A 72,089-nucleotide genomic window follows, 5' to 3' on the forward strand; every position below is an offset into this window, starting at 1 on the left:
TTTTGAACTCACTACTCACGATTCATGATCAGTCAACTCTCCAATTTATATTGCCCCGTGAATGTACAGAAGTGAACGAGAGATCTTATCTTACCTTTTTACCTTTCTCATATAGAAATGCTATACAATCGTTGTGAAAACCGATTTTGCATCGGTTTTCACAACGACTCACCTAGACAAACTGAGGAAATGTCTGAGTGTATGTGTGTGTGACAAATAAACATAGATCGCTATTGAATTTTATCCCGATCCGACTTCCGGTTCCGGAATTACATAACAATATGTGCAAATCTATGAAAAAATGCATGCCGATTTTTACAAACTAAGATGCAAATGAAAGGTCTTGAAATTCTTTAAAAAGTCCTCGAAAAGTGGATCCAGATCCGACTTTTGTTGCACAGCGCGATAAGTGAAAAATTTTCAATTTCATGAGGATTTTTTCAAAAGTGATGGCGAAACGAGGTGAAAATTTTGATAAAAATTTACTGGTAAATTTATTTTGGTGGCAGACCTTGTTAGTTAGTGGATATATAAATCTACTTTGGGACTATTAGTCCCCGGTTTTCGTTTCCTAACGCACCGGAAATAGTGAAGAAAAGCTCCAAAAACGGAACTCATTTTGATTTCTCAGCAACGTTTAAACCGATTCTCACAAATTATGATTCGAATTGAAGCACACAGTGTCTTAAAAGAAGCTGTGAAATTTTATCCAGATCCGACTTCCGGTTCCGAAATTATAGAGCGACGAGTATCAAAACTTTCAAACTGTCATACAAAATTATGCAAAATCGGTACGTGCTGGTTGGAAGAAGCAAACTTCGCACGAAGCACACAGCGTGCTTCGTTTAATTTTGTACAGAGCCACGTTTAAATCTATATCAACTTGACATAACTGTCTACAAATTGAAATAGTTATGGTAGTTTATACTAAAGAAAGTTTTAGATTTTGTTCAAATATGAAAAAAAAATCTTTACAGAATCTTCTAGTGATGTTTTTGAAAATAGTTATATGAGAAAGACATCATCACTCCACTAGGAGGATTAAAAAGGCTTTTTTCATAAATCACTTCCCGCAAATAATGCTTATTTGAAACAAAACTTGAGACGATCAAGAAAATGCCTGACACTGACAATAAAAATGCAGGTTCTCACTGTGACCGTTTCGCTGGCGGGTGAAGTGTTCTTATTACTATCCATCGGGAAATAGGGGCTAGTTGGTTAACAAATTTATATTGATATTGTCATTTGGCGTCTTCTTTGTTTCTCTAGTAATGTTTGGAATGTTGAGAACGATGTTGATTGTCTTGTTTCACAAGGAGTGCAGTTGATGTTGTTTATGTTCACTCGTCTCATTGTTATTTACGTTTGTTTGATCAGATGTAGTTGGTTCACTAGTTACTAGAACTGAACAGTTGTCATTGTCCTTGGTTAAATATGACTTTTCCGTACATTAAGTGCAAGATTCACAGTAATGGACAGGTTATTCAGGTTGATTCATGTGAGTTACTAGCGCTTTACAAGGACGTATCCTGACCAAATGTCACTTAAGAAGGAATAGCCTTACGTAATCGCTACTTTTCCCTTTCAATGGAAGGAATCTCTTCGTACTGTGACATGTCTTTTCGAATGTAACTATCAGAGCCCTACGGGGAAAAGTTATGCACTAGCACCTCAACGACACCGTCTTCTAGGATGTTATGGTCCTTATTACCGGTATCAATACATGGTGAAAACCAAGTGAAGTGAATATAGGTCGATGAGCTTGCTGTTATTATAAGCATCACGTAGGAAAAATGATTTTTTTTTCATTACAGTGATTACTACACTTTGCGTGATATTAATAATAGGAAAAATCCACTGCAGTGATATTTGAGTGAAAATGAAAGTGAAAGTGAGAGCGGCAATAAGGGCCTGTATTTAACGTTATCACATTCGAAACTGTGTACGTCTTTGTTAGCCGAGGTAAAGGGTATTGCAATGGTATCGTGCTTGAACTGGGCATAAACTGAGGTACAAGTTTGGTTAAATTGTAGCTTATATATTCTTCACGTCGATATGTATTTGACCTTCGAAAAAAGTTACAATTCAATTTGCTGTAGGTCTAACTTTACAGCGTTTGATAGCAGATTTGTTCATTTCAAAAGCGTCCTAATGTTCATTACATTTTGTTGTCTTTGCTTTAGTGCTTTTCGACTGTTTTGATGAGATTCAAATACAAACTAATGCTTCCAATATGACATGATATCCGATTTTCATGCGAAACGCTTTAATAATATTTGATCAAGATTTAATATTTGGAAATAGGTATTCGTAAGGAATTGATTATCATTGGATATTGTAGCGAAACATTATAGAACATATTCGAGTTCTAACTTTTGGTTATTTACCTTCTAATTATTTGAAGCCTCACTTTAATAATTCGCGTGTTTTACTTCATTAAGAGATTATAAAAGGGATGAAAGCTGTAGTAAATTATGTACAAATAACTGTAGTATATTTAACACAAAGTCAGCACAAGTGTGAATATAATAGATTGCGTGAGCGTTACTATTGGTGAGGGTGGAAGACTAATCGGTTTAATCGTTTTTGTGATGAATCGTCGACGTTGGCATATTGCACTTCCTGACATGCGGAGTATATGGATATATGGAACGTATTATGTATGGAAAAAGGTGTTTTATTGTAGCACTCTGTGCACGAAACGCCCATGAAGTAATCGTGCTCATGGATCGCATACAAACTGCTTCAAGTGGAGTCAAAAAGTTTCTAGAACTGTGCTGTAGAAGTGAGTATATATATTTGGTTGGAATTGCACGATCTGTACAGAAGCACCTTGATGAAACATGTATGAGGTTCACTTATTTCTTTTGCACTGCTGTTGTCGGTGATGGTGTCAGGTCGAGTATGCTGCCACAGGTAACATAAAAAGTTGAAATGGTAATTTTAGTCACACATCTTCTTGCTAGTTATTTGGCAAGTGAGCACCGATGTAAAACAATGTATGAGGGATTTGTTAGGGTGGTTTAAAAAATTGAGATTCCACACACTTTCTAAACTCCAGCATCACACAGAATCGTATGGAAAATTGTTACTCTAATGAAAATCGAGTTTATTGAAATATATCACCATGATCTTAAATTTTTAAAATATTCAAAATAGATGAGAACTTATGTAAACTTACGCGAATTTGGATCGCTATTTATAACGTATTACGTATAACACCCACAAGCTTACTAATCATCTTCAGAATACGACTGGAATTGGAGAGGACGGAATAGTGATCAATATCGCATTATTTCCTAGTGAACCAAGCCAAACGACTGATTTAGCCTTTCAAAGGATTAGTTACCATAACAAGGTACTCTTTTCAGCTTACTATAACTCAAAATCTTGTCATTTATTTAAACTATGAGTAAAGTCAAACTATTTAAAGGATTCGTAGTGTCAGTAGAATCGTAGCACCATGCAATGATTCTGTACACTCTGAATAGACTGCGTAGTCTGTTGAAACAGAAGGTCAAATTCCACTACAGGAATTTAATACCAAGGCTTTGCTTGTAAATTCAACCCTTCGAAACCTTCACTTCATCCAAAGATTGTTTATTTAAACTACACTGAAAAAAATGTACACGATCGATTCATATGAAAATAGCACTATATTAATATGCTTTTTTATTTCAATACATAACCGAAGCGATTTGTTTTAAGATTTCAAGTGCAAATTCACTAAAATGCAAGATTTGAATATTTTTCACTCAGCTTTGATGTGTTTTTCCATTGGATGTGATGTGTTACATGAGGCGAATTACATGTGTCAAACAATTCATTTTCTAGTGGAAATGAGTACAGCACAAATGAGGTAACTAAATATCAACAGTTTCTATACTCATTTTACGAGTTAAGTGTATATTTTCATAAATTTCATGTCTTCTACATGTAGTATCACTATTCCATGATATGATACTACATGCACATGATGCGTGCAAATTATTTTCAGTGTAGATTTGTTGAGTAAAATTCATTATAAAATTGTTTGTTTGGAAGTTCATAGGAACACACAACTAAAATATTCGTCATTTTAATTGAAATATTTATTTATACCTTTTTTTAAATTTCAAATATCTTCAGACAGGGTTGCAAAAGTCTGCAGTATGTATGTCTGTCTTTTATCAAGGGGAACGTGCCATTTGAGCCAATTTGTTCTGATTCCTGATGTATGTCTTACTGGCAGCAAATTTTCTATAAAGTATGATTAAACTGACTTGGCGAAAAAAAAGGTCGCGACAATTTCAAATGTAAATGTCTGTAAATTTTGACCGAAAGTCTGCGAAAAACTCGATTTTCAAAAGTCTGCAAAAATCTGCATAACAAAAAATATTTGCCGCACTATGTCCAAAATCTGCAGATTTACAGACAAATCTGCAAATCTGTCATCTCTGGTGTCAACATTCACTGTGAATAAAGATTTTGGATGACTCGGTGCTCGCTGAGAGTCAGTTAAACCGTTCGGAAACGATTCGTCTGGTATTAAAACCAATACTCGAACGGTCATCGTTCACCAGAAATTACCTTTCAAAGTAGATGCTGACAGATTGCTCATTGGCTGTTACCAGGAAAAACGCGTGATATCTTGTTTAGTTCTACTCAGAGAAATATGTTATATTCAGACAGGGTTGAAAAAGTCTGTATATCCGAAAAAAATCTGCAGTTAGCAAGTATGTCTTTGTTGCTGTATAAAGTATATGATACGCTAAACCAGACCCTGTCAGCTTGGAACGAAATCAATTTTCAGTTCAGCAACGCCATCGCACGGCATCACATTCAACATATCATGTCAATTGTATGGGTACGCAGTGCTGCTATTTTGGCGCGCATGAATTTGACATTTCTCTCCCCTTCTTCTATGTATGAGATTCGATGCGGACTCGTCTGGGGGCGCCATGCGCGCAAAAAATGATGTTGCCAAGGATTTGTTCGGGAAATGTAAGAGCTGGATATCTTGTTAATATGATGTCTTTGGCTAAACTAACTTGACGAGCAAAAAAAAAAGGTCGCGGCAATTTCAAAAGTCTGTAAATTTTGACGAAAGTCTGCGAAAAACTAGATTTTCAAAAGTCTGCACAACAAAAAATGTCTGCAGCACTATGTACGAAATCTGCAGATTTACAGACAAATCTGCAGATCTGGCATCTCTGATTACACTGTTACCTTTGTCATCATTCGAATGGAATAAGTCGTTGCGTTGATTTTAAATTTGATTATTTTTATATCTTTTCTCTGAATTTCTCTTCAATGTTAATAACCGCACATCTTTCATCAAATTTGGTGACCGCAATAAGCGACAATACTTTTTTGTAAGCATGACGCATCGAAACTGATAAAAGAAATGTCAAACTCGTGCGCGCGAAAATAGTTACACTGCACACCCATACATTTGGCATGATATGTTAAATACAATGACGTTTCTGAAGTGAAGATTGATTTTGCTCTAAATTGATAGGGACTGCATTAACCCAGCTATTCATTTTAGTTCGCATATAAAAGGTGTATTCGATGGAAATGGTACAAACCTGGAAGCGTACTGAATTACATTTTCAAAAGTTGAAAAAAGCTCCACACCAGCGTAAGAAAAACATTATTGCAAAAACCCAAGCACGGACCATTGTCATTCACACAAACAATGTTCGCAAAATCGTTCGTTATAAAAATTGGAATCGATTCTTTGGTTCTTGTGATATCATACTCACCGCTAATGGATTCCAACAAAAAGTCGTAAAAACAATACGTTAAGAAGGTTTCACAAACATAAAAAATCATGTACTATCCAATTTTGCATTTCCTAAATTTATCGAAAGATGTATGCTCGATTTCGTGCGCCGAAAGGTATATAACTATTTGAGAATTTTTCGTAGAATAATGAAAAGACATAAGAACTTACAGTATTTATTGCGGAATTTGTTAATTCTTTTTGAATACGAATTTTTTAATCGTGCCGAAATGGCGGCTATCAACGACCTCTGCACTCAAAATTTTGTCTCTGAACTTCAAGGGTACCGCATTTTAAGATGAAGTTAAATGTGCGATGATTACCATATCTTACATTTTATGTAATTCTCCATGACATATATCAGGTGTACTACTTTGCTTCCGCCGTTTTCCGATAGGTGGTTGTACAGGCTGAGGATGGTCAAAATACATAAATGATAATGCCTTTAAAGTGAGTGTGTACAGTGCCTAACGAATTGTCATCGCCGTTTCAGTGACAGTTGTTCTTGTTTTCGTATTATTCACGCTCGAAAATGTCTGTTTATGGCCCAATCCTCGCCATTTCCGGGAAGTTTTACTTTTCTGTGACAATTCGAAAAAAAAATGCATCCGAAGCGCATCGAATGCTCTCAGAAACTTACGGTGATGCTACTCTGAGTAAAAGAACGTGTCGGGAGTGGTTTCAACATTTTAAAAATGGTGATTTCGATGTCGAAGACAAACATGATGAAGGTTCGTGCCAAACCCAAGAAGAGCTTGCCGAATCGTTGGGAGTGAGTCAGCAAGCCATTTCAAAACGTCTCAAGGCCCTGGGCATGATTCAGTAAGAAGGAAATTGGGTACCGTACGAGTTGAAACCGAGGAACATCGAGCGCCGTCTATTTGTATGTGATCAACTGCTTCAAAGACAAAATCGTAAGGGGTTTTTATATCGAATCGTAACCGGTGATGAAAAGGGGGTTCGATACGATAATCCTAAATGCAGAAAATCATGGGGAAAGCCTGGGCATGCTACTTCGTCGAAGGCAAAACCGAATATTCACGGCGCCAAGGTAATGATTTGTATTTTGTGGGATCAGCTCGGTGTGATTTACTACGAGCTCTTAAAACCGGGTGAAACCATCACAGGAGATCGCTACCGAACGCAACTGATGCGCCTTAGTCGCGCGCTAAAACAAAAGCGGCCACAATATCAAGAGCGACATGACAAAGTCATCCTCCAATACGACAATGCTCGGCCTCACGTCGCAAAAGCGGCCAAAAAGTACCTGGAAACGCTGAAATGAGAAGTCTTGCCCCACCCGCCGTATTCCCCAGATGTCGCCCCTTCTGATTTCCACCTATTCCGTTCGATGGCACACGGCCTGGCAGATCAACATTTTCAATCCTTCGAAGAGTTGGAAAAATGGATTGCTTCATGGATAGCGTCAAAAGAGGACTCCTTTTTTCGAACCGGGATCCGAAAATTGCCGGAAAGATGGGAGAAAGTTGTCGCTAGCGACGGAAAATACTTTGAATAATACATCTGTAAGCACTTTTTCGCAATAAAGCTTTTAATTTCGGAAAAAGCGGCGGAAGCAAAGTTGTACACTTGATAATTAATAAACTTTGTCAAAAAATCACCTAAATGGCAGACATTTGAGAAAAAAAGCTTGTTTAAACTTGTTTCTCTTTCACCTATTTTACAAACTATACCATTAGATTTTTTATGCTCATTTGAGGTACAAGTCATACAGAAAGTAAATCCGTTCGGGTAAATTTGGAATCGAAAGCATGAATAGTAAATCATGGCTTCACCTTAGTTTTTCTAAAAAAACTTCACCTTTGTTTTTCTATTTACAATGAATAAATACGTTTTTCTAGTGGTGCAAAGCCACGCTCTAACTTTTATTATGAAGTTTAAACAATATTTCATACTCGGTACATGGTGCAATTCAAACTGCAATTTGAAAAAAATGACTGTCTCATTCCCGGTGCCGTACTCATACTCCTCGTTGAACAATTTGACGTATGTGTAAAAGTAAATCATAGTGAATGGGATGACAATTTCTGAAGACTTCTTAAACTGACTGAAATTTAAATAAGTTTCTTTTTCAATTGACGTGTTCAACATATTGCCAAATATTGCAAGCGATTACCGGTACATGTCATATGCCGAACGTCGCTATCGTTTGTAGTTACAGTCTCATCTAACAGGAAGTGATAAGTTGAGCTTCAACTGTGCGAACAGAGCTTGATGTACTTTTCATTTAAAAGATATTTTTAATCAGGCCTATTAGCGTACAAGCTTTACGTGGCCGAATTAGCCGATTTTTTAAATAAAAAAATTTTTGGAGTGGATCTCGTTGTCACTCTTTTTCTAGGAGGAGAAGAGCTTCCATTTCCCTCCTGCGGGGGTTGAGGGGCACTTTGTTCGTGGCTCGTCTCGTCATCAATTGTCGCATCTGTGGTTTTGTTGTTGATTTCCGTCTTCTTTTCGTTTTCCTTGTTGTTCGCAGTCTTGAGCTCGTTGCTAGTTGCTGTTGATGCGCCTTGTTGTACATTGGTTGCAGTTGCTGGTTGGTTTGATGGTGAAACATGAGTACTGCGCTCACTAGTTTTCGTTGTTGAACGGTTGACCTTGTCTTTGGTTGAAGATGTCCTTTTCGCAGTTTCAGTGCAAGGTTTACCGTAGTGTGCAGGTTGTTCACCAAACTGACATGTAACCAGCTGATTTTCATAGGTAATCAGCGTTTTACACGGATGTGTCCCACCTTGACCACAAATGATGTAAGATGGAATTGCCTTAAGTAGTTGCATACGTACCACTCTCGTCATGCACGCGTACTTCTATGGCATTGTCCACCATGAGCACAGGGATTTTGTATTAACTGTTGTCACATTCAACTCTGTCCACCTCGTATGATTATAGTTGCATTCGAATTATAAATTTAAATAAATTATGTAGCTCTTTTTATGTGCATCTATTAAGATGTAAATTTACATAATTTTTCCTAAGTGAGTGGAATCGTCAAACAATTCTCTTGCCATCTGGTGTGTAAGCTATAATTAACGCTCGTATATTTTTTTTGCGAAAAACAGTACATTTGGCGTAAAAATCAAGAAAATACAGAACATCGATTTTGAAAAAACAGTACATTTTACAGTACGCATTTGTCAGAAAATAATGAATAAAAACAAAAGCAAATAAATTGGACCAGAATCTCACGAGAAAAACAAATTGAAAAACTGACATGCGAATACTACTTTGTAATGAAAAATCGTTTTATCAATTAAATTATCCTGCATGTGAAACACTCGAAGAAACTGTCTAGTTGAACAAAAGAACCGAGCATGTTCAGCTATTCTCGGGCGCCCCGGCATTCATTTGTGGTCATTTCTCCATAGCAATCCTTCCGCCAGTTGTTTCAGCTCTATATTAGTCTTTTTTTCGTGTGCTTCACATGCAGGGTAGCTTGACTAGCAAAACGATTTCCCCGGATAGGAGCTAGCTACGGGTTCAAGTCCCGTCTCCGTGGTAGCTTTTTCGCGGTTTTCATCACATAGTTGTATTCGCATATCATTTTTTAAATCTGTGTTCCTCGTTAGATAACTATTGAATGTAAAATTAGCTCAATATGGCTCTACGTCTTGACAAGACTAAACAAATCGTTAAAAGCAAATAATTATCAAATGATTTATTATCATAATAACGATTATTTTTATTTCCTTTTCAAGGCATTTTTAAGTTTGACAAAAACTAAAAAACGCACGAATTATTCATCAAACATTTTTTGAGAAGCGGAAATTTTTTATGATGATTTTGAGTTAATGTATATTTTCTTTTTGGTTGAGACATATTTCTTATTTTTAAATCATCAAAATGTCGCTGAAGATCACCCGCATCATGTCATCAAACAGGAACGAAACACCGTTTTCAATGGTAGAGTTCTCACTTGCGCTACTGTCATGTAACAATAAAGCTCCGGGGCTAGACAGAATCAAATTAAACTTGTTGAAGAATCTGCCTGACACCGCCAAAAGACGCTTGCTGAATTTATTCAACGAGTTCTTAGAGGGTAATATTGTCCCACACGACTGGAGACAAGTGAGAGTGATCGCTATTCAAAAACCAGGGAAACCAGCCTCCGATCACAATTCGTATAGGCCGATTTCTATGCTTTCCTGTATCCGAAAATTGTTCGAAAAAATATGATTTTATTTCGCCTAGACAATTGGGCCGAGACTAATGGTTTGCTTTCAGATACACAATTTGGCTTACGCAAGGGCAAAGAAACGAACGACTGTCTTGCGTTGCTCTCAACAGAAATTCCAATGGTATTTACTCGTAAAGAACAAATGGCATCAGTTTTTCTAGATATCAAGGGGGCTTTCGACTCAGTTTTTATAAATATCCTGTCTGAGAAGTTTCATCAGCATGGTCTTTCGCCAGTTTTGAATAACTTTTTGTATAATCTATTGTCCGAGAAACACATGTATTTCGCGCATAGTGATTTGTCGACAATACGATTCAGTTACATGGGTCTTCCTCAGGGCACATGCTTAAGCCCCCTTTTAAACAATTTTACGTGAACAACATTGATGAATGTATCAATACGTATGTACTGCGACAAATCGAAGTTCGATGCGTTGAAGATTTTAAATTTTGTATTAATTTTTTGTGTGAAAAATACAGTACATTTCAGTCTAAAAATACAGTACAAATTAAAATACAGTACAAATTAAAATACAGTACATCTGAGGGTAAAAAACAGTACGCAATATTTGGATCGAAAATACAGTACAATACTGTAAAATACAGTACGGATACGAGCGCTAGTTATAAAACGAGAACGAAACGAGAGATTTTTAAAAACTCTCTGAGATCTCCTTCCAATATTCTCGAACTCGATTTTTAAGTATTTTTACGTTATTAAACTGTTTCCCATTTTCGTAAATGCAACGGGATAAACCAAAGATTTTCGATTGAATTTATATCTGACCACTTCTATATTTTTGTCATTGAAACATGCTTTAGACAATTTTAAGTTATGGTTTGTAGCTTTATCTTGCTGAAAATATGATGTGTACCAATCGAAGACTTCATTTTGTGGAAATCCAAATTTTCCAAGTTTTGGAAGAAGAGTTTTTGGACCTTGATTTTCACGAAAATGTTGTGATAAAACATGGGGGTGCTATTTTTGTTTCGCTCAGAATACCAATGTAGCTGCCGGGTTAGGATGAAGTTGTTAGTTCTAGTGAATTTACATTTCTTCACTGTTTCACTGAACTATCTTGTTCTCTTTCGTTGGGAGCAATAGAAATATCTAATGGACATGGAGTGCATTTTACTGTGGCCGAGTTCTAATAATCTCTAGCATTGCCACATGCTAATTACGTCTTTAGATCGAAGCGATGATATAGACTCCATCGACACCCCGTAGTTTATCTAATAATCAGCAAGCTAATACGATGGATCTACCAATTGAATTACTATAGGTACAATTATCTTGCCAAACTGTTTATCGATAGAAAAAAAAACATATTGCTACTTCAGGTAAATTTTAGGATGCGACTTCTGTTTCTCATTAAACTTGTATTTTCTATGGTTAACTGAACCCTTTATGGCTTCATATACTAAGTGTACTGATATGACACGTGATGAAGATGAGATTGACCCACTTTTTCTACAGTTAACTATTCTTATCTTGTTATTTATTCATTCAAAGTGCAGTCCCGAAGGTCAGCAGAAATGTATAACTAGAGGTTTCCATTCTCTGACTGCTGATTAAATTACAGTTGAACCCTAAATCTTCACAGAAGTTTCGATTTTCGCGTTGAAAAATTCAATAACCACCTAGATAAAATGGTTCATTTGGCAATTCTAATGATATCCGTCTGCGCTGCAGAATTCATTTTGGGTGCAGCGGGTGCATCAGGTAAAACCGAACCACAGAAAATGGTAGATATAATTGAAATTAAATTTTATACATTTATCTAGCCACAGTTCCCTCGCCACAGCTGGCCGCGACGCCAAACGGAATGGAAAGGATAAATATCGAACGACCGAAACGGACAATTGGATCTAGCATGGATTTCATTAGCTGTCTGGTGGTGGGAGAAACGCAGCAACGTTTCTGTTCGTACGACCATGCTTTACTGCGAGCAGTCGAACAGGCGGCTACTGCCGGTATTACTGCTAACGACCGGTGGCGACCAAACTGTTCCAAGGGACAGATATTCCGCAACCGCTGTAATATTTGCGAGTGTAGGGCGAACGGAACGTTGGCTTGTACCGTAGATCTGTGTGTGGAGGATTTCTATGACGCCAAAGGTCTACCGAAATACTGGTGATTTGATTTTGCGATGGTCGTTTGCTGCTGGTATAAGAATAGTTTTAATGTTATGAAAATTAGAGTAATTTGAGCTGTCTTCCATTATACTTGTTTCCCTTGTGTTTGTTAGACAGTACTTATTTCAACAGCCGCAAGCACACAGATAACAGATTCATATATATGCTAGAACAAATCGATTCACAAACAATGTGTGAAGCAGCCAAGTAAACTTTATTTCATTAATCATCGTTGCATAAGTGAATGGGCGATTTATCAGTCACTTAAAACGACGCAATAGTTACATTTTTTACACACTTTGAAAACAGCACTGGTTCGTCTATTATCTGTGAACAAACGGAAAGAAAATTGCAGATGGAGTAATGATTTATGGGTAGGAAATTTTCAGGACGAGATGTTCTATAATTACAGACTGCATTGGCGTAGTGATTTACAACTTCTTGCGAATAAGTTTAAAGTATCAGAAATTTGTACCGATTCATTATATCACAACAAGACGTGAATTGCAACGATAATCAATTGTTAATATTTTGCCTATGTCCTCAGGAATGTGGTCAAGTTGATTAATGTGTTTATGCAAATTATTTTTCACCCTTCGGTAAGCTTCAAAGCATTCTGAAATTCAGCCTATATCTACTGGTTTATTGTAAACAGACACAGACAAAGCACTTTTTGTCTAAAAAAAGATAAAAAGACTTTTTCATACAGAAAAAGAGTTTTCATACAGGAAATTCACTTAAACTTCGGTAAGTCCCATCCATTTGAAGGTTATGTGAAAATCACATAGCTCAGTGTTGCTAATAGAGCGAGAACCCTGTGCATGAAGCACATTCTCGAGCGAGTGCGAGGCGTATTCTATCTTACTCGCACTCCTCCGCGCACGCTTATGAGTCACTCACAAAAAGGTGCATTTTAAACAAGAGTGGTGTTTTCTTTTGGATACGATGAGTGAGAGTCAGCAGGAGTAAACACTTACTGCGAGTGGGTTACTGCTGCGAGTCACCTCGCTCTATTTCAAATTATGTCTGATCGCTCGCCGAACGTCCGAAATGTTGGATACAATAGCACTTGCCATTCTTGCCACCGGGCTGGTTTGAAAGCTTGTTTGTGTTCTCTCTAGCCGAGTACTGTGCTCCTGTTACCTCTGTGTATGAAATTCAAGTTAAGTATGGATATTTTTGAAACTGCTGCATGAAACATGCTTTGTTATTGTTTCTTTTTTGTTGTCATTATATTTGCTTCTAATCACAGCATGATAGAGCTTGATCAGATTGCATATTAATCCTCCGCGCATAGAAAAAACGGCAAAGAGTACGAGTGGGAGCAAGAGTGCGAGTATTTATGAGGAACAGTGTAAGTAAGAGTGTGCACGCCGACGAGTTGGCCAACGAATGAATGAGCGGTGGAATATGGTGTTTCATCGTCACTCACAGATGAGCATTGCGATAACAAAATAAAGGATGGAAATAACCATGGGGAGCACACTCACACGGGAGTTTTAGATATATTGATGGCACACGAGTGAGAATTATCTGCACAATATGAGCGAGCTTAGCAACACTGGCTTTACTGGGTTAAAAGATGTTATTTATAGATTTCACGTAGAATATTAAAAATAAATGAAGCATTGCATTTACGTGAATAATCCTATAAAACTGCACAAATTTTTTTTTACGTGTTTACGTACCGCATAACTCTGAAAATTCGCATAAAAAACCGCATAACTCTGAAAATTCGCATAAAAAAGTCGCATAAAAAATCGCATAAAAAAGACCGCATAAAAAAGACCTTAGTGTAATGTGATTTCTTTTTTGAGTGTACGTATTCTTGCGCATGTTAATTTTCAACCAATTCAAATCTCGTAAAATCTTTCTACCCACTTCTTGTGTACATGTTATATGTAGACGAGATTTATGAAATAAAATCGTTTATTTTCGTTTGCCACACTCGCTGACCACAGTTTGAAAAGCCGCACGAAAATGAAATAAGCAAACAAAATGGGCTCGGCCCGTTTGGCATGAGGTCATTTGGCATAATGGTTATTTGGTATAACAGTTATTTGGCATAATGGCCATTTGGTATAATGGTCATTTGGCATAATGCCATTTGTCATAATAATAATTGGATTCGCAATATTTTATTATAATGTAAATTTTTGTTTGTTTTTCGATCGAGTAATGTTTTGCAAGGAAAACTCGAACGAAATGTGTGAATTTTATATTTGGTCCGAATATTTCGATAATATTAGGTGAAATAGCATTATTTTTTATGTTTAAAATTCTGTAGTAAACAGCATACTGTCATTTTATATAAGCAACACACTTAGTGCTAGCACAATCTTCTGTTAGTCATAGATGATTCAGGTCGAGACGGAAGGCGGCGCCCCCGCAGAAATCACCTCTGTCTAGTTGCAGGCCTTTGCCCGGATTACCCAATGCTAGGAGCTATTCCTCAGTTAAGTCCGAACGAGCGGCAGCGAGGTCGAACAGCAGGCCATTAAAAACGATGAGGCGTAGCCGCATTAGACCTTTTAAAATTTCAGTAAATAAAAACAATTCACACTAATTTTACCTGGAGCTGTTAGCGGAATATATTCAATAGTTGCACTATTTATGTACCATTTAATTCCAATATTTCACAGTCACGTTATTAAACTTTCACAAAGTCACTATACTTTAATGAAGCATAACAAACGTTACAATACAGATACGCGTATTTCGGAATGTTATTTACATCCTTCTTCAGTGTATCGGTTTTTAAAGTTTGTTTTGTGTTTTTTTACAAACTTATAAAATCGATACACTGTAGAAGGATGTAAATAACATTCCGAAATACGCGTATTTGTATTGTTATGCTTCATTAAAGTATAGTGACTTTGTGAAAGTGTAATAACGTGACAGTGAAATAGTGGAATTAAATGGTACATAAATAGTGCAACTATTAAAAATAATTTCCATTAACCAGCATGTTCATCTGTTATGTCAAATGTCTGTTATGCCAAATGACCATTATGCCAAATAACTTTTATGCCAAATGGCGTTATGCCAAACGGTATTATGCCAAACGTGGTTGCCCCAATAAAATCTAACTTAAGAAACGTGAACAAACTTTCCTGCTCAAAAAACGGGCGAAAAACTCGTTCTGGTTTATAAGAAATAAAACTGATACGGTTCAGTTGAACAATAAACTTTGCAATTAAGCTCATAGATAAAATGAATCAGTTTTTTTCTTAGCAAAATTGAATCAACAAAGATCTTACCAATAAAATCAACTTTGCTTTTGTTTATATGCAATAAATAGTGTGAAAATTGCTGATAGAATTGCAGGGAATCACTCCGCATATCAGGTCTATTGTAGTCACGTCTTACCTCCTCAGCAGCTTGTGATTGAAAGAGGTCGATGTCAGTTACTGGTTGCTCTCGTTCGTGGTCAAGGATTGCTGCGTCGAATGTTGGTGGGTTTTCGTTGTGACACTGATGTAGCTGTCAAATATGAAACATTTCGTATCCATATCCCACAAATAGATGATTTATTACAACAATAAATCAGATGGAACAAATATTTTTATCGTTTGGCTAATAACGATTCACATCAAACAGAGATAATGGTTGATGTTGAAGGAAGAAATTTGTTTGAATCAATCATAGCATGAAATGAACATCAATCAAATTAAAAAATTTACTAAATGTTTTGTTGTTTCAAACAAGCTCCATCCCTCTGCGTGTACAATTAGGGATGTCGTAATATCGATCGATTAATCGAGTAATCGATTAATAATCCAGAAAATCGAATAAATTTCAATCGATTAGTTTTAAAATTATACTCGATTATTAAATAATCGAGTAATTCGAAATTTCCGACATCCCTATGTACAATGAAATAAACCATTAGGGCATATTCAGGAGTGTTCTAGTTCTAGATGCATAATTCATGTCAGTTTTAAAATTTAAATCTAGAAATTATAACAAAATAAACTGGCAGCCCCAGCAGCGTTTTATCTGTGTTTCAAATATAGAAAAAATACAACGGCAGTGTATACCAGTTTTAAATTTGACAGTAGAACTGGTCGAATAAATAAACCTAAAACGGATTGCTGGGGATACGTTTGTTTCAGTTTCATTTACATTATAGACCACCCATATGAATCTTGCAGCTGCTGAATTTGCTCTTACACTGGTGTAAAAATAGTCACGTTGGACTGATGTGTTTTACAGTTAATTTCGCCGCATTTGAATTGACATTTTAATTGCAAGTGTCTCTTCAAATCAAATAATATTGATTTCTATTGATAATACAATTGAATTCCATCAAACCAACAGCAGATTTATTTCAAATGTATGACACCTAGTATTCAATCAACCGAACGAATTTCTCAGCAGCTTCTAGAATTTATCGTTCAGCTTATATGAAGCAAGGTTACAGGGTTGTTACGGTCGCGCGAATTTCGCGCTTTTTGAGGATTTCACGATTTTCGCAGATTTAGTGCGGTTTCTGCTTAGATTTTGATGTGATGGCGACAATTTCGCGCGAATTTCAAGAAACATCATTTCACATTTATGAATCATTTGTTCGAAAAAAAGTTCTTTGCCAATTTTTGAAGCTTGTGAATTTTATGAAACCCCAAAAAATTAAGATTGGGCGAACGTTTTAGCAATTGGTCGAACTGACCGAATTAGTGAATTTGCCCCTTGATAAAACAAAAATTTACAAAAAGGCAGCTCTAGCAAATGTTGTTTTGATGTTGTCTGATAGAATATACCGTCTCAGTGAAAACACATTCAGTAATGTAAAGAACGTAATAAATGGAATGCTATTCTTCGATAATATAATCACACAAATTTTGTGTGTGTGATAAAAATCGCATTCTTAAAGTAAAATTTGCATGACAGGCTTACGAAGCGAAGTTGGACTAGAAAAGAAACAAAGAAGAAAAAGTTAAAACGTTCATCTAGTGCTGGACCCGACGGGATTCCATTCGTGGTGATAAGAAATTGTCCTAATAGTTTGTTGGTTCTACTATCCAACATTTTCAATTGTTCAATGGAAGAAATCCTATGTGAACAAGGGTATAGTGTACAACTACCATAGAATTACTGTTTTGCTCTGTATCGAAGCTGTTTGAAATTATAGTTCTGGATTTCATAACACATAGTTGCTCTGACTACATATCAGATACTCAGCATGGATTCATGCCAAAGCGTTCCACAAATTTAGTAATCTACACTTCCTTCATCATATCTTCTTTACAAGCAGGACTACAAGTAGATTCTATATACACCGATTTCTCTGCTTTGTTCGAGAAAAACAATCATTACACAACGATCTCCAAGTTAAGTAGATAAGGATTTACCGGATAATTTTTGAATTGGCTTCGATCTTATCTAACTGGTCGTGAAATGGTAGTGAAAACAAGAGACTGTACAACCTCACCATTTGCTGTTACCTCTGGAGTTCCTCAAGGAAGTCACCTCGGTCCGTTTATAATTTTATTGTATCTCTACGATCCAATTTTTTCGATCAATTGTATGAAACTACCGTTCGCCGATGACTTTAAAATATTTCATATAATCAAGTCTGTAGCTTACTCAGTGTTCCTACAAGAACAGCTGGAGTAACATCAACAAAATGGTTTTAAATGCCATTAAATGCTCCGTCATCTCTTTTAGTCGCAAAAAGTCTGTATTCAAATCCGACAATAATATTTCACAAATCAGATCACCCTGATGTGGTCTACCAAAAATTCTTCTTACCCAGAATGAAAAGCTTGCCGAGTAATGCGTAACTTGTCGGAGCTGTCAAAAATAACTACGTGTGACCCGTACACACGTTTCTGGAATTGTGTGAATAATTGATAGTTATTTTGAATGAATGTGAATAAAAATGACAATAAGTTAAAAGTTAACAGGTTTAACCTTTATCTCATGTTGTTGATTGTGAATAATCAGCGATATTCAATAATACAGGTTTTAAAAGTTTTCAAGAAAAAAAAAGATGTGACAAAACGAGCAAACTTTTCGATTCAACTTGTGGAACGATGCTACAAATACATTCGTAATTTGTCTATGACAAATACATTCGTAATTTGTCTATGACAAATACATTCGTAATTTGTCTGACAAATACATTCGTAATTTGTCTATAATTTCGAATATAACTTATATTATTGAACAGAGATTTCACGTTAGAAAATAGTACCTTTGAGTGCTTGTGATTTATTCTTTTTTTTAATTTAGACTAGATCACAGTAATACTATTCTATTTCGTATATTTCATTCGATTCTAGTGTGAAGTCCCAACGTATCCGCCCATGACATTTTTCGAAGCTTTACATATTCTCCAGCCTCTATTTGTAGTTTGTTCTCAGTGGTTACATCGCCGAAACAAATAGTACCAGGTTTGTTCAGCTTAGAATTTTGATTTGCGTGGAAATTCGAATCAATCGCAAGTTGCTTACAGTTAACAACAATTTCGGAGCTATCACATACAGTATCGCTAACGGATAATGTCAGTTCACGCGCCGATTTGGCAATCACGTGGGATTGTCCAACAATTTCAGAAAGTTGTAGGTCTACTTCCTGACTTGAAACAGTCGCCTCTAGTGTACCATAAAAACCGGCTGTAAAAAAGAATCGATTATCATTTTCATACATTTGAAGATTCGACGAAACTCTCACTCATGACTAATCGTCCAGTACCTTCAGTAGATACGCAACAGTGTTTATGAATATTTTTAAGCATTAGGTTACCTTGTTGCGTCTTGAAACTAGAGTTATTACTGTAACTAGAGTCGACCGAAATATCGCCAAGCTCTGTTTCTGCATTGACTTCATCTCCTTGCAGTTTGTTAAGAAGTATATTGCCCTTACCACACGCTGAAATTTGTGTAGATTGGGCCAGCGTGGTTCCTTTACAGGAAATGTTGCCACGATTACTTTGCAAGTGAATCAATGAGCTTCGCAGATTTTTTGTAGTGATATTTCCAACCGACCGCACACGAATCTGATCACTATACAGATCTGAAAGTGTGGTATCTCCAAGATTATCAATTTCCAAATCGGCTTTTATAGGAATTTCTAATACACAGCTTTCTGGAGACCCACTGCTGTTATCTATTATCTCAACTTGGTTGCCGGTACAATCTATACTAGGCTCGAGTATGTTATTGTTGATAATCATCTTTAACATATTGGAATCAGGACATTCCAGCAAATCATATGGAACTATGTTCAAATTGTAATTGCATTTTATTCGAATTTTGCAATACGGGTCTACTTCTTTGACTACAGTTTTAACATCCTTCAAACAAACATTTGTTATAGAGAATCGCCTCATTAAGCAGATATACTTAGCTGTTGAAAATAAATAATTCTGCCAGCGTATCATCGTGTATAGCAAAATTTTCGCTAATTTTTGGTTCGTGAAACAATAACAAACATTTTGGGGCACGTTCTCATGTAATTGACAGTTAAAGCCAGAGATGCCAGGTAAAATTGTCAAATATGTTCAGACAGGATTGCAAAAGTCAGTAAATTCGAAAAAAATGTCTTCAATTTCTCTAGAAAGTATATGATAAGCTACACTGACTACGTGAGGAAAAAAACGTCGCGGCTATTTCAAAAGTTGGTAAATTTTTACAAAAGTCTGCATGAATCTCGATTTTCATAAGTCTGCAAAAAAGTCTGCAATAAACAATGTTTGCGGCACTATATAAGAAATCTGCAGACCTGGCATCTCTGGTTAAAGTTTTAAACGACTAAGGGTCCAAAAATGCTCGGTACAGTGTTCTTTGTGAAATAGAAGAGCGGTAAGAAGAGCGGACGTCGTGGGTCAATGCTAGGGATGACGGATTTTTCGAATTATGTGACTATTAGCCTTCTAACGATAGTTCGACATGTAGATGGTGCTGCTGTACAAACGATGATGTTTTCGAATGAAGCTGTCAAAATACATAGGAATGTTTATTCTCCAGTGAATTTTTATTTATTTGTAGTGGAAATTCGAATAATCAAAGAATATTCTGTTGTAATTAGGGAAAAACATTGATTTCTATCAATTAGAATCTCAACCTATATTTTTAATATTCTGCTTGAGAAAAAATTTATGTTTTTTGCTTTCAGAATGTCCTACGGATTGAAAACATTGACTTTACTTGTTGACACCGCTCTGAAAGAATTTCTCTGGCCGTTTATTCCACCCAGTAGTTGTTTACACCTTCAATTTCGATTACGAAAATTAATTACATAACCTCACTAAGCATCAATATCTAAATATAGTTTTATATTGAAGAAATTAAAGGTTTACTTTTTATGCAAAAGTTGAATGAATGCAAAAGTTTTACCCATTCCGTAGGTTTGTTTAAGGAAAAATTACTGTGTTAGTAACTATTTCCGCATTAATTACTCGATTCCTATATTGCTCTATGTGATAATTTTCTAACATCATCGTTTTCTTAGTCCATAAAGCGAAACATAGAAGGCGCGGAGTTGTTTTAAGTTTTGCGTTTAAAGCCAATTGGCTTTCAAACGCCTTAGAACCGTCACCCGAGCATGAGAAAGAGCCATAAACTCGTTGAAACCAAGCATCTTAGAAAACTATATATTTGAGTTATTTGTTGTTATTCCATACTACCGAAAAAAAATATTATAAATTGCTGATCGTATTCCTGATAGCATGAAGATCTAAATATATGTTGTTGGGTTGAGTACAACAGAAGATATTCACGGTTGAGGCTTACCCATTGTTGTACTGTGTAAATTTTCAAAAGGCGCTCCATAGTATAGTAAGTCGTATTCACAACAAAATTGTGATTAGATTATACAGTAGATTGTATCGAGCTCCATAAATCTATAGGCAAATCGATTGTATCTGCTGTAAAATCAGAATTTGTTTGTTGTACAAGCATTACAGAAAATATCAATGTTGAAATATCATTTGAATAATATGAGTTGCTCATTCTCTTCCACATTACAAGGCGAAGCTACCAGCGAATATCGTTCGTTCTGCATCGTAAGCAGCCACGGCTTGGAGAACAAATGAACCTCAATATGAAAAGCTCTTTTTTGTTTCGATTTCACATTCGGTGTATATTGATCAAACTTCGCTCGCATTCGCACTTTTGTTTGAGCTTTAATAGTATCAGGATTGTTGTGATGGCTACCCGTAAAAAAATAAACCATTGTTTTTACAGCATAGACAATTGATTCACAATTACATATATGGGTTACAATACATTTTATTGTATCTTGACAAGATTTATTTCATTTCCAACCATTCAATATATTGTTTCTCCGATTCTACAATTGAATTTATTGTACACGATGCATGAGAAAATTTTATGATTTGAATTGTTACCATACTTAACAACCTATACATTCTATTGTAAAAAACAAGTTCACAATCAATTGAATAGTGTATAACAATACATTATAATATTTTTCAATGGTCAAAGCCAAATTGTGGCAGGTTTTGTAACAGTAAATCGTATTGTTTTCCTACAATATTTTTTATTCGGGTATGGCTACAAAAAGCAAAAATCGTTCCTCAAAGGGACCAACATTGAAGCAAAAAGTGCTAAGTATGATAAGAGAGCCAATGAGAGATTATAAATAATATTAATCCCACTGCCGCTAATTTTAGTTCTAAGTACTGCTAAATGTTCATACGGCAGATAAATTATTTTTAATTCTGATTCATGAATGTCCACCAGTGCTGCAAGTGCTTGGTGCTTGCTTTAAACAGCAGACGCATTGAAGCAAACCGTATTGCGCAACATTATCGATCAAGCTTATCATCTTCCGAAATGAGAGAAATATGCTTCAGTGCAGTGCCCATTCATTACGAAACTTTCCTTATTCCGTACACTTGAAGCAACACAAGCTCTAACTGACTCAAAAACATGAATTATAGCTACTGTTAGTGAAAGATGACGTGAAAAGTCTATTCTACAGCAGCGTGAAACCTTATAAATTTAATTTTTTGTCGTGAATACGACTTACTTTACTATGGGGTGCCTTTTCAAAATTAGCCATATGGAAGAATGGGCAGAACTTAATCGTGAATATCTCGACATGTATTAAAGGCAGCAACATAATTCTTTCACCATTTCATCAAAAATATGATCAGGAATTTAGGATAATATTTTGAACAGTGTGAGATAACCACAAACAACTCAAATATTAAGTTTTCTCAAATTTTGAAAACAACGCGAAAAACTCTTTACTTTTGCATGGCTTTTTCGCGCAAGGACGACGATTTTGAGGTAGTCAGGCACATATCTTCAACTTACTGCGTATAAAAGAGGAACCGTGGTCGAAATTCGATCATTTCTTCTTGTGCGTTGGATGCAAGCAGACGTCGTGGGACCAGCAGCTTCGGAGAGTGCACCTTCTGCGTGGTTAAAAACCTCAAACGCTCAGGTCGCAACTCTCATTTAGACTTCAGTCGTCAGGTGGAGCAGTCGTCAATGACAGCAGAACTTCTGTTCATGGTTCTAAATTTAGTTCTTGAACTCAGGTCCAATTCGTTATTCTACAATTCTATTCGGTTCTTTTGAGAACCATAATAATACTCTCAAAGAATTATGCGAAATTTTGCTTTACTGTACTCTATACGGCCCATTTTTATTATAAAGAACTATCTAGTTATTTCATTATATTTAATTGCGTTTCAGAATGATTAATGTAACTAATCTGTAATTTAGTCTAGGCGCATCGTTTGATATTCTAGTAGTGAAAAAGGGGAAAGTTGCACAATTCACACAATCGATCAACTACCAATTCGAATTCGGAAGTATAAAGAAAGTGTGTCAGTTTTATTCGTAGTCACGACATCTAGTTATGTATCTGACATTACACACCCGTACTTTTTATGCTTGAATACTTAATTGATATAAATTATTTTTACATTCAAATTCAACAGTATTCTTTGATGATGAATGGTTCACCAGCGATAGTGTGCTTGAATCACTTATACTACCGATGAATTATTTGAACGAATTGGCTATATTTGAGAGAAAAGAGAATACTGTATACTCTTTTTCAGAAAGGTTCAATAGTATTAAACGTAATACGGCACGCTCGTCGGCAAGTATGTATGGAATGGTTCGTTCTCCAATCTGTTCGCTCGTGTATATTTCCTGCATCGAAGCCGATAACTCAGTCTGTTGGTATAAGTGCTGTAGCTGCGCTGAACCGTTTTGTTGCAAGTCCCTCGCATTGATGAATGAATGGTGAAAGCTCTGCAGGTCAGGTAAAATTAGCTTTGCTTGAGATTACCAATTGGCACATTGTCGCAAAACTGAGGTACCGGTAACGACACCTGCCAATGAAAAATTGAACCAAGAAAAGGAGGGGTTTTCCGGAAATTTTTATATCGTTGTGATTTGCAATGATTTTTCGTTTATTCACACTTAAAACTTAATTGTGATCTCGTCGAAAAAATATGCTGAAAAGGAACGGCAGAGATATTTCACTAAAATTTCGGCTAAGATAGCTTTTTCCAAAATGCTCGGTTTATTATTTCCGATTTCTTGGCAATCAAAAATGTAATACTGATATTCGGTTTTGTAAATTATCGTGTTTACCAGCAATTGGTCGTTTTGCCGAAATCAGCAAATTAATTATGTTAACTTACCGAAATCTTGGTAAACAACTTTTAGGCAACCGAAATTCCGTGATTCATCCAAGTAGCCATTTTTCTTCAGTGCAAAACTGAGTAATGTAAATAACACGCGTTTTTTGATAACGGCCTGTAAGCCATCTGCCAGTTTCCATTTTCGAAAGAAATTGCAGGCGAGCTATAAAAAATAGAGTATTAAATTTAACACCAGACGGAGAGAAAATTTTTCTCTGCTGTTTACTATTATGACTTACTCTTAGCGAGTACCGAGTCATTCGAAATTACTCTTCAAAGTGAATATAATTCTGGTAATTTGTTTCCAAAAGCGACGAAGATCTCGGTAATTTATAGATTTCTCGAAACCGAAAATCTCGGTTAAAGTAAAATACCGAGAATTTCAGTTGTTTTAATGTTTGCCGGGCACTCGGCTGTTTAAATCTCGGGATAGTTTTGCCGAAATTCGGGAAAAAAAATCTAAGTGTGTTCAATCGTACAAATAGATATCAGCAATAAAAGTAAACTTGGAGTAGAAGAAAATTTATTTCTTGCGATTACTACTATTTTTTAGTGTAAACTACGATCAAACATAGAAAATCTTCTGAAATGTGAGAAAGTGGGTAATTTTAGGTTATTTCGGAACAAAATTGTTTTTAAACAGAAACCAATGTACACTATATCGATTTTGATTGGTTCTTTTCGGCAAGCATTAACTGAGAGAGACGAAAGATATGAAATGAAAAGACGGATAGGTATTCTAGATTGAATCAGTTATAAATTTAGAACGGAAAAGCTAGCCTAGGCAGGCTCATATAGGCATGATCAGAAGAAAGAAATGAATTCGATTTTACCTTCTACTTGAGGGGGTCGAACACTAAATTCTCTTCTGATCATGCCTATATGAGCCTGCCTAGGCTAGCTTTTCCGTTCTAAATTTAAAACTGATTCAATCTAGAATACCTATCCGTCTTTTCATTTCATATCTTTCGTCTCTCTCAGTTAATGCTTGCCGAAAAGAACCAATCAAAATCGATATAGTAGACATCATGCGGCAATTAAAATCAAATAACATAGAAACCAATGTAGTGTTAACAAAGATAAACTCAAGATTACAATGTCCCATACGATTCATTGAAAAACGTTGGGTCAGTAATCGAGAATCATTTGGTTCAGTAATAATGTAATTTTATTGACCCTTCGTTAATAAGCGTCGACTACAAAGGGAGGACGCTTAGAACAATGTGCCAATCATACATAAACACAATGCGTTGATGCATTTATCAATATTGGCACTTTCGTTTTCATACAGTTGCACAGTTGCGGCACACAAAGGGCTCAGTTTTGACAAAACAGCTACTTGGGGCACAGAGTGGCACACTTAGACTCACAGTATGTCACGTGTTTTTTTAGAGGCACAATATAGTTTGTGTTAAGCGACTCTCCCCTTGGTCGACTAACTAGTTCCGACAAAATGCCATGGAAACAATACAAGTTAGGAAGGAATCAAACATTTGTCATCGTAGTGTCAGTAGAATCGTAGCACCAGCCATGCAATGGTTTCTGTACACTCTGAATCGGCTGCGAAGTCTGTTGAAACAGAAGATCAAATTCCACAACAGAAAAGTAATACCAAGGTTTTTTTAAACATTTGTTTACATTCAGTGCATAATGATTTCTTGTCACAACTGACTTTAATGCTTCATGGGATGAGGCAATAACAAACTAAATAAATTCTAGGTCATGGTTCTTAGTAGTTTTACTTTCTTATAGTAAGAATTACTGGATATAAGGCAAAATTGTTCAATATCGTTCATACTGTAATTTGATATTTTCCAAACATAAACAATCATTGTCGTAGCTACGAATCATCTAGCCATCAGACGCTTGTTATTTTGCTTCGACATACTGAAACTGTCAGTGAAATGAGCTAATCGAGGGGTCCTGTTCAAATTTTACATAAGAAATCACAGACTACTCCATTTTGAGTTTACCTGTGGTGTTTATTTCATTCCTAAGCAAGCAGCGCCTCTACATTTCATTTTAGCGTCACTCTGCCAATAAAGCGTGAAATGATCATTTAAATCCGTGTATGTAATATACATCAAAAATAGCCCCTCGATGGATGTTGACAGTTCTGTAGCGTCCCGGAAAAATTATTTTCAATCGATTTATTCAACACCGGTGTGATTGTTAATCGTTCGTATTTTCACTGAATTCTCAAATTTATAGGCGTAAAATATGTCGAGTAATTTGGTTGATCAATATAATGATTTTCTCGAGGAATTGGAACAGAAGCCGGACATCAGTAAGATCCGTTTCGATCAAGATGATCCTATGGAAGAAATCAATGCGATGGCGGAAGCCGAAAACAGAAATCGTCGGTTAAATAAAAATCCTGTTGCTCTGTACGGGCATATTCATCAAGATAGTAGCGAGCGAATGGAGATGGGTGACGATGGTTCCGGAGCATTGACAGATTTGAATCCTAATGACATGAATACGAGAGTGTTAATAATGAAAAGCGGCGAAGCGGACATTTTATTGGAACCGGAGAAGGCTCTTGTTTACACTTGTTTCAACACAAACTTCGACCGGGCCTCACTGAACCGGCCGGATGTATGGCATCAAATAATGGTACACCATGAAGGAAAGTATCAAAAGAAGGAAATATTGGAAGCACTTTTCACTCTTATTAGTACGGATGATTTTTATCCGGTGGCCTACAGGCAGTATACAAACATTGATTTTTTCCTGGTCCGGTTGTGCAGTAAAGCATTTGTGAAATTATTTGATAAAAACTTGAAAATTCCCATGCCTGGTTCGTCGGATCCTGTAAAGCTCACTGTTAAACTGAATGTTGCCAAATATGAACAGGGTCAGATCAATCCCAGTGGCAAGGTTTTTGCGGCTGTCGTCGAACGCTGCGATAATGCAGTGATGTATGGCTATGCCAACTTGTTAAATTTGGATAATTTCCGGGATCATGCCGATTTTGAGGAGGTTTGTGTTTTTCTCGGAAACCGTGCTCATTTGGAGCTTGTCTGTAGTTCCATCAACCGGTTGGAGGATGTTCGCACGAAAGTAAACACGATCAAGCTGACCAACAACAGCATCGCACATATATCACCCCTGGTCGCCATCAAGGATTTGCCTATTCAAACGTTGGACTTGCGTTTCAACAGAATTAAACATCCGGCTTCGCTGAGACCGTTGCAAGGTTGTGGAATCAGCGAGCTGTACATCGAAGGGAACGGTATTGTTGATGTTCCTGGGTATATGGACGTGTTGAAGAAGTATTTTCCGAATGTTTTGAAAATAGTAAGTTAAGCTTTGTCGGTTTGTTTCGGAGAAAAAGGTGATTAATTGTGAATATACTTGCAGGATTCGACATTTATGGGTGCGGCTGTTAGAAAGCAGGCTGCCGTCCCGTCCCGGACCGTTGGCGGGGATGACGAGGTCGAGATCACTTCACCCGGAGAAATATATCAGTGCATCAATGGCGTCGTAAATGATTGCAACAATTTCAAGAAATATAAATTCAACACCAAGTGGCACATGGTGGTTGTGGTTCACGAAAGTCGTTATGAGAAAGCTGAAATCTTAGAGGCGTTGTTCACTCTGTTGGACAGTTATGATTTCTATCCCTGCTACTATAAAACCTACTCGAAACAGGATGAGTTCTTGGTAATCAATTGCTTCGAAGCACTGAACTGTTTAATGCAGGCCAAATTGGCACTTCGAATGAAAAGTACAAATGAGCTCATATCCATCGTGCTCAAGATGAACATTGCAGGATTCAAGGAAGGACAGGTGGTGGTAGAGGAGAAATTGAATTACGTCCTGTTGGATCGATTCAACGATCGTTGTCTGGATTTGTGCTCGTTGCAGCAACATTTGAACAGAATTAAATTCGTCGAAATCAGTGCCAAAAGCACCCGGACACTTTCGAGGATTCTTACAATGGCGGGCAAAAAAATCGGTCACGTTTGCTTTATTATTCGTTTGAGGCACAACGGAATAAAAAATTTGGCTTCGCTGGCAACACTCATCGCTTATCCCAAGTTGGTGGCCATCGATTTACGATTCAATGATGTAAGTATTGTGTTATGCATTAGAAATCATTGGGTTCCTCCGTCTCGGCTCCGCCGTTGCACCGTAAAGCTAGGAAACAATCGTAGAACAGATGCCCGTTGCTGCAGCGGCACCGTTTGCATCCTTGTTGAATTTTATCTTCGGCGTTGCATACTTTTGTTCCTGGCATGTTCGGATTTCCACTGGTAGGGCTGCACGTGTAGATGCAGTGTTGTCGATCTCCGTGTACGTTGCATTTGCAAAAATAACAAGGCTGAAAGAATCCAGTTTTTGATAGTGCTTTTGAAGATCCTAGTCGGAACGAAATGAAACTTACGCGATTCAGTACAGCTCTCGGAGCGCAGGGCAGCTGAACTTCGTCAAATAGCTTTTGAATGCCGTTCGGGATGTTTGTCGCCGTGGTAGCATCTGTGGTCAAAAAATAAGTACAAATATAATAATTTCTGCACTCTTGTGGTAAAAGAATTCTCGCTTTACCATTTGCTGTTTCAGCTACTGCGAAAACAACAACCGTAAGACACAAAATGGTGCTTAAGCTACGCATTTCTTAGATTGAATGATTCAACGATCGTTATGAGCAGGAATGAATGGTAACTGAGTTTGATGTAACGATATATTTGAATGTTTTGTTTACACAAATGGAGCTACTCGATGAGAGCCGTGTATATGTTTTTATTCAAGTTAAATGTTTGATTACAATGGTTACTTCTGTTCACCTACTCATCGTCTCAATTTAGGGAACCACAGTGCAGTTAGTATGTTTTTTTTGAGATGTTTTCTAGCTGAGACCAAGGTTGGTCTATCTCGTCGTCTATCTAATTCAATAATTATCATAAGTGATGAGTAACGAATTTATTATATTTGCTAACAATTTTCGCTGGTTTGCCGATCATGATAGTCTATGATCAAATAAATTCTTTCTCATGTTTGATGGGCTTGACGGTATTACAAACATCATCATTAAACATAATCATGTGTAGCAACTTGTAGCTTCATTATTGAATTTAATGTATGAGAACGAAACGGTGTGGAACTACTTGAAAAAGATGCTGATAGCACTGCAGTCCAACATCCAGGTTTGCAGAGGCCGGCAGAGCTCAACTGAGCTCTGTTTTATGCAGGGTGGCAAGTAACGAGGAAAAACGGGAAAAGTCGGGAATTTGGTTTCACCGGGCTTGAAAATGTTCAAACAACTTATTGTTCCATACAGGTTCAATGTTAAATAATATCTTGGAAGTTGGGGCAACACCTCATGTCTCGTTCAACGATGTTTAGGGAATTAAAAACATGTTTAAATCAATCAGAAAGCATCAGAGCTTTTCTTTAATTTAATCAATGATTGCTCATCATAATTTATCTTAGTAATGCCATCTTAAAACAATACTTTGTATCGATATCAGCCGAATTTCCCAAAACAATTTCGGCGTTCACGTTGCTTTCGGTATCAGATCTGTATCCTAGACGATTTATTTATTTATTTATTTATTTATTTATTCAGGTATAATCAACAGACCCAATATGGTCCTAATGATAATTTCCAGTAATATATAAAAAAAATCCAAGTATCCTACTGCGTGATAGATTGAAGTCGAATCCTGATGAAATGCGGTTGAATGATCTCTGCAAGCCAATAATAGCATTGTTAGCAACGTAGTTAGTTCGTCGTAAAGGAAGTCGAAGAAATGCACTGTTGCGAGCCCGGGGTTACAAATCCTAGGTTGCGAGAAGCTTTAGAAACGATATAGCTGATGTGTTGCTTGAATGTCAGTTGCTCATCGAGAAAGACACCAAGGTCTTTAACACACGTTGTTCTGCATTGTCAGGATTCAATTTCATACGGTTTACTTTACACCACTCGGCGAAGCTCAACAACTGTCGTTGAAGAAAACCTGCATCTACTGGGCTTCGAATGTAATAGTAGATCTTAACGTCATCGGCAAACGATAGACGAGGGCCCTCTAGAGTAAAGTTGACGCCGTTGACATACAGTAAAAATATTAAAGGCCCGAGATGGCTACCCTGCGGAATTCCGGACGAAGCGATAAACTCATTGGAAACGTGATCGCCGATTTTCACTGCTAAACGACGATCTATAAGATATGACTGCAGCCATCGAAGGATGTTAGAGCCGAATCCAAGTTTTTCCAATTTAGCAATTGTTATATTGTGGTTTATTATATCAAAGGCAGAAGAGAGATCAGTGTAAATAGCGTCTGTTTGTAAACCTTTTGACATACCATCAGTCACGTAGCACATGAATGACAATAGGTTGGTGGTTGTGGAGCGCTTAGGCATAAAACCATGTTGAGTGTTAACAATATATTGCTTGCAGTGGTGTAAAATCTGTGCCAGAATAACCTTTTCAAACAGTTTAGGAACTGCACTAAGCGATGTGATGCCACGGTAATTGTTCACGTCTTTTTTGTCACCTTTTTTATACACTGGGAACATAAAAGAAGATTTCCATAAGTTGGGAAAAACGCAGTGCGTATCCTCCATGTTTTGAATACCGTTTTAGGGCGGCTCCTTTAGTCGTTTTCAGTTGTCTCACTACGGTGGTCTGCCATGGTGGATGCAGGGACAGACAGACATTGTCGAGAATTTCCTCCCAGTCAATATGTATTAGAAAGTCGGTCATTTTAGTGTAGTCAGCTTTATTAAAATTATAGCTGATGATGTCGGTCGTGTTGTAGCTATCTGATGGAAGATTAGAGTTGAGCACAATATGAAGTGGCGGGTGATGTCGAACAGATTTGACCAAAGGAAACGGCGAGGCACTAATTATAGGTGCCACGTCTGCTCTGCTCGAGAAGCATAGATCCAGCATTCGGTCGTTTTCGTTTGCAACAGGATTCGATTGGTGACGTAAGTTGACACTATAACCGTCGAGCAAGGTCGTAATGCCAACATGGAATGTTGAAAGCGTCGGATCAGCGAAAAAGAAACCACCGGAAGTTTCTTGCCATTTGATTCCGGGAAAATTGAAGTCTCCAACGATTAAAATTTCGTCGATAGGACGCGCGTGAGTTGCAAAAATTTCATGAAGGGACTCTAAGTGAGCATTGATTAGAGCAAGATCGCGACATCGATCAGGTGAAAGATAGACTACGCAGAGGAAGAGTGTGAACTCGGCGAGCTTGACACTGATCCACAATTGCTCGACACGACTACCAGGCGTTGATTCGATCAACTGCGCTTCGAAACGTCTATGTACCGCAACGAGCACTCCGCCTCCGATAGATTTGGGACTGTTAAGAGTACTGCGATCGGTTCGAAAAACTTCGTAACTGGCACCAAACCCCTGGACAGACAGCGTGTTTTCTCGGAACCAAGTTTCGGTAAGAGCGATAATGTCAAAACAATCGTCTGAACTTGCTTACAAATACTCGTCGACACATGAGTTCATACCACCGACGTTTTGGCAGTAAATCTGCAGATTGGAGTTATTTGATCGGACTTGCGATGGAAGGCTGGAAACGGGGATCGGATCAGTGCTAGAACCGTTCAATGCAGATAAGTACTTGCCATTTGTGGTGGTTTGGAAGACCCCCTTTTCGTTTCCGCACACAGGACCGGGACGATTAGTTCTAAGGTAGTAGAATACAGAACTAATTGACCTAATCATTGAAATCCTGAATAATATTGGTAGATGATCTTAATCAAAGTCTGTTTGAGTAATCCATTCACTGCAAATGTTACATTAATCTGCTAGATCCAAATCAATTGTAGAAGGGTTTCTCATAGAAGATAAACTAGTTGGGCTATTTAGAAATAAAACCGGTTAGAAATCAGCGAAGAGTTTATTATGAAGAACTCGTACTTTCTGATCATTTTTCTAGCTATTCGCAATTTTTTTCTAGTTATCGCATTGGATTCGTTCATACCTGATTAATCACCGATTAGCCATCAAGATAAATTACTATCATCAGGGTGGCAAGTGACCGGGAAAATCGGGAAAACCGGGGAAAAATCGGGAATTTGGTTTTACCGGGAAAAACCGGGAAAAAGTCGGGAATTTTAGTGCAAATCCGGGGAAAAATGTACTAGTCCTAATCTTAGTAACGATTTTTAGCATCATGATTTTCCTGATACAACAAATGAAAAGATGAAGGCCATTTTGTGTTTGAACTAGAAGTTCAGAACAAGTTTTGAAACTTCTTATTGTTTCTCACAGGTTCAATGGTACACAATCCATTGAAATAGAGCCAACACCTCAGCCATTTTAAATAAATAAGAGCTTTCTTAGTTGCCATCAATAACTGCACAATGAATGCTCATACTGAAAAATAAGGATAAATTGGATGCTTCTGCTGGATTTTTATTAAATCTCGACAAATATTAGAAAAGATTCCAAGTTCAAATGACAGTTTCTTTTTGTTTATTTTCTCTTTAAATTATAATGTTTAACAGCAGATCGAAAGTTGATAATTTCAGTCGTTATTCTATACAAAGTGTAAGATAGAAGGATTGCCTATAGGACCGCAATAATCGAAAGAAAGAGTAAAGAAAGAGGAACTGTCATTTGCACTTAGAACCTTTTCTAGTGCACTGCACAACTGGTCAAACTGTCAACTCTGTAAGAACTTGTATGCACACATTCAGGAGAGGTTTCAGAGGCTTATGCTTATCGCAGTTGAAAACAAATTGCTGGCTCAGTTGCAACGTCGAAACGGTTCTGATATCATACCATATAAGCAGTGCACAACCCGTAAATTTAGTCAAGAGACGTCACTGGTTGTTAGAAGGAATCGGGTTTGCGGGGGAGTGTTGTGCTTTAGTTTATTCATTTTTAATTTTTAACCTTATACTATACCAGGCTAAAAAGTATTGGAATACACTAGAGATGGTCAGTCCGCGACCGGTCCAAAAGAACTAGTTCTCCTCGAAGATTGAGTGTACTGGAGTTCTTTATTGAAGAATGATAGCTCTATATTCTTCTCAATAGAATATTCTTTCGAAACGTTTGCTGGTTTGAGGAATCTGGTAGAAGTTCGCGAACTTTGAAAATGTATACAAAAGAGAATGATTATTGGTAGAACACATGCTAAAAGACTTCACTATTATTGAATCTGTTTACTACAAAATATAATTTATAGCTCTCATATTATTTCCGAAGAAACATACAAAGTTTCAGAAAAACGAAAGAACGGTTCAATAGAACTAATTCTTTCGGCACAACTATCAAGTTTTCAACAGTTCTTTGGTTTTGCCGATTTCTAGAATACACTCCTAACTTGCATAAGTTTTAAGAAGGACTGATTTTCCAGATAGCCTTTGAAGGACTGATTCAGTGGTAGTCTTGAAAAAGATTGAATAGTTCGAAAAATAATTATTTTAATTTTAATTGTAAGACTTGAAATTTAATTTTTCATCATTAGGCTTTCAAATAACTGATGATATTTCTGGAAAACTAAAGGGTGATTTTTTAAGAGCTTGAGAACTTTTTTAAACAATAAAACGCATAAAATTTGCAAAATCTCATCGGTTCTTTATTTTAAACGTTAGATTGGTACATGACATTTACTTTTTGAAGATAATTTCATTTAAATGTTGACCGCGGCTGCGTCTTAGGTGGTCCATTCGGAAAGTCCAATTTTGGGCAACTTTTTCGAGCATTTCGGCCGGAACAGCCCGAATTTCTTCGGAAATGTTGTCTTTCAAAGCTGGAATAGTTACTGGCTTATTTCTGTAGACTTTAGACTTGACGTAGCCCCACAAAAAATAGTCTAAAGGCGTCAAATCGCATGATCTTGGTGGCCAACTTACCGGTCCATTTCTTGAGATGAATTGTTCTCCGAAGTTTTCCCTCAAAATGGCCATAGAATCGCGAGCTGTGTGGCATGTAGCGCCATCTTGTTGAAACCACATGTCAACCAAGTTCAGTTCTTCCATTTTTGGCAACAAAAAGTTCGTTAGCATCGAACGATAGCGATCGCCATTCACTGTAACGTTGCGTCCAACAGCATCTTTGAAAAAATACGGTCCAATGATTCCACCAGCGTACAAACCACACCAAACAGTGCATTTTTCGGGATGCATGGGCAGTTCTTGAACGGCTACTGGTTGCTCTTCACTCCAAATGCGGCAATTTTGCTTATTTACGTAGCCATTCAACCAGAAATGAGCCTCATCGCTGAACAAAATTTGTCGATAAAAAAGCGGATTTTCCGAATGGACCACCTAAGACGCAGCCGCGGTCAACATTTAAATGAAATTATCTTCAAAAAGTAAATGTCATGTACCAATCTAACGTTTAAAATAAAGAACCGATGAGATTTTGCAAATTTTATGCGTTTTATTGTTTAAAAAAGTTCTCAAGCTCTTAAAAAATCACCCTTTACAAAACACCACCAATAATCGTCGAACATGATGTGAAAGCTGCGCTTAAGAGCATTCTTGGAAAAAGCAAGAAGTTTAAATAAATTGTGTTGATTTTTCAAGAAAATTGCAATAATTTTGATGCTTCATTCCTTCATGAAATGCAAAAATGATCACTTTTATCACCGTTGGAGAGATATGATTCTTGTTTTAATCCTATAGCTACATCGAAGTTACTGGCGAAGTAAAGGACAAAATAAAGAAGGAAAATACATTGGGCTGGATGGTACTGTTAGTTCAGAATATTAACGTTTGGACAAACTGTGGATGAGATTTTTCATCGTAGTTCCAAGCAGATACCCGAAGAACTTTTTCTCAACTCTCGATGTTTTTTGGACATGTTAAAAAACCGGGAATTTTTAGTCCTGCGCACCGGGAAGACCGGGAAAAAACCGGGAAATTGAAATCGCAAATTCACTTGCCACCCTGTATCTTGGAAGATCTCTAAGCCGTACTAATTATGGATACAACGGTGCTATTATTGGTCTTCAACGAACCTTCAATAGAATATCTGCATTTCACATTATGCGTAGCTTACCCTAAACGACATATCTAACGCTCGTATCCGTACTGTATTTTCGACCCAAAAACTGCGTACTGTTTTTCACACTCAAATGTACTGTATTTTTACACTGAAATGAACTGTATTTTTCATATCGAAAAAATAAATACAGATTTTTAAATCTTTAACTCATTGCATTTCGATTAGTGGTAATACAAAATGTCATAAAGAATAGTGACGAATAGTGGAATTTTAATGATTAAAAAACTAATACACTAATTAAAAATCACCATAAAAATATCCGATTCTCAAGAAATTGTGACGAACAATTCAACATTTTTTTGTTTTTATTGAACTTAAAAATGCTTAAAAAAAGGGAAATAATGAAAAACTTGAGATTATGAAAATAAATCATCTAATAATTATTTGCTATTTATGATTGGTTTAAGGGGCGGGTAGGGTCTAACACTTTTGAAAAATCATTTATTATTTTCTTTATAGTTTCTAATAGTAAAACATTTCAATTGAAATTGTGAAAGCCTACGGAACAAAACTCAGCAAGTTATGGGTCTTTATCTTTGCTTATCTCATACTGCAAAGAAGTAAGAGCTCGAAACACAGGCCCAAGATTTCTGCTACGATCGACTTAAAAACTTGACAAAATATTCTTAAAATGTTTCATTATAGCAAATTATAAAAGAAAAAATATGATTTTTTGAAAATGTTAGACTCTACGGGCTTCCTTGAATAATAAATTGTTTCCATAGATTTTATAGACATTTTATAGACAAACGCTTTTTTCTCGTCATTTGAAAACTACTGAATCATTTTTTTTCAAATTTTACACACACTTTCTACATATAAAAACCAGACCCCAACGTTTTCCTTTTCGTTGTTTGTTACTTTGGGGAGGTTTTACAGGAACAAAATTACGGATTTTTCTTGAAAAATCGTAGTTTTCACTTTGAAAATCCACCAAAAATTCAAAAATTTCAAAATAAATTAAACAGAAACGTTGGGGTCTAGAAAAACTTGTACTCTATTTATGCTGCTTTGATTTGTTCACTTCTGATTAGTCTGCGATGAGATACAGTGGGCACCGCAAATCATGATTTTTAGGAAGCGTTCTCAAAAATACCTCTTTTTATCATGCAAAACATTTGAATTTATTTTGTTAAACGATAATTCTGAAAAAAATTATCAAAAATGATGATTTTTTTCATCATTTAGACCCATGACCCAGGTTTTCAAAAGTATATTTCTATTTTTGATCCACACCAAATGAATGACACAATAGAATAAAACAATGAATAACTTTTTTATTAAGTTTGTACATTTTTAAATAAAAAATTTGAATGAATATCACACAAAATTTAACTTTTTCTTGTATTTCAGCTGAATTTACTAAAAATTACTGATACTTCTCTAGAAGTTATCAAAATTTTCTAACAATTCAAATATGTTGGTGTTATACCCGTATAAAGAAGATTATCTCTGAATTGCGAAATAATATCAAAACAAACTATTATACCAAGTAAAGCATTATTTTAGCATTTAAATAATGAAATAATGCCTAAATAAGCAACGATAGTTAAATGAACTATTATTACTTTGATATAAGTTTGCTATCGCTTTTTATACGGGTCGAGCCGCCTTGAGTTAGTTTTAAATTTGATCAGTATCTAATGAGGAAACCTGATTCAACAAATTATTTGTGAATACAACTATGTAAACCGCGAAAAAGCTACCGCAGAGAAGAGACTCGAACCCGTAGCTAGCTCCTATCCGGGGAAATCGTTTTTTCCAATTAAGGTCACGTTCCTCCAAACAATTTTCAATAAATAAACAACATTTTACTCATTAGATCTCTTTATGGTCAGAGCTACAAACAAAAACATTCATCGTTTATCTAAAGAAGTTTTTAACAAATAAAATTGCAAAACTGGGTCAAAAATCGTTAAATAGTTTCCATATCACTTTTCCTCGGTGGAAATTTCTCATTTTATTCCCGACCATAGCTAATTCGATACAGAATATTAAACTGTTTTACTTTCTTGCTTTCTGACGACCGGTTTCCAAGAAATGATGATACCTACCAACAAATCGAAAGAGGTTCGAGTCCCGTCTCTGCGGTAACTTTTTCGCAGTGTTCATTACATAGTTGTATTCACATGTCATTTTTACGATCTATTGTCCTTGTTGGACACTGATCGAATTTATTTGCTTTTGTTTTTTATTCACTATTTTGGGAAAAAATGCGTACTGTAAATTGTACTGTTTTGTCAAAGTCAATTTACTGTATTTTCTTGATTTTTTAAGCACTGTTTTTCGTAAAATTTATTCGAGCGTGAGACATACCCCATACTGATTCTAAGCATACTTAGGAATAATTAATAATCATTAGGATTACACAATGTCTGTTGATTTTATGTAAATATACTGATAAATATATAAATTTTTTTTTGGAGACATTTTAGTGTCAATAATTGAATTGGTTTCTATAACAATCAGAGCATGGAAATTCTTGGAACTGGGCATGATTTCCGAAATCAAAAATTAGTTTAATTACATTTCTAGATTATATTCTACCACAGAAAGCGAACTTTCCTTCTCAAGAATCCGTTTTTTTATATTTCAGATTAGCACCTTCGACGACTTGCAGGGCGTGATCAAGAACCGCATCAAGGAGGTTTTCCTGGACAACAACCCGCTCTGTAACACGGCGCCCTCGAGCATTGAGTACATTCGTCAGGTGCGCAAGTTTTTCCCGGAAATTGAAAAGCTCGACGGGATGCCGCTGCTAGAGAATGGCAATTTGAACTTCTCGCAGAACTTTATCTGCATGCCGGAGGCGTACAAATTTACGGAATCGTTCGTGAAGCACTATTTCACCATTTACGATTCCTTCCAGCGGTCCAGTTTGAAGGAGCTGTACCACCCGAAGGCACAGTTTTCGATGACCAGTAATTTCGTGCAGTCGAAAACGATGGACTCCCATCAGGTGCGGTTGAATGCTTACCAGGGCAAGAGTCGCAATCTGCTGAAGCTGGCAAATATTGATCGAGCCATCAGCAGCCTGGTTGTGGGCAACGAGAGAATAGCGAACGTATTGGTTTCCTTTCCGAAAACGGAGCATGACTTTTTCTCGTTCCGAGTAGACACGCCCATATTTCGACCGGAATGTGTAGTTATCACTGTTCACGGAGCCTTTAAGGAAATGGCAAATTCGCTGTTGAGTGATGATTTCGTTCTTGGCTTCACACGAACATTCTACATTCAACCGTGCGCGAAGGGACTGGGAATTTTCGAAAGGGCAATCGAGTTCAAAATTTTTAACGATCTGTTTCATATGTACAATTTAACTACCTACGGGCGGGAAAATGTTTTTAAACATGAGGAGCCGGAGTCAGCGGTGAGTCTTGGGTATTCTGTCAGGTAACAACAACATTGTATTTCGAAATTTTTTCTACCGGCAGGAACCGTATGTACCGCAAAGTGAGGAACGTGAGAACACTGTCATCGTATTTCAAGAGCTGACACGCCTCAATCGCAAGTGGTGTTTACGCTGTCTGGAGGAATCTTCGTGGAACTTGAAGGTGGCTTTGAACATTTTCCTCAAGTTGTACGAGGAAGACCGCATACCTGATAACGGCTTCGACGCTTCGCTTGTTTCCAAACGATAAGCTAGATATTTTAGAATCCAAACATGTACTGTCGTATTCCTAATATTGTAATAAATGTCAATAATATGATCAAAATTTATAAACTAAGTAACAGTGCTTGTACTCAATGAATAGTAAATACATTCTGCATGAGTTATTTTTGGTTTTCAAAAATAATGGAGATAGGGGTAATGATAATAAGACACCTAATTGTTCAGTATGACTGGAAAGAGAAAGTACCATAGTTGAGCAAGATTCTGCATATAAGAACGATATCCAGCCGCAGGATCTTGCACATGCTTATTTAGGACTAAAAAGACGAGCGCAAGTGCACTTCGAGTACATGTTTGGCTGGATCCATTATTAAACGCCTGAGAAATAAATGATTACATGACAATGGACTGAAGTCGTCGCGGCACGAGTGTCTGGAAGGCAGGCTTAATGGGTCGCAAATATCATGATGCTGGTTTTCTGCGATTTTCATAGTATACTGTTGGAGTACTTCACTGATTAAAGACCGAAATCGCTGTGAAAGGGCTTTACATGAAGCACATGAGCATCGCTACCAAAGTTGAAATCAACGGTTTAGTGCTCCAATTACTTGCCCATCCACCTTGTTCACCTGATTTGGCCTCCTCGAACTGTTACCTGTTCCCAAACCTCAAGTCACCTGTGAGAAATCGATGTGAGTTTCGTTTTGGAATTTTAGATCGCTATTTCCGGAACCTGATACCGAAACCTGTATAGCTAAAGTAAGTTTGTATGGTCATCAACTAATATGACCTACAAATTTAGAAGATGCTTTCCGTTCTCCACGAATAGAAGTAAGGGATCTATCTCGGACCGCTTCTCAGAATCCATTTTGAGCACTCGAGATTTCGTTTGGATATGTGTATACTCTAGCTACGATGCTTTGATATTTAACAAGTTTGATATTTTATCCCTTTTATTTGTTTTCATGCGCTAGAAAAATTGAAATGGTTGAAATTAATCTAGACGAATACGAACTTATCTACACGTCGCCCAATGATTTATTGGTTGAAAACGAAAACGTTTTCATACAACATAAAACGACGTAAAGTTAATCACATTATATAAAGATTTTATTGATGATAGAATGTTGATTTGATCATTCAGCGATGAAATTTCGCAACGAAACCTCGTTGCTTCGCATTTCGGAATTTCATAACACTTTCATCATATTGATCCTAATGGTAATGAAGTTACGGAAAATTCAGGGATACCAAACACTGAGACCTCCCTACAAGTTCTCACAGGAACAACAAACTGTTCGTAGAATGATGGAACTACCAAATACTTGCTGGAAGCAATGCGATATCGAACGTAGGACCGATGAAAAAATACAGTAAAAAGAAGGAAATGTGGCGGCTGAAGTAAACAGTACGTTTAATTCCAGTAACAACGGTTCAGAGGCTACTGTTATACAACGGTAATCAAAAGAACAAGAAGCATAATATCGAATAATCGGTCCATCGGAACTCAACGATACATCGATCCTTATGAGCCTGAAATGGTAGCGATTTTCCGAGCAGACGATTCTATCATTCCTGACGTGCATCTAAGTCAGGATCGAATCGTCAGAAAACAACCGGCTCTAGAAACCTGCCAAGCGTCTACACAAGAACAGAAATCAACTTCTTTCAAAGGATACAGAAGCGGACACTTTGAGTCCTCATTCTTCAGCGAATTAATTAAAGCAGACAACGCGCGGAGGGCCACGCACCCCCAATATTTCGGCAACTGGAATATTTGAAAATTTGGTGTAGATAATTAATGTTATCACACTTTTTTTCTGCAATCCCTATAATTAATCTCCGCAGTCGTAAATATTTCTTAACTTATTTAATACAATTTTTAATATATTTAACTGCAATGTGAAAAATGCCGTATGATGAGACACAAAACATTTACACTATCATAACATTTGAGTTCATTAAGCTATATTTATTCTGTATATTTAGTATAATAAAGTTTTGTATAATTTGTAATTTCTGTTTATATACCATCAACTTATTTCCATTCGCTTTATAGAGACATTTATTGTGCTAAATAAAATGATAAATGATAATATGTTTTCCGATACACACCCCCCCCCCCCACCTTATTTTTTGGAACTAGTCGCCCCTGTAAGCAGAAGAAAAAAAATGCGAGCAACTGGAATCAAAAGAAAGAAGATACAAACAGAAAATGGAAATGCACCAAACAAAAATTGTTTTGTTGCAGAAAAATATAACGCTTAAAGAAATAATTTTTGAAAAATTAAACCAGCTGAGAAGCTTCAGTTCTGCTTTTTGAAATTGAACAAAATATAAAGACATACTAAAAATTAGGACTACTGCTATAATAAATATTGCCAACCCCCTTCCCTGTCTCTTCACCATCTCGATTAGTTGCTAATTAGATCTTTATCGTTTTCAGACATTTTATTCTCTCATCCCCTTTTCACCACGTTTTCCACAATATTTACTTCTCTTTCATTCTCTTCGCAATATCATCTTCACCGCCCACGGAAGACCGCTTCAGTCGAAAACCAGCATGCGGGCCATCCGCGGACCCACACGAAGCAACGCCATCTGGAAGACTCATGCATCACTCAATTCATCGACCACTGCCGATCGCCTGATGAAAGTTGGATTTACAAGAACCCGAGATGACATAGTCTAATGATACTATTCTAGTTTTAAGTTAGTCGTTAATTAAGATTAGAAAATACCCTTGCCATCTTAGAGCTTAAGTAGTGTGCCTAAAATTATATTACATTATTGAATAAAAAAAAATATTGCCATTAAAAATTGGCTATGAAAAATAATACTAATAATTATGAAATAAATAAGTATTTGATGCTTTCGAAGATGATTTCTGTTCAGATTCAAGAACAATTTCTTTGAAGAGTTCTAAAAAAGTATACAAGTTATTGGTGTTACACAACAAGATGGATTAAATATACTTTTTTTTAAATAAATGTTTTAATAAACAGATGAAATAGATTACATATAAAAACGTGTTGGCTCGATCCGTTTAATCTCTCACAGTCTTCGAAGAGATGGTGGCAATGTTACAGTCGAAATGAATTAATGTTAGCGCATAGTCGTAGAAAGAAAAAAAATTTTAGAAAATATATAACTCAAAAACTGAAAAAAATTACTTCACAAATTATTCACAGTGTAATGTAAAACCGAATAAAAAAACCTCTTCTTAATCCATTTAGTGGTGTGATAACATTCCCTTCTAAACAATTATTTTTTCGTTAGAAGAATTTCTGAATCGAATTTTAGACGATTTTTGACACAAATTCAGATTCAATTCATTCAGATTGATTCGGTTGGTTCAGAAAAGCATGACTCAACGCTCACGTCGCAACATTCTTGAAAGTTTCAGCAATAAAACATTTGAACTTGATGATTGGCTACTTTCTGACAAAATCCGTTTTTGTCGGTTACATTACTTATACCATCATATCTGCGGAACCGGAAGCGTCAGCCACTTGATCTTCGAACTTGATTCACAATCCAATAGTAGCTTTCAAACAAGCCTAAGTTCGATGGTCGTCGGTTCGGCAAAATAATAATTACTGAGAATCTCGGCAATACAAAATTTGTTAACTGTCAATTATTGCCGAACTTGTCAGCAGCAATTTTGCTGTTAGCTCGGCAAAATCGATTATGATCGAATAATGAATTTCTGAGTCATCAGTAATAGAACGTAGAAAGGATTTTTCTTTATTATTGTATTAAATAAATATCACAGAAGCTAAGATTGGGGAAAGGGGGTGTTTTATTAATGTCCATTTTAATAGAGTGTACAAAAAAAGGAAAGCAAACCTCAAAAGTAAACATCACGGTTAATGTCCCGTTCAAACTTCCAGGGATGCCCGGTCATTTTTTTTTTAAATCTTTGATCAAGCCAAAAACCTGTCTGTGAAAATCTGTGCCCGTTTTCCGTACCAAAATATCTGATCAAAATCAATTTGGTGAGCAAAAAAAAAAGGTCTCACTACCAACACGCTCTGTACCTTTTTCCTCAACCGCTCTGTACTTCTGTGATTTATTCCAGAATCTGTGAAAATCTGTGATCATTTTCTGAAATCTGTGTCATTTTTAAAATCTGTGCAGAAAATTGAAAATCTGTGAAACACAGATTAATCTGTGAACCTGGCATCCCTGTACACTTTTGCTGGCTGCCAGCATGCTGGTGTCAGTGTACTGCCCTCTTAGGGAAAAACGTTCAACTGTGGTCCAATTATCCAACGTATTAGACCAACGAGGGCAGTACACTGGCAACCAGCAATAGTGTAAACGCTACATAAGAGGCCCTTACACGAGTCATAAAAAATGTCATTACTGAAAAATAATATCATTTTAATGAAAGTGTAATGGTGCAGTAATGACGAGATTTCTAACAAATTTGAAATACATCATTACTTAGTCATCATTTAAAATGACATTTTTAATGCTCGTGTAAGGGCCGCTATAAAGACGATTATTTCCAGTGCTCCTCAATGCATCTACCTGGAAATAAGAAAACTTTTGAAAGTATATATGAACAGCAGAGTCTCTAACCTTCATATTGTACAATATTATTTTCCTACTCCACCAGCAATGGCTACGTGACGTTTTGCACATTCGACAAGATACATTAAGGGCTCAGGCCAGTAGGTCGCGTATAACCACGTGGCTCGCTCTGCGTATTACGTTTCCCTCAATGCTCTCTCGCAAATGTGCAAAATAACTCTCGATGTGGCCGAGTGGCCAAGAAAGTTTTGATATTTTCGGTTACAAGTTTGACTACATCACATAAAATCCAATAAAGCTATCGATTGTTTGGCAGCCTTGCTGAGCCGATTTTATCTCTCTCTCATGTTTCGTTACGTTACCAGGATACAAGAGTAGAAAAAAATGGCGCCGCCTTAGAAATGGACTTACCTTTACAAAAATAACATTCACTTAATTTTCATCGCGTCAACATATATGTTTTTATGCACTAATCGCATCTAAACTAAATTATCTAGACATTGTCAGGATAGATTTTTGATCCATGCTTTTGAGGGCGAGATGTTCAATGAATAAGTTAAAAGACGGCGTTTTCATCTAATTCTTCCTTCAGAAAAAAGACTTTCCCGACCGCTACAATTAAACGAACCATTCTGAAATTTTCACAGAATAATCTCAACTAATTTTCTAAGAGATTGTCAGTTGGGTATTTCGATATTCGTCACCGTTTCTGAGAAAATCAAATTTGAAGCGTGAAAATAGCCCTCTAAATCACCCTAAAACACACTAGCCTCAGTCCTTAAATGACAATTGTTTCACTGAGTTTCAGTAAAAGCTAACACACTGTTCGAAATCTCGGCAAACGGATTTGCTGATTTCGGTATATCAGCTTAATATTTTTCCAAACTTTGGCAAAAGAACGCGCTTTATCGAGATGTCAGAATATTACATTACCGATTTTCGGAAAAGAGCATATGGATTGTTGAACAATCAGTAAAATGTCGTGTTGCCGATCTAGTTCGGTATTTCATTATGCCGAGCTCAAGAATTTGTTTTAAATGTGTTTATACGAAACCGTTAGAAGTTTATAAAATTGAAGTTTTCGAACACAAAACTTTATCATATCTACATTTTTTTGTCAAAAGATTACAACTAAATTTAATAGAAGAACATAACTTCATATAATTTAAATGTACAGAGAACGCACGTATATTTACTGAAATTCCAATTCATTCATACAATTGAAAATATGTCTTAAAATTTAAAGCAGTGATAGATTTTTATACAACAAACAATGGCTATATGTAACAGGTACAATTTTTGAGGTGCAGAATGTCATCCAACTCAGTTTTTCAGAAAACTTCGTATATTTTTTAAAATATATTACTGAATATATAGCAGAGAACCCGACAGCCTAAAAGTTATCAATAACAATTTAGTAGTGCTTTTATCAGAAAATAATTCTGAATAAATCAAATATTTTTTGAAAAAAATCCAGAAAGACAATATTTTACACTGCAAAATTGTTGTTCAATCATTTGCTGAACACATTTCCTATGGCCTGAAGCGAAAATGATTTGGTTTCGTTGAGTGCAACAAAAGATATTCACGATAGAAAACTGCTCACTCTCCCAGAAGGTTAATTTTGAAAAAGGTGCCCCATAGTACCTCAATCAAGTTGTAATCACGTCAAAACGATACCGATGCGTTCGCTGCATCGAAGCATGTATCTGTAAAACAATACCATACTAATTCTGAGTTTTGTGAGTGAATTTTAGTTGCGATTGGTACAACTCGTCCATTTGAAGCTTAGCAAGAAAACTATACTATAGGTACTTACTGCAAGTTACAGCTCAAAAACGCTATTTCTAATCCAGTGCCACATCGAAACGTTAAGCTGAAAACTTTTCTATGGTTTACCCTTACCGAAGTGTAACACTTCTTCGGTGTTTGATATTGCTATTACAATTAACCCAGACAGTAGTCCGAAGTGAAACTCAAGCAAAGTTTTCACTTTAATTACATTACGCATCATCCTACGTAGCGTTCGTACTGCGGTTCAAATAACCAGACTGTTTTAGTGTTGTCTAGTTTGTTTAAAAGTTAGTCTATAGTTCCTCGTACAACCTGCCAACGAGAATCCGGGTACCGGGCTCAAATATTTGACATCGACGGAGAAAAATGCGTCAATTTCAATCTCGTTAGCTAATGAATGCAAATTTCTTCATCTGCCAACCGAAAAAACAATCATACTGCTATCGGGTAAAACGTCCAAATCGAATTCAATCGAGTGGACTGCAAGAAGAAGCATGATGTTTGACGTCAATCAGCATTACTTGACGTTGGATGTCGATGCAACTGTGAGAGGGGGTAGTGTTTTCTCATCTGATCCGGAAGCCTTTCCATTGCCGGTTGAATGGCAGCCACAAAGAAACTTCCATCCCAACTACGGTTGTTCGGCTCATCCCGCTCCCGTACATCATCAGTCGTTGTTCAAAGTTCCTTACTTTTTGCTTCAGTTCAGTTCCACCGATGAAATGTGATTTCTCTTCCGTGGTTGCTTCCGTAACAGTCTATTTGTATGCTTCAGTGAACTTTGCTGATTTTTAAACAGATGCTGGCACAAGTTTTATATTCATTGGAGAGAAAAAAATGAAGGCTGGCACATTCTGTCATTACAACGTACTGTCATTGGTCCATGGGATAAGGATTCCTTCGAAAACGTAATCAAGTTGTCTATGACAAGTTCGGAGGCCGTTTCAGCCGAAAACAGTTTCAAATGCCTTACCGCATTGCGCTCGTATGTCGGAGATCCTAATTACGAACTTGAGAAAACTGAGCACAGATTGAAATCAGAAAATACGTGCCTCCTTAAAGCATCCCTTTTTCCCTACTGTCTATCTCTCTTTGCAAGTATTTTTTTTGCTTCCAATGAATGAATGAAAGAGTCAATTTTTGCATACAACTTGTAACTAGGGTTTCGCAATGCAGCCGCAAAAGCCCCCCTTCAGCTCCGGCACCGTCCTTTACCACAGAGATCCAGATCCGGGACGTGCAGCAGCACGAGGCGGTAAAATCAGACATTCGCTTGAACGAAATTTTGCAGGTCCCAAATTACAAATTTCCGGATTGTAGTAACTGCAGTGCTGTACCTCCTCCTAATTACGTACGGATCGGCTCATTTGGCAGCTTTTCTCACAATTTTGAACTTTTCCTTTTCCTCATTTCTTTCCCAGCGAGATGCACGGGTGAATGGAAAATGCCACCGAATAAGCCTTGTTTTGTGGTTCTTCGGTAACTTTTAGTTGCATCGAAGTTTTTTTTTTCTTTTTCTGCCACGGTGCAACGGAAGAAAGTGCGGTAATTCTGAAGTTTTTTTGCCTATGGGGCGAGTTCTCCGGTGGAGGCGATGGCAAAAGTGTAATTGAGAAAGTTTCTTTCCCGGTACTTCGGACTCGGTGAACTGGTTAAGAAGATGCGCGGAAATTCGATCAGGCTTCTGTAAATGGTTACACGGGGCATCATTGAGAGTAAGCATTTGTCGATTTTTTTTTCCATGGATGTGGTGTTAGGGTAACCGTACTTAATATCAAAACTCTCACCCACTGTGACGTTACAGCTTCTACGAGTCGAAGCGAAGGTTACTGAATAAATTCGGGAAACAGTCTGTTGTTCCATTTAATGAGACGAAAAGAGTTCCAACCCTCCTAATTAGCCCCAAAAAACCACTTTAGATTTATGCACATTAGTCGGGAACTTTTACAAATTGTTAAAATTTCAATTATGGCGATAAATGGAATGAACCAGCATCTTTCGGTATTCGAAAATGGTTTCGCAGTCATAAGATAAGGTTCTTTTGAAATTAAAAATGTTTTAATCCACTTTCTGGGTGAAGTATTAATCTGAATTAGATGTTTCAGCTATGCTTGTTATTCGGTGTTTCTTATATGATGATGATTAAACCTCTTATCTGTTCGAAAATAAGCAATTAAAACGTAAACAGCTTTTATGTTTTTCATTAGTAAACCTTGAATCATTAAATATCTGGAAAGGCTGTAGATTTTACTGTATTTCTTCTAAGCGCATGTTCAGAACTGCTCTGGTTTATGATGCATAATTTAAGCCAGAACTTTTTGAAATTTAAATATGGACAATAAAAAAGGTGGGTGGGTAATGTCACAGGCATAACAGAAGGTACGAATAAAACTGACATGCTTCTTTCACACTTCCGAATATGGAAAATCGTTCGCATTAGTAAATTTTGTTAATTTTGCAACTTGTACTGCATCGCTTCCAGAACTTTCACTAAACACTATACTAAAGTACGGCTGATCGACGACAAACATATTCTACCATGAAATTAAATAACACGGAACAAATGCAGTATTTTTGTTTATTCAAATATTCACTAGAGGAAAATTCATTTGGAAATATTTTAATGGTTCTTAAAAGATACGATTTGCAGAATGTTTTCGATACTTTTACGGAAAGACCGAAATTAGCATTTTGGAGAAAAAAGTAGTTGATTTTCTGATTTTAGTTAGTTATTTTTTGAGACAACTAAACAAAATTTACTTTTGCTAATTTAGATTTTTTAATTCAAATTCTCTTAATTATAATAAAATATTAGTTGAAATGGTAATTTTTTAGTTGAATTCACCAATTAAACATGCTGTCATCTCTTAGCTAAGACATACTCCAATTCCATTCAACAATTTTTAGTGGAATTAGAAAAAAAAAAAATGTTGTTTTCAACCAACATGAATTGGTTTCTACAATCTGCAGCTATGTGGCGCACTGTCACCGAAAAAACGTTAACACTGTAATAACTACTAGCCACTAGATGGCACACTAATACTGAAAAGAATTTTGCCGTCGCGGTTTCTATGTTGGCAGGTATAAACACGATAGCGAATTCTCGTGTTGTATTTACGGAAAAAGACATAAACGAAACATAAACTTTTTTTTCATAAAATTTTTCTTCTAAATCACGTTTTTATTTATTCGACTAAGCGAAATTGAAAGCAAAAACCGAATACTGGTAGTACTCCGGACGACGCAGCCCGAGCGAAGCATACCACACGGAAAGACTGAAATCAGCATTTTGGCGAAAAAATTAGTTGATTTTGTGATTTTAGTTAGATATTTTTTGAGACAACTAAATAAATCTTACTTTTGCTAATTTAGATTTTTTAATTCTCATTCCCTTAACAACAATTCAGCAATTCAACGTGCTGTCATTTCTTAGCTAAGGCACACTTCATTTCCATTCAACTAATTTGTTAGTTGAATTAGAGAAATAAAACGTTGTTTTCAACCAACATAAATGGTTGAATTGGCTTCTGCAATTTGCAGCTATATGGCGCACTGTCACCGAAAAAAAAGTTCACACCGTAATGACTACTAGCCACTAGATGGCACACTACTAACGAAAAGAATTTTTTAGTCGCGGTTGTTTTTTCTATATTGGCAGGTATAAATACGATGTTGTATCGGAGAAAAAGACACAAACGAAACATAAGCTTCTACTAACAAATTTTTCTTCTCAAACGCTGTTTTCTTCATTCGACTTCGCGAAATCGACTCTCTCACTGATAACTTTGAGCACTCGGAAAACAAAAACCGAATACAAGTAGTACACCGGACGGCGTAGCCCGGAAGGTTGGAAGATGTAAAAAACATCATTTGACATATACAATTAGAGTGCAACATTCGAAACTCACTTCACTGTTCCGCGTAAAAAAATTATTACGCACAATCGCTTCAAATGCGCACAAATTCACAAATTTACATATCGGTTTAGAAAATTATATATGGATATATCGCAACACATGCGAAAAACATCAAAACAATGTGCAAGCAATTTCAACAAGACTGTCCTTTTTACCTTTTTGCCTTTCTCATATAGAAAGGTTATGCAATCACTGTGAAAACCGACTTTTGAATCGAGGCCCGGAAGGCCGAGTTTCATATACCATTCGACTCAGTTCGTCGAGTACACAAAATGTCTGTGTGTGTATGTGTGTGTGTGTGTGTATGTGCGTATGTGTGTATGTAACGTTTTTTTGCACTAACTTTTCTCGGAGATGACTGAACCGATTTTCACAAACTTAGATTCAAATGAACGGTCTTGTGGTCCCATACAAAATTCCTGCATATTATTTGGATCCGACTTCCGGTTCCGAAATTATGGGGTAAAATGTGCAAAAAATTGTGAAAATAAGTGCACTAACTTTTCTCAGAGATGGCTGAACCGATTTTCACAAACTTAGATTCAAATGAAAGGTCTTGAGGTCCTATAAAAAAATCCAGAATATTATTTGGATCCGACTTCCGGTTCGGGAGTTATGGGGTAAAATGTGCAGTTTTCATCAGTAAACGGTCAAACAAACCGATTTCGGTTATTCTTTTAAGAATCGAAGAAAATTATTTTGAAGAATACCACAGTATTATAATGATATGAGAAAGGCATCATTACACCACTAGGTGGATTAAAACAGGTTTTAATGGATTGTTTTGCTTAGACACTTCTCATGATTTTTGTTTTCTTTGTGCTGTCTTTCAGCAGTGATGATGACTGACAGATAGAGTCAAATTTTCTGATTTTAATCATAAAATTAGTGGCAAATGATAATTTCGTGTTGGACTAAAGTTTTGCTAGTTTTTGTTCAGTATATTCGCCAACTGAACACATTCTCTATAGGAGCAAGAGCAAAGTAAATTCTGAATTTCAACTAATTTAATAGTTATTTTGGATTTTTTTTGTAAAATCAACTAATTCAAAAACAATAATACGAATTAGGCGCAGAGCTAATTTCGGTCGTGTACATCTGTTAGTTCTTTTCTTGCCATCATTTATTTATCTATACCAGAACTGAAATTTTGGGTCAGGATTGAATTCTGGAATTGGATTCAGGAATTGAATTCGTAATATGGGACAGGCTCGGAATCCAGATAAAGAATTCAGGCCATAGATTTAGTTCTAGAACTATGGAATTGAACTCATTTTCAGAATCCAATTTCGGAGTTTAATTCCAGCATGCAGATTCAGAGTCAGTGGAAAATTCTGAATTCAGGAATTGAATTCTGGTTTAGAAGTCGATTATAAAATCTAGGATCGGATTTCGAAATCGAATCAGGGTTGTGCAGGGAATTAGAATGCAGAGTCCAGAGTCATAGTTTTAAACTCTGAGTCTGTAGTCTGAAACTAAATTCTGAAACTGGAATCTGTAACTAAATTCTAAGCCTTAAATGAACTTTAGAATTCAGTTGGACCAAAATTCAGGCTCTGAGTTCAGATTTGGCATTCGGTTCGATAATCCAATACAAAATACAGTTCCCGAAACCGGATCCAGTATTCGGAAGCTGAATGCTATTACTGAAAATCTGTTGTTACCACCGATGGTTGAAGCCTAAGACGTCAGAGGAAACTGCTTTTACGTTTTAAAACAATAACTGTTTTTGCTTAGATTTTAAGTAGAGCCCTAAATATAAAAAATGTGGATGGGTAATGTCAGAAACATAACTGGATCGACGTGAATACGAATAACATTGACTCGATGAAAATAAAACTATGCCCTTTTGAAGCACATCATCGTGCTGGCGAACGACAAATATAGGTTCAAATTGGAGCTAAAGACATCGAATTCAACTTTAAATATGATTACACCAACGGAAGTATGGGAAAAAATAGAAATAATTCTGTATTACACCGCATGCTCTAGTAGCAGTAGCAGTAGAAATATTCGCTGCAAGAATATTATTCCTTATATTTAGAAATTAGAATCGTGATATCTACCATCATTATAATATAGTTTTGCGCTATATTATAATGATAATCGTTCATCGCCGAACCAAAACTAATAGTGAACTGCAATGCAGTAATACCTGCCTAAACGAATACGATGTGAAACAAACAAGAACATGCTTGACATATTTGGCATACCCGCATTCGCTCTGCATGAAAACACGCTTTAACTGAGCAGAAAAATATGACAGAGCACATATTTATAGATTTCGTTTTGTGCGAAACTTCGTGCTGTACACAGTGGTGCTGTATTTTTGCATGCATAGAGCTTTCTATACTCTTGTGGCAAATCATTGACACTAAGTGAAATTATTAGTGGACCGGGGTTTGACCGGACACGAGGTGAAGGCAAACCGCTTAAATATTTTATAAACTAGCAATTATTTCGATTCACGGATTGACTTTGTAAACGCGCTTTCATGTGACAGTCGGATAGCTGGAGGTTAAGACCCGAATTGGGAGGTGTCTTACAAGACAGTTGAGAAGATTCTTAGGGGCAATAGGATCGTAGTACTAGCCATGCAATGATTCTGCACGCAAAGAATCGATTTCGAAGTCTGTTGAAACAGAAAGGCCAAATACCACAAAAAGGAATGTACACTGAGGTCTTTTTTCACGCAGTTTTTTATGTGGTATTTCAACGCGGCTTTCTTTTACACGAAAAATTCCTGAAGTTACGTGGTTTTTTACACTTACCTTACCTTACCTAACAGCTCTAGGCCTGGGGTGTCCTTTGCTGTATCAAGAATACGTCTCCACATAACTCGGTCCATGGCTGCTCGTTGCCAGCCACTCAAGGCACGAACGCTTCTGAGATAATGTTTTTTTACACGGATTTCCGAAATTACGCGGACTTTCAAAGTTATTCGGTTTTCTTGTTTTGGCTTGGAAATGCATGGATCGTCGAGATCTAGTGCTATACCTATTTTTTTTAGAGCTGAAACTATTTAATTTAAAAAATTTTTTCAGATTATACTAGATCTCGACATTTCATGCATTTCTAAGATATTCGGCTTCGAAATTTTTTTTCTATTTCCGAAATTTCAAAATTCGATTTCGGAAGTCCCAAAGCCATTTTTTCTCCTTTTTTTAAATTTGCACCAGGTTTGGACGTTTCATGCATTTCCAAAAACTTTGCCATCTTCAATTTTGCGTTTTTTTTTCTATGGTCTCAAATTCTAAAAGTTGTTTTTTCCATATTTTTTAGATTACGCTATGTCTCAAAGTTTTACGCATCTCTCAGATATTTGACATAAAAAAATTCTTTAGTTTAGAGTTTTTTTACGCGAATTACCGAAGTTACACGTTTTTTACGCTAATTTCTTTAACTACGCGGATTTCCGAGCTTACGCGTTTTTTTACGTGGTACATATCCCCCGCCTAAAATGAGACCTCAGTGTAATGCCAAGACTTTGCTTTAGCTAAAGGTTGGAACTACACAACGGTAGTCATAACTTGGTCATAACACCACAAAGCTTCAGTTTGGAGCCCCCTGGTAGTGGACCCAACTACTCTCAGCGGAGAACGAGAAGACAAAAAAGAACGGGTGTGTAATGTCACAGACATAACTGGATGTCGTGAATACGAATATAACTGAATCTCACCACGACATCCAGTTCCATCTGAAGCACTAGAAGAAATGACCGATTTTCAATCAAAGTTTATATTTCATACTCATCCAGTAGATAATCGGAACTGATATGTACTTGACAACCTCGAAACCGTCGTCCAAGCAAGCAAGCGTGATGAATTTTTCTCATTATATCCAAAAGTTTTAGAAAACTTTGTTGTTCAATTATTTATGGTTTTCTCACGCTGTTGAAAATTTAATTAAAAATTCCTGTTCATATTTTCGATAGCTTGTAGAAAAAATTATGTTGCTGGGTGAAGTACAGATTCGCGATGAAGTTCTGCCCATTCTTGTACAGGGTAAATTTTGAAAAGGCGTCCGATAGTAAAGCAAGTCGTATTCACGATAAAACACTGGCAAATATAACACATAAAATACAAATTTAATCTTGATACAAACTCCGCTGAGATTCTATTCATTTATGCTTTGATGTGCCATTTATTATTAACATAAAGTGGAGTCCCAGTGGAAATCATTTTCTTTTATGGGATCCACAATTTAAGTACTACGCTATGATGGAAAGAAAGTACAAATATATTTGGAAATTAGTTATTAATATGAAAAACTGTTGACACTAAATACATTACAAAACAAAAAACTACATTTGTTAAATATCTCATTCAGTCTGTGCTTAAAATGGTACTTTAGTCTAGCCGCAAATGTGGCACGGTTGTTTATTCCTTGTATATCAGGTGGAAGTGCATTATATTTAGTTGGACAAACAAAAAGAATCCGTCTTCGACCAAGGCTTGTAGCTGCTCGAACACGAACCAAATTGTTACTACGGCATGTTGTTCGAGAATGGGATATGGTCGGGAACTGTAGACTATGGTGAACTATGGAGTTATGCAGATTATCATGGACGAATAGCAAAGTTTGGACATCACATAAGTATGTTATTGGTAAAATATTATGGTTTCTATCAGAGTATAACAATAGGCTCGAGAACAGTAAGGGTTTATTGAAAATGATTTTTAGGCATCTGTTTTGTAGAGTTTGGAGTTTCTTCAAAAAAGAACTAGTGGCTCGCCCCCACACCGATACCAAGTAGTTGAGCTGTGAATGGATGTAAGCGAAATAAAAATTTAACAGAGCATGCTGGGGAACAAAGGACTTGACTCTCCATAAAATACCGCAGTACGACGCCACGTGCTTGGCAACGAACTTTATGTGGTGAGCCCAGGTTAATGTGGGGTCGAAATATACGCCCAGATGCTTGAAACAGTAAACTTTTCAATAATATTGTGTTCGAGCTGGGGATGATTATGCTTTGGTATGGTTTTTCTTATGGAACGGAAAATAATATACTTAGTCTTTGTGACATTTAAAGATAATAAGTTCACATTAAAATATTGATCAAGAATTCTTAAATCATATATATATATATATATATATATATATATATATATATATATATATATATATATATATATATATATATATATATATATATATATATATATATATATATATATATATATATTTGGATTCAGTAATAGCCGTTCAACCGAGAAGGTTGTGTATAGAAGCGTACAGTTTAATAACGCTGGTTAGTTTACACGCGTTAAATACGACAACGGTTGAACTACAGGTAGAGACCTGTTGGCAGCAGCCGTTAAAACGTAAAATCGTGCTGCTTAAGAGAGCCCTAGTGCTGGGCCAAGCTGGTGAAGGAAACAACAAAGGGCGTTTCCCAAGCTCTACCCAGGCCACAATATACAGCCACAAGTGCTGAGCAGGAGAGTGCAAAGGCACATTGAAGAAGAAGAGTGCAAAGGCACACAGAAGCAGGAGAGTGCAAAGGCACATCGTAGAAGGAGAGTGCAAAGGCACACCGGTGCGAAGGCACTTCGGTGCAGAAGCATATCGGTACGGAGCACAAGGAAGAAGGAGACAAGACAACTCGGTCTTTCCACTGCCATACAACACGCAGGTATACATCGGTGACCTGCGCTGGTTGCAGCTGGCGAAGACAAAAGTAAATCGGAAATCGAGTGGTGCTGGATGTCAGGTAGCAGTAGCATCACATCCAACAATCAGCATCCAACAAGAACATCTAGAGCAACGAGGATCTACACGGCAGTGCAACGGAGATAGACAACAATTTCAAGGTTGAAGTTTTTTCTTTTCCTTTTAATTGAGTACTGTGTAGTGTTGGTTTCATTTTTTATTTTAAAGTTTGATTAAAAATTTTAATGTGATGGATGAATCCATGGACGTAAATCCTAGCATGAATCCTATACCCCCACGAACGAAAAAATATCAGGAGAGCTCTTCTGGTCCTTGGATAGTCTTTTTTAGACGTATATCAAAGCCATTAAACATTTACCAAATTTCTAAAGGTTTGACATCACGATACTCTTCAATCAAAGAGATCATAAAAGTAAATAACGATAAAATTCGTGTTGTGGTAAATAATTTGAAACACGCGAATGATATTGTCTCTTAGGAACATTTCAATAAAGAGTATAAAGTTTACATACCCTCCAAAGATGTCGAAATTGACGGTGTTGTTACCGAAGCGAGTCTTTCGGTAGATGATTTACTCAAGCATGGTGTTGGTCGTTTCAAGAACTCTATGCTTGAGGGTGTGAAAATACTGGAGTGCAAACAACTGTACTCAGTAGTTTATGAAGAGGGAAAAAAAGTTTATCGCCCATCAGACTCGTTTCGAGTGACATTTGCCGGATCTGCGTTGCCGTCCCATGTCTATGTCGATAAAATTCGCCTCCCTGTTCGGCTTTTTGTTCCAAATGTAATGAATTGTACGAACTGCAAAAAATTCGGACACACAGCTACTTACTGTAGCAATAAACCAAAATGTATTAAGTGTGAAGGACCTCATAAAGATAATGATTGCAACAAGGAAATTGAAAAATGTATTTATTGTGGGGAAAGTCCTCATGAGGATATTTCAGTATTCACTGCATTTAAAGTGCACAAAGACAAAATTAAGCTTTCTTTAAAAGTACGGTATAAGCGCACATATGCAGAAATGCTTAAAACGGTCATTGATGTCCCCCCTTTGGAAACCGAAAACGGGTTTTCAAATCTAGAGGAAACAGAGGACTCTGACTCTGACGAAAATAGTGAAGGTAATTCGTTTATCACTACCCAAGGGTCAGTTAAGAGAAAGAAGTCTTCTTCCAAATTACCAAAAAAGACACCTAAAGTTTCATCTTCAAAAAAAGATCCCCGTGTTAAACAAAAAAAGTCAAAACCAAAGACTGTGCCTCCTGGTTTGTCAAATTCACAAACCAATCCAGGATCTAGCACAGAAAAAGGTAATAATCCTGTGGGCTCCATTTCACAGCCACCAACAGGATTACTGAAGTTTTCGGAAATTGTTGAATGGATTTTCTCAGCATTCAATATATCTGAACCCTTAAAGACCCTCATAATGGCATTCCTTCCAATAGCTAGAAATTTTTTGAAGCAGTTATCAGCTCAATGGCCAATTGTCTCATGTTTTGTATCTTTTGATGGATAATTTATCACCCGCCGCAAATGATACAATCACTGTCCTGCAGTGGAATTGTCGAAGCATCATGCCAAAACTTGATTCATTTAAAATTTTATTGCATAGTCAAAAATGTGATGTATTTGCTTTATGCGAAACATGGCTTACTTCAAACATAGCTTTAAATTTTAATGATTTTAACATTATACGTCTCGATAGAGACTCTCCGTATGGTGGAGTGCTTTTGGGAATTAAGAAATGCTGTTCCTTTTATAGATTAAACATCCCTTCAACTTCTAGTATAGAAGTTTTTTTTTTTTTTTCATAAATACGTTTATTTCATAGGCAATATACATAAGTTTTTCTTCGCCGTGGCATCCACAATACATAGTAGTTTAAACCTAATACATTTCGAATATCATATTAGTATGTTGGTACTCATTAGTTAATCTAAACACTGTTTTTATCAAGCGAGTTGCTATTTTAAATTACATTAATTAAAATACATTTATTTTGTACATGATCTTATAACTATTTCAGGATTGTTTGTATCAGTTCACCACTTATATTCAATATCCTATAGTTGGCTATTGGTTGAACTCATGGAAGAGAAAACAGTCTAACATAAAATAAAATTTAAATTGGAACTCCAATGGATTTAATGAAATGATAAAGAAGTTTCATGTATGGAAGGTCACGACAAGCAAGAATGTCGCGAACTGGGACATTGGATAGTCTACCTTGGGTACGCAAGGAATTTATTAGTTGAGATCTGACATCACGAAACTCCACGCATGTCCAAACAACATGGTCAATATCGCGGTAACCTTCGCCGCAAGCACAATGATTAGTCTCGGAAAGTCCAATTCGAAGGAGATGTGCATCTAACGTGTAGTGATTGGACATGAGTCTGGACATCACACGAATGAAATCTCTACTCACATCCAGTCCCCTGAACCATGCCTTTGTCGATATTTTAGGAATAATTGAGTGCATCCACCGACCCAGATCATCTTTATCCCAAGAAGCTTGCCAGCTGGCAAGTGTTCTTTGGCGAGACGCGCTATAGAATTCGTTGAAAGCAATCGGTCTCTCATAAATTTCACCCTCAATAGCACCACGTTTGGCTAAAATATCGGCTCTTTCATTGCCTGGAATGGAGCAATGAGCCGGAACCCAAACTATTGTGATTAGATAATTATTATTCAATATGTCGTTCAGACACTGTTTTATTTTACCCAAGAAAAACGGTTCATTTTTGCCAGCAGCGTTTGAGCGAATGGCTTCAATTGCACTCAGACTATCTGTGAAGAGGAAATAATGGTTTGGAGATAATGTGACGATTACATTCAAGCTATAATGAACTGCTGCTAACTCTGCTATATAAACAGATGCAGGTTCTTGAAGCTTGAATGAGGCCGAAACATTATTGTTGAACATACCAAACCCTGTCGCTTCTTCCATTCGCGATCCGTCCGTGTAAAACATTTTCTCAGAGTTAATATGCCTGAACTTACTTGAAAATATTTTTGGGATTTCCATAGAGCGTAGGTGGTCCGGGATTCCACGCACTTCGCGCTGCATGGATGTGTCGAAAAATAAAGTTGAGTCAGGTACATTTAGGAGGCTGACACGGATAGGAATATATCTTGAAGGGTTGATTTCCTGTGACATATGGTTAAAATATACTGTCATGAATTTTGTTTGAGATCGAAGCTCGACTAGTCGTTCGAAATTATTAATTACCATGGGATTCAGCACATCACATCTTATTAGCAGGCGTGATGAAAGCTCCCAAAATCGATCTTTTAATGGAAGAACTCCCGCCAGAACTTCAAGACTCATTGTATGTGTCGAATGCATGCAGCCTAAAGCAATTCGCAAACAACGGTACTGAATTCGCTCAAGTTTGATAATATGAGAATTTGCAGCGGAACGAAAACAAACGCATCCATATTCCATCACTGAAAGTATCGTTGTCTGATACAATTTTATTAGATCTTGCGGATGAGCACCCCACCAAGACCCTGTTATTGTTCGAAGAAAATTTACTCTTTGTTGGCATTTCGTTATCAGATACCTAATGTGTCCTCCCCACGTGCATTTGGAATCGAACCACACCCCGAGGTATTTGAAAGTCAAAACCTGTTCGATTATTCTTCCCATCATATGAAGCTGAAGTTGCGCGGGATCATGCTTTTTTGAAAAGACGACCAGCTCTGTTTTCTCCGCAGAGAATTCGATACCAAGATGAACAGCCCAAACGGACAATTTATCTAAGGTATCTTGCAATGGTTTTTGCAGATCAATAGCTTTGGATCCAGTAACTGAAACCACGCCATCATCTGCCAATTGTCTTAGTGTACATGGGGTTACTAGACAGCTGTCAATGTCATTCACGTAAAAATTATAGAGGAGCGGACTGAGGCATGAGCCTTGCGGGAGACCCATGTAGCTAATTCTGATTGTTGCCAAATCGCCATGTGAAAAATGCATGCGTTTCTCTGACAAAAGGTTGTGCAAATAATTATTTATAACCGCTGGGAGTACATGTTGGTGGAGCTTGTCTGAAAGAACATCAATGGAAACTGAATCAAATGCTCCTTTAATGTCTAAAAATACAGATGCCATTTGTTGCTTTTGAGCGAAGGCAATTTGGATGTCAGACGAAAGTAATGCAAGGCAATCATTCGTCCCTTTATTTCTACGGAAGCCAAACTGAGTATCTGACAACAAACCGTTCGTCTCGACCCAAGTGTCGAGACGTCGTAGAATAATTTTTTCGAACAATTTTCTGATGCAGGACAACATCGCAATGGGTCTATATGAGTTGTGATTGGAAGCTGGTTTCCCCGGCTTTTGAATGGCGATAACTTTCACTTGTCTCCAGTCAGGTGGAACAATATTTTGCTCAAGAAACTTGTTGAACAATTCCAACAAACGTCTTTTTGCGAGGTCGGGCAGATTCTTCACCAAGTTGAATTTAATTCTGTCCAATCCAGGAGCGTTATTGTTACAAGACATGAGTGCTATGGAAAATTCCATCATTGAAAAGGGGCTATCAATGGAATCATCATTTGAAGAAGACTCCCTAACAATGCTATGCGTAGGAACGGAATCTGGACAAACTTTCCTCGCAAAATCAAATATCCATCGATTCGAGTACTCCTCACTCTCATTTCCTACGTTACGATTCCTCATTCGTCTGGCCGTATTCCAAAGAGTGCTCATTGAGGTTTCTCTTGACAAACCTTCCACAAAATGTCTCCAATAGCTGCATTTCTTAACCCGAAGTATGTTCTTGTACTTGGTTTCTAAAACCAAGAATTTTTCAAAATTCTGAGGAGTTCCTCCTCCTCGTTTTAAAAACGTCTTGAAAGCATTTTGTTTCGCGTGTTTAGCATCTGAGCACTCTTTGTCCCACCAAGGATTTGGAGGTCTTCTGTTAGACGATGGACCAAGAAATCGTTTGGTTTGGGCTTGTTCTGCGGCCTCCAGAATCGAACAAACGAGGAAGTCATATTCTTCAAGTGGGGGAAGCTCTTCCATTGAAGTTAAGACACTTGAAATATTACTTTGGTATTTAATCCAGTCAATATTTTTTGTCAAATCATATGGAATATTAACTGAATTAGCAATGCCTTTGTTACTCCTAATTGAGATGATGATTGGTAAATGATCGCTACCATGTAAATCAGGAAATACTTTCCAGGTGCAATCTAGTCGAATTGAAGTCGAACAAAGAGATAAATCTAATGCACTTGGACGTGCAGGAGGTCTTGGGATCCGTGTCATGCTACCCATATTTAGTACCGTCATGCTAAAATTGTCGCAAATATTATATATTAGAGATGATCTGCTATCATTGTAAACGGAACCCCACATCATTCCGTGCGAATTGAAATCTCCTAAAATCAAACGTGGAGCAGGAAGGGCTTCGATAATTTCATTAAGCTGTCGTTGTCCAACTTGAGCTCTTGGAGGAATATATACCGAAGCAATGCAAATGTCCTTTCCTTTAATGTTTATTTGACAAGCAACAACTTCTATACTAGAAGTCGAAGGAATGTTTAATCTATAAAAGGAATAACATTTCTTAATTCCTAAAAGCACTCCACCATACGGGGAGTCTCTGTCGAGACGTATAATGTTAAAGTCATTAAAATTTAAGGCTATGTTTGATGTAAGCCATGTTTCGCACAAAGCAAATACATCACATTTTTGACTATGCAACAAAACTTTAAATGAATCAAGTTTTGGCATGATGCTTCGACAATTCCACTGCAGGACAGTGATTGAATCATTTGCGGCGGATGATAAATTATCCATCAAATGATACAAAACCTGAAAGAGCTGGCCATTGAGCTGATAACTGTTTCAAAAAAGTTCTAGCAATTGGAAGGAATGCTGTTATGATGGTCTTTAGAGGTTCAGAAATATTGAATGCAGCGAAAATCCATTCTACAATTTCCGAAAATTTCAGTAATCCTGTTGGTGAATGTGAAATGGAGCCCACTGGATTATTGTCTTTTCTTGAGCTAGTTCCTGGATTGGTTTGTGAATTTGACAAACCAGGAGGCACAGTTTTTGGTTTTAAATTTGGCTTTTTAGCTTTAACACGGGGATCTTTTTTTGAAGGTATAATTTTAGGTGTCTTTTTTGGTATTTTGTGGTTTGTTAATCTCCTCTTAACAGACCCTTGAGGAGTGACAAACGAGGTATCTTCACTATTTCCGTCAGAGTCAGATTCCTCTGGCTCCGCAAGATTTGAAAAACCGTTTTCGGTTTCCAAAGGGGAGACATGTATGACCGTTTTGAGCATTTCTGCATATGTGCGCTTAGACCGTGCTTTTAAAGAAAGCTTCATTTTGTCTTTACGCAGCTTAAATGCAGCGCACACTGAAAGATCATCATGAGGGCTTTCCCCACAATAAACACATTTTTCGACATCTTTATCGCAAAGATTATCCTTATGAGGCCCTTGACATTTGATACATTTGGACTTATTACTACAGTAAGTAGCTGTATGTCCGAATTTTTTACAGTTCGTGCAATTCATAACATGCGGTACGAAAAGCCGAACAGGAAGACGAATTTTATCGATATAGACATGGCTAGGCAATGCAGATCCGGCAAATGTTACGCGAAACGAATCTGAGGGACGATAAGACTTTTTTCCATCGACAATAGATGCTGAGTACAATTGTTTGCACTCGAGTATCTTAACTCCCTCAAGCATGGAGTTTTTAAAACGGCCAACTCCATTTTTAAGTAAATCATCTGCTGTCAGACTTGCTTCAGTCACAACACCGTCAATTTCTACCTCCTTCGATGGAATGTAAACTCGATATTCAATAGCAAATAATTTACAGGTTACAATATCGTTTGCCTGTTTCAAGTCGTTAACTACAACTCGAATTTTATCTCTATTAACCTTACAGATTTCTTTAACTTCAGAGAAATGTGATGTCAAATCCTTTGTAATTTGCATCAAGTTTAAAATCTTTTCTTTTTTTCGAAGATAGACTATCCATGGCCCAGTGGTACCCTGTGGATAATGTTTAGCCCTCGGAGTATTTAAACTTTTACTAGTATCCGGAATCGGATTCGGATGATCTTCCATGAGATCATCCATTACATTAAATTTTTTTTGTAAATTAATAATACCAAAATAAAAACTTATGTTTAGTAAAATTTCAGATATAAGAAATAAAAAATAAATTAAATTAAATCTACCTTGTAGCTGATGTCTCTGTTCCTTTATCGTGAAGAACGACGTGAAGCTCTTCCAACGATTTCCAATTGGCAGTCTTTTGCTGTTTCCAATTGGCAGTCTTCTGTCGTTTACTGCTATCTCAGTTGCTCTGCCGTCGTTGTGAACACCACTGCACTTGCTGTACCTGACCCCAGGTACAGTGCTTTTGCTCTTGGTGGCGATCAAATGCGATGCTTGCAGTGTAGCACCTCGCGATATATGCCGTCTCTTTTGATCCTACGCAGCGTACAAATTCTGGTACCTGGTAGATCAGCACTGGGTTGCTTTAGCACCTCTGTGCCTTTGCACCCCTTCGTCTTCGCACCTTTATGCGATGGCACCTCTGTGACTCGTCACTTCTATGCTCTCGCACCTCTGTGTCTCTACACCTCTGTGCGTATGAACGGGATGGCCTTCGTTGCTAGCTTTCCAGTCGGGAAACGCCCCGAATATTGCGTTTGCTATGGGCAGTTTAACTACCTGAAGCTTAGAATTGTCTCGGTAGCAGCCGTTAACTCACGAGCCAGTACAATCGAAACACAACCTCTTCGCTTGAATGGTTTTTACTGAATGAGTAGTATAGAAGTTGTTGCTTGCCAAATAAACATTAAAGGCAAAGATATTTGCATAGCTTCGGTTTATATTCCTCCAAAAGCACAAGTTGGACAGCGACAGCTTAATGAAATGGTTGAAGCCCTTCCTGCTCCACGATTGATTCTGGGGGATTTAAATTCGCACGGAATGATGTGGGGTTCCGTTTACAATGATAGCAGATCATCTTTAATACAAAACATTTGTGACAATTTTAGCATGACGGTATTAAATATGGGTAGCATGACACGGATCCCAAGACCTCCTGCACGCCCAAGTGCATTAGATCTATCTCTTTGCTCAACATCAATTCGACTAGATTGCACCTGGAAAATATTGCCTGATTTACACGGTAGCGATCATTTACCAATCATCATCTCAATTAGCTGTAACAAATGTATTGCTAATTCAGCTAGTATTCCATATGATTTGACAAAAAATATCGACTGGATTAAATACCAAAGTAGAATCTCTAGTATTTTGAATTCAATGGAAGAGCTCCCTCCACTTGAAGAATATGACTTCCTCATTTGTTCGATTCTGGAGGCAGCAGAACAATCCCAAACTAAACGCTTTCCTGGGCCAACGACTAACAGAAGGCCTCCCAACCCCTGGTGGGACAAAGAGTGCTCAGAGGCTAAACTCGCAAAACAAAATGCTTGCAAGACGTTTCTAAAACGGGGAGGAGGAACTCCTCAGAATTTTGAAAAACTTATGGTTTTAGAAATCAAGTACAAGAGCATACTTCGAGCCAAAAAATGTAGCTATTGGAGACATTTTGTCGAAGGTTTGTCAAGAGAAACCTCAATGAGCACTCTTTGGAATACGGCCAGACGAATGAGGAATCGTAACGTGGGCAATGAGAGTGATGAATACTCGAACCGATGGATATTTGACTTTGCTAGGAAAGTTTGCCCAGATTCTGTTCCTACGCAAAGCATTATACGGGAATCTCCTCCAAATAATGGTTTTATTAATAACCCATTTTCAATGATGGAATTTTCTATAGCACTCTTGTCTTGTAACAATAACGCTCCAGGGTTGGACAGAATTAAATTCAACTTGGTGAAGAATCTGCCCAACCTCGCAAAAAGACGTTTGTTGGAATTGTTCAACAAGTTTCTTGAGCAAAATATTGTTCCACCTGACTGGAGACAAGTGAAAGTTATCGCCATTCAAAAGCCGGGGAAACCAGCTTCCAATCACAACTCATATAGACCCATTGCGATGTTGTCCTGCATCAGAAAATTGTTCGAAAAAATTATTCTACGACGTCTCGACACTTGGGTCGAGACGAACGGTTTGTTGTCAGATACTCAGTTTGGCTTCCGTAGAAATAAAGGGACGAATGATTGCCTTGCATTACTTTCGTCTGACATCCAAATTGCCTTCGCTCAAAAGCAACAAATGGCATCTGTATTTTTAGACATTAAAGGAGCATTTGATTCAGTTTCCATTGATGTTCTTTCAGACAAGCTCCACCAACATGGACTCCCAGCGGTTATAAATAATTATTTGCACAACCTTTTGTCAGAGAAACGCATGTATTTTTCATATGGCGATTTGACAACATTCAGAATTAGCTGCATGGGTCTACCGCAAGGCTCATGCCTCAGTCCGCTCCTCTATAATTTTTACGTGAATGACATTGACAGCTGTCTAGTAACCCCATGTACACTAAGGCAATTGGCAGATGATGGCGTGGTTTCAGTTACTGGACCCAAAGCTATTGATCTGCATAAACCATTGCAAGATACCTTAGATAACTTGTCCGATTGGGCTGTTCATCTTGGTATCGAATTCTCTGCGGAGAAAACAGAGTTAGTCGTCTTTTTAAGAAAGCATGATCCCGCGCAGCTTCAGCTCCATATGATGGGAAGAATGATCCAACAGGTTTTAACTTTTAAATACCTCGGGGTGTGGTTCGATTCCAAATGCACGTGGGGAGGACACATTAGGTATCTGATAACGAAATGCCAACAAAGAGTAAATTTTCTTCGAACAATAACAGGATCTTGGTGGGGTTCTCATCCGCAAGATCTAATAAAATTGTATCAAACAACGATACTTTCAGTGATGGAATATGGATGCGTTTGTTTTCGTTCCGCTGCAAACTCTCATTTTATCAAACTTGAGCGAATTCAGTACCGTTGTTTGCGAATTGCCTTAGGCTGCATGCACTCGACACATACAATGAGTCTTGAAGTTCTGGCGGGAGTTCTTCCATTAAAAGATCGATTTTGGGAGCTTTCATCACGCCTGCTAATAAGATGTGAGGTGCTGAATCCCATGGTAATTAATAATTTCGAACGACTAGTCGAGCTTCGATCTCAAACAAAATTTATGACAGTATATTTTAACCATATGTCACAGGAAATCAACCCTTCAAGATATATTCCTATCCGTGTCAGCATCCTAAGTGCCCCTGACTCAACTTTATTTTTCGATACATCCATGCAGCGTGAAGTGCGTGGAATCCTGGATCATCTACGCTCGACGGAAATCCCAAAAATATTTTCAAGTAAGTTCAGGCATATTGACTCTGAGAAAATGTTTTACACGGACGGATCGCGAATTGAAGAAGCGACAGGGTTTGGTATGTTCAACAATAATGTTTCGGCCTCATTTAGGCTTCAAGAACCTGCATCTGTTTATATAGCAGAGCTAGCAGCAGTTCATTATAGTTTGAGTGTAATCGTCACATTATCTCCAAACCATTATTTCCTCTTCACAGATAGTCTGAGTGCAATTGAAGCCATTCGCTCAATCGCTGCTGGCAAAAATGAACCGTTTTTCTTGGGTAAAATAAAACAGTGTCTGAACGACATATTGAATAATAATTATCTAATCACTATAGTCTGGGTCCCGGCTCATTGCTCCATTCCAGGCAATGAAAGAGCCGATAATTTAGCCAAACGTGGTGCTATTGAGGGTGAAATTTATGAGCGACCGATTGCTTTCAACGAATTCTATAGTTCGTCTCGCCAAAGAACACTTGCCAGCTGGCAAGCATCTTGGGATAGAGATGATCTGGGTCGGTGGATGCACTCAATTATTCCGAAAATATCGACAAAGGCATGGTTCAGGGGACTGGATGTGAGTAGGGATTTCATTCGTGTGATGTCCAGACTCATGTCCAATCACTACACGTTAGATGCACATCTCCTTCGAATTGGGCTCTCCGAGACTAATCATTGTGCTTGCGGAGAAGGTTATCGGGATATTGATCATGTCGTTTGGACATGCGTGGAGTATCGTGATGTCAGATCTCAACTAATAAATTCTTTGCGTACCCAAGGTAAACTATCCAATATCCCAGTTCGAGACATTCTTGCTTGTCGTGACCTTTCATACATGAAACTTATTTATCATTTCATAAAGAAAATTGGAGTTTCAATTTAATAAAGGCCCCTTTTAAGACTTAGTTCTGATCCCAGCTGCGTCCATGAGTTCAACCAATAGCTAAATTAGAATAAAAATTATGTAATGATACAAACAAACTCGAAACAGTTTATGAAATTATCAACAAAATGTCTGAAAATAACAGCTTATTTTATAACTTATAGAAGTTAATCGTTTGGTTCAAATAATATTTCCGAGTAGATTTCATAATTAATGACGAGTTACCTAAGATGATATTTAAGCTATAAGAGAATATGTTTTAATAAATTCAAAACGTTGTGACTATGTTAGAATTAAATTAGGATAAGAATATTATGTAAAAGTGATGCTACGGCGAAGAAAAACTTATGTAAACTGCCTTAAGAAATAAACGTATTTATGGAAAAAAAAAATTCTTAAATCACTTTCCATTGAGTTAATAATAGCATTAATGTCACTGTCAGGATAGAACAGAGCTGTGCCGTCGGCGAATAGTCGTGGAGTTTCTTTAAGCTGTACATTACCTATGTCATTTTTTTTTCCTTAAGTACGTTTATTTCATACGCAATATACATAAGTTTTTCTTCGCCGTGGCATCCACAATACATAGTACTTTAAACCTAATACATTTCGAATATCATATTAGTATGTTTGTATTGATTAATTAATCTAAACACTGTTTTTATCAAGCGATTTGTTATTCTAAATTACAATAAATGATATACATATATATTGTACATGATCTTATAACTATTTCAGGTTTGTTTGTATCAGTTCAACACTTTTATTCAATATAAGATAGCTGGCTATTGGTTGAACTCATGGAAGAGAAATGAGTATAACATAAAATAAAATTTAAATTGTAACTCCAATGGACTTAATGAAACGATACAGAAGTTTCATACAAGGAAGGCCACGACAAGCAAGGATGTCGCGAACTGGGACATTGGATAGTCTACCTTGGGTACGCAAAGAATTTATTAGTTGAGATCTGACATCACGATACTCCACGCATGTCCAAACGACATGATCAATATCGCGATAACCTTCGCCACAAGCACAATGATTAGTCTCGGAATGTCCAATTCGAAGGAGATGTGCATCTAACGTGTAGTGATTGGACATGAGTCTGGACATCACACTAATGAATTCCCTACTCACACCCAGTCCCCTGAACCATGCCTTTGTTGATATTTTAGGAATAATTGAGTGCATCCACCGACCCAGAGCATCTTTATTCCAAGAAGCTTGCCTGCTGGCAAGTGTTCTTTGGCGAGACGCGCTATAGAATTCGTTGAAAGCAATCGGTCTCTCATAAATTTCACCCTCAATAGCACCACATTTGGCTAAAATATCGGCTCTTTCATTGCCTGAAATGGAGCAATGAGCCGGGACTCAAACTATTGTGATTTGATAATTATTATTCAATATGTCGTTCAGACACTGTTTTATTTTGCCCAAGAAAAACGGTTTATATTTGCCAGCAGCGTTTGAGCGAATGGCTTCAATTGCACTCAGACTATCTGTGAAGAAAAAATAATGGTTTGGAGATAATGTGACGATTACACTCAAACTATAATGAACTGCTGCTAACTCTGCTATATAATCAGATGCAGGTTCTTGAAGCCTTAATGAAGCCGAAACATTATTGTTGAAAATACCAAACCCAGTAGCCTCTTCAATTCGTAATTCGTCCGTGTAAAATATTTTCTCAGAGTCAATATGCCTGAACTTAATTGTAAATATTTTTGGGATTTCCATCGAGCGTATGTATTCCGGAATTCCACGCACTTCGCGCTGTATGGATGTGTCGAAAAATAGAGTTGAGTCAGGGACATTTAGGAGGCTGACACGGATAGGAATATATCTTGAAGGGTTGATTTCCTGTGACATAAGGTTAAAATATACTGTCATGAATCTTATTTGAGATTGAAGCTCAACTAGCCTTTCGAAGTTATAAATAATCAGGGGATTCAGTGCCTCACATCTTATTAGCAGTCGCGATGAAAGCTCCCAAAAACGATCTTTCAATGTAAGAACTCCCGCCAGTACTACAAGACTCATTGTATGTGTCGAATGCATGCAGCCTAAAGCAATTCGCAAACAACGATACTGAATTCGCTCAAGTTTGATAATATGAGAGTTTGCAGCGGAACGTAGGCAAACGCATCCATATTTCATCATACCTAATGTGTCCTCCCAATGTGTCCTCCCAACGAGCATTTGGAATCGAGCCACACCCCGAGATATTTGAAAGTCAAAACCTGTTGGATCATTCTTTCCATCATATGAAGCTGAAGCTGCGCGGGATCCTGAAAAATGCATGCATTTATCTGACAAAAGGTTGTGCAAATAATTTTTATAACCGCTGGAAGTTCATGTTGGTGGAGCTTGTCTGAAAGAACATCAATGGATACTGAATCAAATGCTTTTTTAATGTCTAAAAATACAGATGCTATTTGTTGTTTTTGAGCGAAGGAAATTTCGATGTCAGACGAAAGTAATGCAAGGCAATTATTCGTCCTTTTATTTCTTCGGAAGCCAAACTGTGTACAAGGATAAATTTTTTAAATATTACCATTTAATTCTGTTATAAGTATATCACGTCACTATACAAATTCACTATGTATCTCACGACACTATAAATCTTGTATAATAAACGTCACATCACATATGCACATTTCGAATACCATTTATATTCTTCTTCAGTGTGATAGTTTTGTTTAGTTATTGAAAGAATGCTGCAATGTTGTTTCTTTTATATGAAACGGAAGTAGGTAGATTCCTACAACAGGTATAAACACCTCGAAAAAATTATCTAATTTGTTTAGGGTAGGGAGAGATTAAGTGTTTTCTATGTTTGTCTGTCCCCTGTGTGTAGGTAGTAACTTAAAGAGCCAGGAAGACCTATTTCCTTGGTCTCTGTTTAGTAAAGAAGTGGAATTATGTTTGAAAATTTCCAGACTTTCTGCCGAATCTAATTTCCATGGGTTGGAAATTTGTCTTAAAATTTTTATGTCATTTGTAGTGAAATCATGGTTTTCGGAAAAGGCATGCTCAGCTACTTTCGACTTGAAATTGTGTGATAAACCCCGTTCCAGATCCTTGGATGCTTTCCCTATTTCCGCTATGTGTTCCTTGAAACGGATATCTAATGATCTCTTTGTTTGTCCAATGTATAATTTATCACAATGAGAACATGAAATTTTGTATACCCCCGATTTTTTCAATTTGTCTGTAGGATCTTTAGTAGATCCTAGTAAAGTTTTCAACTGGTTGCTAGTACTACTGAACACTAAATCCAAGCCATAGGGTTTTAATTTTGATTTAAGTGGATATGCCATGTTAGAGTTGAAGTCTACCGATATTCTTTTCAAGGTTTCTGATAGGGGGGTCAAAGTTGTAAGTGATAATTTTTTCAATGATCTTAATTTCTTATCGAGGATTGTTTGGATTGAGCGCTCCGGATATCCATTGAGCTTTCCAATTTCGAAGATAAAATTTTTCTCTTTCACTACCGCATCATCTCTGAGGGGTAATGTTAGCATTCTGTGAAACATATGGTGAAATGCTGCCATTTTGTGTTGGTGAGAATGGTTAGAAATATTAGGTATAACTCGCTCTGTATTGGTTGGCTTCCTATATATTTCGAAAGATAAAGTTTTCGCCTCCCGTATAATAAGAACATCTAAGAAAGGTAAACTGTTGTTTGTCTCTCTCTCGCAGGTGAATTTTATGTTCCTATGTAAATTGTTGATTGTATCCAAAAAATTTTCCAAATCGTTACGTTTGATGATGCAAAATATATCATCAACGTATCTCCACCAGCGATTAGGTAGTAATCCTTGTTTATTTAAAAGTTCTTCGAGGTTTGCCATAAATAATTCGCATATCTTGGCACTGAATTTCACCTTAATGCTTGTTAATACCTAACTCAAAAAAATTCAATTTGGAATTATTTTTGATTATCTTATACTACTGAAAATTTATCATATCGGATATATACGTTGCTATGGAGAAAAAAATTCCACCCCATAGCAAAGTAAAACGTATTCTCGACAAAAAAAAGAGAAGCGGCGCATACCAGTTCTAAATTTGACTGCAGAACTATTTCAATAAATAAAACTAAAACGGCTTGCATTTTTCTCTAATGTCTTATGTACGGGATCTACTCAAACTAAGCAATGCGTTTTTCGTCGCATAAAGAGCATTCTACTGAACAAGTTTCCGGATTCATATAAACACTAAACAAAACATCCTTACTTGATGGAGTATTGTTCTCTTACAACGGCATATGAAACCGAATTATCAATATTACCTAAGTCAGCGAAAAGAAAATGTTTTGTTGTGAAGCATTTTCAATTATAGAGCTTCACTGTAAAAACGTCATATGAAACAACACAGATGAAACTATTTTGACATTTACACAGATAAAAACATTTTGTGATTTTACATTTATTTTCATAGACATATTTGGAGCAGGCAATTGAATGGATATTAACATTACAAAACGAAGCGGTTTGTAAATATACAGTCTTGTTCATTAAAAAACTAAATGAATTTTAATGTAATTTTACATCAATCATGGTTTTAAATCAGATTTACGTTTAAACTGATGTCTATTTCATAGTGCTACCGGTTTACATGTCGTGTAAGTTTCATCTTTTCTTTCTGTGAAGAATATGGAACAAGAGTTATTATAATATAATTCACATCATTGAAGACAACCAAGCTCTGGGAAAAACGAAAAAATATTTGCAATTAAATAAAGTCACCTTGGGCCATAAAAATAGCGATGTTCTAGGAATTTTCAAAAAGGATAATTACACTTTCAAATGTTTCAATTTAGTTAAACTGCCGAAGCTTGTTTACCTGCGAGAAATGATTTTGATTTCGCATGCAACTGATTGATGTCTAAACTGCCGTTGTCTAGAAGGTGCTCTCGTCTGGTCGGGTTCACTACAATAGACAAAGGCAGCGTAGCAGAAAGGGGGAAAATTCGCGGAAATAATGAAGCAATTAGTTCCCAACGACGGTTGGCTGTGTATGTGGTGCACTGATACGAGTTCTGCCAAGTTTGTCAGTCTTGTCTACTGTTGCTTTCGGGTGTTTTCTCCGTTGTAAGCATGCGATACTATGCTCTGCGAAGGCTCCGTGCAGTTCCTCACACGGAACGGAACGGTAAACTTGCAACGTGCTCTCGTTTCCGGTGCAATATGTTCAAGTTTTCCTATTAAATGATAGATGTTCGATGTAGATACGTTGTCGATAAGTGAAAGCTGATTGTCTGTTAATTGCCTGCCCGAATACATGGAAAGTTGCCTTTGTTCTTTTGGAATGATTCCAGTAGCAAGCAGAAAGCATGGCTCATGTTTTAGCTATATACTCTTGTTTTGAATGTTTTTGCATAAAAGTTTGTCTATGTAATCACCCAGAGAAGATAGGGAAACTGATCAAATTACGTGTACCGTATGATTGCCGTTTAGGAAGCCTTTGCTTGAAAATAAGAATCTGATATATTTATCTAATGAGCAATTTTAGAAAGAGCTTTTTATTCTGCGCGAATGAATAGTTGGCACAAAACTTTAAAAAAAGGCGACTGTATTTTTGCATGCACTTTCTTCGAATCGGTGAATATCGAAAACTATAAATTTTGCAATCATCGTATCGGAGAAAAAGTTGTAGAAAAGGAAATTGTTATACATTTTATTCAAAAGATATTTTTTATTCAGGCCTATTTGCGTACAAGCTTTACGTGGCCGATTGAGCCGATATTTTGAATAAATTTTTTTTGAGTTGGATCTCGTTGTCACCCTTTTGATGTGGAACACATCTTTATTTTCTATATAGTGGTGCAAATCAGAAACTCAAGAAAAACTACACGTAGAAATGTGGTCAGGTTTTAAATACTTACAGCTCAGTCTATTTTGTATCAATTATTAATATTATTTCATCATTTGATAGGAAATATTTCTACGTTTCGATTTGAATGTATCAAGCCACGTATCTTCAATTATATTTGATTGAAATTTTGATTAGTAGCAAGCAGTATCGACCGCTAAAGTCGAACAATCATTCTGAAAATTTCACAGAATAATCTAAACTAATTTTCTAAGAATTTCACAGAATAATCTAAACTAATTTTCTATTGTCAGTTGGGTTTTCTGATATTCGTCACCGTTTCTGAGAAAATCAGATTTGAAGCGTGAAACACACACTGGCCTCAGTCCTTAATTGGTATGCTCTGATCTTGTGTCGTGCAAGCTCGGAATTCCATGTTAAGTCGTTTCCCCATGAGAAATTGACAACAACCTCTGGACCATTTTGAGTGCTTAAGATTAATTTCTAATTTATATTAGATGAACTCGATTGATAATGAGAAATAGTTTATCGCTTCAACCGAAATCGCAGAATAGTAGAGAAACTTAACGCTAAAAAAACTGCTTGCATAAAAAACTTGAACACAAGCTTGGCGAAGAGAAGCTTAATTATCGAAATCGCAAGTATGTACAAAGATATAATTGCATACATTTGGGATAATGGTGCAATTTCGTCGGTTATAAAACAAATGCAAATCAAGACAAATCTCGATGAACATTAGAAAAGGTC

At 36.9% G+C, this 72,089-nt stretch overlaps 4 protein-coding genes across 5 annotated transcripts; 2 read left to right on the forward strand and 2 right to left on the reverse strand.

The window, feature by feature from the left end:
- Positions 1–11,557: 11,557 nt before the first annotated feature.
- LOC131431670 (uncharacterized) lies at positions 11,558–13,280 on the forward strand. 2 transcript variants are annotated; one of them, XM_058597515.1, is made up of 2 exons: positions 11,558–11,684; positions 11,747–13,280. In XM_058597515.1, the coding sequence occupies exons 1-2, from the start codon at positions 11,612–11,614 to the stop codon at positions 12,097–12,099; spliced, it is 426 nt and encodes a 141-aa protein (XP_058453498.1). In that variant the 5' UTR covers positions 11,558–11,611; the 3' UTR covers positions 12,100–13,280. The 2 variants fall into 2 exon arrangements, with proteins under 2 accessions (XP_058453498.1, XP_058453497.1); XM_058597514.1 differs by having other exon boundaries at positions 11,567–11,707; positions 11,767–13,280.
- A 4,992-nt stretch (positions 13,281–18,272) lies between these two features.
- On the reverse strand, positions 18,273–19,545 carry LOC131428515 (uncharacterized). The gene is made up of 2 exons (XM_058592507.1): positions 18,773–19,545; positions 18,273–18,714 (listed from the first exon to the last, which is right to left on the reverse strand). The coding sequence occupies exons 1-2, from the start codon at positions 19,479–19,481 to the stop codon at positions 18,368–18,370; spliced, it is 1,056 nt and encodes a 351-aa protein (XP_058448490.1). The 5' UTR covers positions 19,482–19,545; the 3' UTR covers positions 18,273–18,367.
- A 6,295-nt stretch (positions 19,546–25,840) lies between these two features.
- Positions 25,841–38,453, forward strand: LOC131429966 (nuclear RNA export factor 2). The gene is made up of 4 exons (XM_058594518.1): positions 25,841–27,029; positions 27,093–27,803; positions 37,322–38,095; positions 38,160–38,453. Exons 1-4 carry the CDS (start codon positions 25,950–25,952, stop codon positions 38,364–38,366), a joined length of 2,772 nt encoding a protein of 923 aa, XP_058450501.1. The 5' UTR covers positions 25,841–25,949; the 3' UTR covers positions 38,367–38,453.
- On the reverse strand, positions 27,685–28,392 carry LOC131429967 (uncharacterized). Its single transcript, XM_058594519.1, has 3 exons — positions 28,281–28,392; positions 28,120–28,211; positions 27,685–28,056 (listed from the first exon to the last, which is right to left on the reverse strand). The coding sequence occupies exons 1-3, from the start codon at positions 28,345–28,347 to the stop codon at positions 27,823–27,825; spliced, it is 393 nt and encodes a 130-aa protein (XP_058450502.1). The 5' UTR covers positions 28,348–28,392; the 3' UTR covers positions 27,685–27,822.
- Positions 38,454–72,089: the final 33,636 nt, after the last annotated feature.

Source organism: Malaya genurostris, chromosome 2, assembly GCF_030247185.1.
Source record: "Malaya genurostris strain Urasoe2022 chromosome 2, Malgen_1.1, whole genome shotgun sequence".
NCBI lineage: Eukaryota > Metazoa > Arthropoda > Insecta > Diptera > Culicidae > Malaya > Malaya genurostris.

Coding starts and splice junctions, on each gene's coding strand:
- LOC131431670 (XM_058597514.1), top strand. CDS start 11,612: ATGGTTCATTTGGCAATTCTAATGATATCCGTCTGCGCTGCAGAATTC. Junction 11,708..11,766: donor AAACCGAACCACAGAAAATG/GTAGATATAATT, acceptor CCCTCGCCACAG/CTGGCCGCGACGCCAAACGG.
- LOC131428515 (XM_058592507.1), bottom strand. CDS start 19,481: ATGATACGCTGGCAGAATTATTTATTTTCAACAGCTAAGTATATCTGC. Junction 18,715..18,772: donor TACTGGACGATTAGTCATGA/GTGAGAGTTTCG, acceptor TCTTTTTTACAG/CCGGTTTTTATGGTACACTA.
- LOC131429966 (XM_058594518.1), top strand. CDS start 25,950: ATGTCGAGTAATTTGGTTGATCAATATAATGATTTTCTCGAGGAATTG. Junction 27,030..27,092: donor TTCCGAATGTTTTGAAAATA/GTAAGTTAAGCT, acceptor ATATACTTGCAG/GATTCGACATTTATGGGTGC. Junction 27,804..37,321: donor TCGATTTACGATTCAATGAT/GTAAGTATTGTG, acceptor TTTATATTTCAG/ATTAGCACCTTCGACGACTT.
- LOC131429967 (XM_058594519.1), bottom strand. CDS start 28,347: ATGCGTAGCTTAAGCACCATTTTGTGTCTTACGGTTGTTGTTTTCGCA. Junction 28,212..28,280: donor AGTAGCTGAAACAGCAAATG/GTAAAGCGAGAA, acceptor TTTTGACCACAG/ATGCTACCACGGCGACAAAC. Junction 28,057..28,119: donor CGAGAGCTGTACTGAATCGC/GTAAGTTTCATT, acceptor GGATTCTTTCAG/CCTTGTTATTTTTGCAAATG.